The sequence below is a fragment of the Solea solea genome, chromosome 4, assembly GCF_958295425.1.
Source record: "Solea solea chromosome 4, fSolSol10.1, whole genome shotgun sequence".
Lineage (NCBI taxonomy): Eukaryota > Metazoa > Chordata > Actinopteri > Pleuronectiformes > Soleidae > Solea > Solea solea.
In genome coordinates this window covers 5493500-5563979 of record NC_081137.1, presented here as the reverse complement: position 1 = coordinate 5563979, position 70480 = coordinate 5493500, and the positions used below count along the sequence as shown (strand labels likewise).

Sequence of the window (70480 nt, the reverse complement as noted above, 5' to 3'; positions counted from 1 at the left end):
CTTCTGATCTGAAATGATTTTTATCGAATAATTTACGTCTAATAATTCAGGTTCTTCTGGTCTTAACAAGACTTGTCATGTCAGAATAGGGGAATACAATCTGCTAGTTAGATAAGAGCAGCTGAAGTTGGATGAGATTAGGTCGCGTTTCCTCACTCTGGTCTGTGTTACGTTAAATGTCTAGTGTGAGTGACCCTGAGAAAGCACATCCTCCCTGGAAAGAACTTCAACACACTCTTTCACTGCGACTGGCTTGTTTCACGCTGAACCCTTATATTACAAAAACAACTTTGCGAGAGCCAAAATGTCTTAAATGTGCAGCAAATATTGTGCACCCTGACTTTTATGCACAACCCACATGTTGTAAACATCCAGATATAGAAAGTGCTATAAAAGTGTCCACCCATGTGCAATAGAGACATCAAATATAAGAAAGGCACTTTGAATGGTGGTGTTTAGTGATAATAAAGTGACGCACACTCATGACTCCAGTTAACAGCTTCCAACTCAAATCTAATGTTGATGTCCCGCTAAAGAGTCTGATTTATGTGTATACATAAAGTATAGTGTCCTTTGTGGGAGTTGGAGTGCAAACAATAAAAGGAATGAATACCCTGATTTCGTTAGGTTTTTTTTCTTTTTTTTTTGCTTCACACACATCATGACATATCGGGTCTCTTGGGGCGTCATGGAGCTGAAAGAGCGAAGCAGACATTTGGCTCTGACTGCTGCAGGGCTGGAAAGTTAAAAAGGCGTTATGAAAGACACTGGGGGTGGGGAGAACAGGTCTGAGTCAGGAGCCTGGGGATGTCGTTATTGCTTGGTCTGATCCTGACCGGGATTTCAAGGGGGCGAGTACAGAGGACAGATAGACTTGATTGTATTTGTTGGACTGGCTGTGTGTTAAAGTACTCTGCAATTCACAGTGTCGGCATTTAGAGGGAGAGTCTCTGAGGAGTCTACAAGATTAATTTCAGTTACATAGTGGGCATAGTGGGATTGTTTCAATGGATTCAGAGGACGCAAATGTGTATGAAATCCCCATAAAAAGTAAGGATAAAATGGAAATGTGAAGAATATTTACTTTTATCTCATTCAGACATGATATGTTTGTCTGGAAGAGCTTCAACATGATAATAAAACAGTTAAAGGTAAATGTTGAGGAGTTCTGGCTCCATTTTCAAATTTAACCTCCAGGTCATGGCTAAATAAAAACAATAGAATTGAAGTTGAATTGACATCATTATAGTGATGTAACATCACCTAAATTAAATCTATTTAACATTAAATGTATATTTTTGTTTTACTCCCTTCTTTGTCAAACTGGTGAAACAGTTATCATTCCAACTTTATTTGAATAAACCGTTATGTTTTATATTGTCATAAGAGCATTATTTTCAAGGCAGCTGTGGTTTGTGTGTGTGTGTGGGTGGGTGGGTGTCGATGACATCACAAGTTGATGCCTCCACCGCGTTCCTCTGTATATGGATGTTTACAAAAGTTTTTCCAGTTAAATGTGAAACCTTGGGGAAGTCACAGGAGGTTGTTTGAAGTTTGTGTGACTGAGTGTTTTCTACACGAGGCCTTAAAGGCAGAACACAGGCTTGTTTCACGCTAACATAACTCTGGACACAGTAAACGGACCTGACCCCTCTGGCACCTAAACACACAGTCATACAGAACATACAAACATGCATGATTTTCAGCATGTGCTCAGCGTCTCCTGCAAATTCCCATGGTACAGTACATTGCACGACTTGTTTGGTTTATGTCCTCAGTGGTTGTTTATGGAGCTGTTAATCTCAGTGTGTATGGTTATCTTGTTCCTTTACAACAAATAAAATAGAATCACCCTTTTCTAAGCAAAGGAAATATCAGTTGTGCCTCTTTGATAAGTGTGTATACCCTTTGACATACTCTGGACACATGCCCTTTCACATACTCTAGGGCAGGGACTCTTATCAAGTCTCTTTGGTCATAAAAAAACAACTGAACTTATGCAACACATACACTTTGTTTTGAGTCATGCACTTAGGTCTCATGTGTACCCAATAAAGTGGCATCTGGTCATCTGCTCACCGTGGTTGTACTGAATTACATTTGTTGCCTCATTATCATCTTAATCCAGTCATTATTCCCTGATCTCTGGCATCAACAAGGAATTCTCACCCAGAGAACTGAAAGTCACTTAAATCACCTTTCTTCCTTTTTCCAATGCTCAGATCTTGACCATGTCGACGTGCCTCAATGTGTCGAGGTTTGCTGCATTGTGAGTGGGTGATTATACGTTTTAACAAGTAGTCGAACAGGTGTCCCAGTGGGCGTATCCTCCACCTCCGCAAGGATTCCTATCGTCTAAATCAGTGGACAGAAAAGGGAAATAATCTGTGGAGTGAAACAGTGCAAATAGCTCACCGTAGTTCAGGGTTTGATCAGGTGTGACAGCTGGAGCCCTGCAGGGATTCAAATTTGGCATTCGAGACTTTTTTTTTTTTTCAAAGGATGCAGCTGAAGTGATTAAAGTGTTCCAGCAAAGAAGAAATTCACCAGAAAGAGGTGAGTTCATTCCCACGTGGAATGACGCACGTCCGACATGCCCTTTCCTCTTTCCCGTGTGTGCGCTCTTTGTTCACAAGCAAGTGTGGCCAGAGTTCAGTGTTGTCTGTGGAGATTAGGGTACACATTCTTTGAATGGGCTGATGAGACCCGTGTGTCTCACGAACCTTGGTGGGTCTTACGATGATCGCACAAACCGCACACAAAAACAACACTCTGTCGTGCTGGAAAAATGGCAGATTTGAAGTCTTAAAATACAAACTTTAGTACGTTTTGAGCCATTATCTTGTCATGAACAGACAGCATAATACATTTTAATTCATGTGTGTCTGACTGCTAATTAGAGCCAACACCCGATCTCTGAAAAACAATATTCATGATTGATTAGTATCATGGGGTCCATCCACTTGCAGGCAATCATACTGGTATTGGCCACAATAATGGCAGTGGGCAGAAAAAAGGGGCTGGTATGTGGGATTATATGCCAGACTGGCACAAACCATCATGAGTGTAGCACATGCACAACTCTCTGCAGACATAGAATCAGTAATCAGTGTTAAGCAACCTTATATTAACCATGTTTTGCTGCGTAATGCGCTCACAGGACCCGAAACTCCCTGTGCTGCCACCGTCCAAATTCCTCTTAATGAACAAAAACAAAGAACCAATGTGAATTTCAGGATCAGACATCACCAATCAATCATCCCAATCATCAAACACATTCGTGCGCACGTGCATTTGAGCGGCCTCTTCAGAGACCTGTCAACGCCACACTGACGATCTCCATGTCCTGAGCGGAGGTGAAACTGAACAGTAGTCGTGGAAAAAGTAACGACTGCGTTCACGTGTGCGTGCGGCCTCGCATGTGCGTGCACACGTGCAGATGTCAGAGTTGCACCTGAGCTGAATCCGATCCAGTGTGGAAGTTGGCGGAGGAGAATGAAATCATAAATCTTGGAGTCTTTTTTTTTTCTTACATCTCTTCCAGATGATTGAAACGACTCAGTGATGCAGACATGTTGCATGTCGGTCTGAGTCTCAGACTCTATCACTGTATTTAGTATTGAGCTGTATTACTATTTATGGTTAAAAGAAACTCAATCTGCTATTCTTGTGGTGTTGTGTGCTGCTTTTGGGTTCAGCCCGTTAAACAAGTCAGCCACTGAGGAAAAACTAACAGATTCTGCTTTGTAATAGTAACAGCCGCAGTTTATAGACTGTAAATGATGCAACACACCCCATTACTCCCATTACTGTGTGGGGTCCTTATGGAAACAGTCCAAAATGGCAAACTGTTTGCATTTATTGGTGTGTGTGTTATGACTGTTTGATGGATTGCAGCACACGTTGTTGACTTGGTGAGGTGAGTTTGTTTCCACTGTTCAGCTGATTGACGTGACAGGAACTCTGACATCCTGCTGTTTGCGTTTACACAGGTCAATAATTGGACTTTGTTTGTTATTTGGCCGACATTTGATTACGGTGAGGGAAAATGGCGTGTACTTATAAAGCGCTTTTTCTAACCTTGCGTTCTGCCCTTCATTCATGTATGTGCATGTTCTAACAGCACATCTATAAATATATATAACACTTTTTCTTGTACACAAAGCGCCAACACAGTTATTTGAAATCATCTGGGATTCAGCCTGGAGGAGGTAGCAATTGAAGATATAACATTTCATGCAGTTTACGTTCTTGTAATGTAATGGATTCACATTTTCTGACATGTCTGGCATAGTACCAGCATCAAATCACATAGATTTTCATTTGACACATTTGTTTTTCCCAATTTATATTCCTTTTTGGTTGCTGTCAGTCAGTCAGTCAATTGACAGGAACATTAAACTTACAAGATTTTGTCATATTTCAGCAGGAACTGTTTAAAACTTGTCATTTTAAAAATGGGAGTGTTGCATGTGGAATGAAGGTGTTACAGTCCTCTAATATACAGAGTTTATATGATCTATTTACTTTGTGCTGTGTACAACCAGTTTGTAGCCGTTTCTAATTTGTCAATGACAATGACAGATGCCATAACGTCCCTGTGATCTGGAATGAGCCTTAATGAAACAGGCTCTTCCGTTCCATCAAACTGATGTTATCCTGCAAGGGGTAATTAAAATAAGCACCTGAAACAAAGCAAGGATAAATCAAAGCAAGGGGGCTTAAGTAGAGCTTGTAATCTGCTTAATCTGTCCTCCAATTCAGACTTCAGGGAGCTAGAGAAATTACAGGTCGGTTCACTTGGAAACAACCAACTAGGACTGTCCTGTATCAGCACCAAAGTGCACCGGAGTCATTTTATTCACAATGACAAAGATTTTCATGTATTTTTTTACAAACAAAACAAAGCAGTTATCTGTCGCCGTAACATGGAGATTGCATGTGCTGTACATTTCTTCCCCTGAGCAGGTTGGCGCACGAGACAGGGGAAACTTCACCAGGGTGTATCCTGCACTTGTGTTTGTCTTTTACGGTCTTCATCTGTCATCTGCAGGACCCTGCCATAACACACTTACATCATAATCATCATCATTATCATCATCATCGTCGTCGTCCTCTCCACCCTAAGGAAAGTTGAACACGGTCATGTCTGCATGGTCTCAGAGGACGATGACTTGTTCTAACCATAACTATAACTTGCACCACAACTGAATAACCCAAAACACACACACACACATTCACTCATGTAATCGGAGAGAGTGATTTGGCAAGTGTGTACCTGCTCACCTTCTCATTCTCAGTGGAACAAGGTAAACAGAGGGTATGTGTGAGAGCCTGTTCAACACTGACCCAGGTTTCACCAGAATACTGTTACTGAAGGGCCAATAAGTGGTTTTCCAGTGGAGTTCTCCTGAAAGGTTCTTCAGCAGTCCACAGCGTGATGATTTATATAGATACGTTTGTGTAATTTGGTCTCTCATTCCAAAGTCAATCCATTGTGAATGTTTCACTTGTACATACTTAGATTAGATCTGATTTTGTTGATCCTGCACATGCGAAATTCATTTCATTTGTCATTCTTATTCGTCTTTTTTATGTATTCGTATTATGTACTTAGCATCTGCCTTACTGGATTTTGAACCTTGTAACATTGTGCAGAAAAGTGCAATATAAATAAATCTTAATATTATTTTTAGAGATTTTAGGTTTTGACACAGCTTTCTGCTGCCAAAAAGGACATTTAATATTTTCCTTTTACTGTTGTTTCCATTTATGGTAAAACCTCTGCATCAGACACTTTCTTTCAACCATGATGGTACAACAATGATCCTCCATTTTTAACTCATTACTTCTTCTGCTGCATTTAATGCAAGACATTTTTGGCACCTGTTGAATACTCCATGTGTTGACATTACATTGCAGATTTTGACAAATGTACGTACAGGACTGATTGTTAAGTGGAATCACAACTTAACCTTTGTTGCAGCTGCACATGTTTTGCCCAGTTGCTGTTGCTGATCAGTTTAAGCTTCAATGAATCTTCGCTCTTCTCAGATGGCGCCTCTGAAGGGTTTGTTCTTTAAAATTTAAGGAAGACATAAGACTCTGATTAAATATCTCCTTGATGTGAATACTCTGCTACAGACGCTGAAAGATTCTTCTACACACTTTGCACTACTTGCCTCATTTGATCACAATAGCACTGTTTCTTTCAGATGGAAATGAAAATGTAAGCGCTAGAAACACAATGGACGAAATATAATGGTGAGAAATTTATTCATTTGTCCATCTGCTCTTAAATCTGTGTGTGTGTTTTTTTTTTTTTTTTTTACTCTTAAGTCTTTTCCCATTTATATACTGCAAGGCTGCGCGGACCCTTCACTGTTGCATGAGTCAGACGTCCCTGAGTTTCCACATGGTCATTATCCTGTCCAGACCCCTGCTGACAAATGAAAATGCCTTGTGCAGTTTGCAATGAAAATAACTCCTCTGATATTGTGATGGCCATGCTTATTTTCACAGACTTAAGCTGATATATGCAACATGGCACACTGCTGTGAGTAGGTTTGTACGCTGATGCTCTTTTGACTGTTTACCTTTCAATGTTAATCATTTTCATGTTTCACGTGAATTACGCAACAGCTGATGGTAAATGCATGTCAAACCGACCGTTTAATGGATGTTCATCCTGCGTGTTGAATGAGGGTGAGAATAGATTAAATCCCGGGGAGAAGGAAGGAACACAAACTATAAAAGCTGATGGGGAGCACTTTCCTTACAACACCTGTGCCGCAGGGGGCGCGTTTAAAAGCCAGCGCGGAATTAATTCTTGTTAAGCTTGTAATTCCTATTGGCAGACTCACTGATGGTGCCCACACATCCTGTGCAGAAGTGTCTCTGAACGTGATTATAAATCCCTCAGTCAGCTCAAGTAATACATTTAATGACAGATGTGAAAATTATTTATTTTGCTGGCTTAGTCGCAACAGCTTTACCCACTTAAACTCGAGCAGCAGTCACATCTCATCAATAGGGGGCACTAGGGTGCTACCCCACCTGTTCCACACTGGTCCCACATGAAGAGCGGAACCACATGCATGCATGTGTGAGCAGAGCGATTATGCAACTTGGGGCACAGTATGCAGAAAATATGGGGAGGAATGACGCAGTTTGTTTTTGCTGTAAATCAATCTGTCATTTTTCCATGAAAACTACTTCCTGGTGGCCAAGAGAGAAGGTATGGCTCTGATATAAATGTGTATGTTTTTTGAATGCTGAATGCTTTGCAATAGGTTTTACTGTCATAATGACAAGTTTAAGAAAAACATTCACCAGGCTTTCCATGACTGCAGGTGTCATTTTAGCTTTGTAGGATTTGCTGCATAATCAGACAGTTAATCGTGGTAATAGTTTGCAGATCCGTAATCGTGATAATTAGTTGCAGCACTATCGAAATGAAAACTGCAGTCTGCAAACTTTTAAACATAAACAAATGTCAAATGAGTTCACACAAGGCTGATGACCTGCCCACATTCAGGAGCCTGCACACAGGAAGCAACAGACGGAGACAACTGCAACATTGTGCTATGAAAGTGAGACAACTCACACTACCACTAAGTGAATTCTACTGCTTAAAAACCCTGGTTCTGCACTGTTGCTGTTTACACACGCTCCCTCAATCAGGTCTGGTAGTATTGCTTGACAGAATCTCAAATGAAGGATGCAGCGTACAAATAACGTTACATCATTACTGCACATGAAGGCGAAACAGAGGCAGAATAATAAAAACACCAACAATTACGCACTGCAGCTTGAAAATTAGCAACAGGAACCACTTTCAGTTCTGAGACCTGCAACCTACATTCAGCTGGCAGCGACATTTGTCATATCTGGCAATAGTAAGTTGTAGTAAATAAACCAGCAGGTCAAACACCCAGAGAAAAAACACTGTCTCTCTCATTTTCTTTACACTGGCAAGTCCAAACATGCATGGGTTCACTGAATGCACAGTTGTAAAGGCTCCCAAAAGAGGACAGAGGGTTCATATGACGCAAGCAGTTCACGTGTGATGCAGAAAATCATGTACAAAACAAGAGGTTTACTACCAGTAGGTTTACAACATGATTAGATATGACGTATCAGATTTGTGACAGCATTATGTCACGTGAATTAAGAAACAATTACTTTATTTTGTGTTTTCAGAGCATTAGTGCACCGATCATGTAACACGTGTTATGTGACATAACAACTGTAACTCAATACATGTGAAAGGACCAATCATCTCTGGAGTTTGAACTCAAATAGGCAAAGAAACCATTTGATGGAATGTCAGTCTGCAGGCAAGCAGCACGACAGTGGTCACCCTTCAGCCTTGGTGAGTGAATTTCAGGATTGTTTCTGTGATGTTGTTTTCATCTTAGTGTTTATTCGATGAGTGGAATGCAGTATTCCCCACTCCTCTGTCAGAGGTTTCTTCTGGTGAAAAGGGATATGTGCTTTGTTGCTCTGCTGGTTTAAAGCTGCAGTGCAAGGAATGTACCTTTCTGTTCTTTGAGAACAGAAATGATTTGTATGCTGTGTCATTTTGCTATGTCAAGAAATACCAATACCAGATTGAGGGAGCGTTTTGTGTGTATCCTTAATTATTTATCCATTCAAACTGCTCAATGACTGATTTTATTAGCAGTACTATTCACTTCTGAACCTTTTGGTGGGCTCCTCTTTGGGTTTTCAGTCATGCCACAAATGTTTTTCCCGCCATCTTGCTTTACTAGCGCAATGTTGCTGTTGCCTCCGTCTGTGTTGACAAAATAAATCGCTTCCTGTTTGCTGTGCAAACTGGTTGACATGAGACCTGAACACCTCTATACTGAGAAACACAGAGAGTCATTTGGCGCTCAAGCACTGTGTGAACTTGTTAAAAAAGGTTTATGTATATATATATATATATATATATATATACAGTATATATATATATATATGTATGTATACACACCTTTCAGTGCTTGCTCCTTGTGAAAAATTTTGGGTTTCTCAATAACATAATAGCCTCATCTGTTTTGAACTTCTTAAAACACTCCATTTTCCTCACTCCTATATTTCAGGAAATATGCCGCTGTACCGCGTGTGTGGAATATTTGCACTCCTTAGTGTAGGTTTGATTTCCTTCACACCACCTTGTGATGGGGGGAAAATCCTGGTGTTCCCAGTAGATGGCAGCCATTGGATCAATATGAAGATTCTTCTGGAGGAGCTTCATGCCAGGGGACACACCATGACTGTGATCAGGGCGTCCACCAGCTGGTACATTCCAGAAAAGTCTCCCCTGTATACATCAATAACAATTGAACTGGATGAAGCTTTAGAAGACTTTTTTGAATTGTACCTACAGGAGCATATGAGGGTATGTCATCCAGGAAGCCTCACATGATCATGTAGTATTGCAATATCATGATTTGAAAAAAATAACCAGATTTTTTTACTTTATTATTTTTTTCAGCTGCAGAGAGAAGGGGGTTCAGCATTTGCATTCTTCAAAATCACCAAGGATTTTATGTCTATGCTATCTACAGCACATTTAATGTGGTCTGAGGCCCTTGGCAAAATCCTTGATGATAAAACTATGATCAAAAGCTTAATGGATTCTCAGTATGATGTTCTTCTCACTGATCCCGCCATGGCACCAGGAGTGCTCCTTGCAAAGTATCTCAAACTGCCCCTAGTGCTCAACGTTCGATGGATCACCAGTGGAGAAGGCCACTTTGCAATTGCCCCCACTCCACTCTCTTATATCCCAGTGCCAGGATCGGGTTTAACCGACAAAATGACTTTCATGCAGAGGATCAAAAACCTGTTTTTCTACAGCACTGTAGTTATTCAGCAGAAATTCATGGTAGGGCCCCACTATGATGCCATCTGTGATAAATATTTCGAGGGTGGATGCGACGTCATCTCGCTTCTTCAGGAAGCAGACATCTGGCTGTTCAGGTCAGACTATGTGTTTGATTTCCCTCGGCCCACCATGCCGAACATCGTCTACATTGGTGGGTTTCAGTGCAAACCGGCCCAACCTCTGCCAGCAGATCTGGAGGAGTTTGTTCAGAGCGCTGGGGAACACGGAGTGATCATCATGACCCTGGGAACTTTGGTTAATGCTTTACCCAAAGAGGTGACAGATGAAATTGCCAGCGTGTTCGCCAAGTTGCCTCAGAAGGTAAAGTGACAATTGTTCAAATGTGCAATGGTTTGTATACTGAATTTGGTTTGTACATAGCTTTTCTGGATCAAACTTTACTTTTTCCTCACCAGCACTTAAAGTACTTGTATCCTTCCCACAGACTGTAGATAAAAAAACGATTGTAGTCTTCCAGACAATACTGGCTGTCAGTCACATTGGTGTCCACTCATATTATGTGCTGCGTTTTTAGCATCTATTTTCCCCTAAATGGGAACATAACTTACAAAACAGACATCATGTGCTATCGAAGAAGACCTAAAATAATGTATTTGAGTCCATGAACATTTACTGCTGTACTGAAATCAAGTCAGAAGTAGGCAATTTTTTTCATAGACTTATATAAACACAATTTTAGCTCAGTCACACCTGGTGGCTAACTGCTACTTGTCTGCATGGGCTTCACATTTCAAACCCGAAGACTATGCCATTTTTATATCGAGTCTGTGCTCTTTATAGGCTTCTTACTACTGCTATATCTTTATGACAGGGACTGAACAACAATATAAACACCCACAATCTAAGGGAAAGCAAAGGTTGTTGGGTTCTTCTGCTAATCATCTTGTACACAAGATGCTTTTGCCACACTGTCTCTCTGCTGTCTGATGGACTCTTCTTGTTTTCTGATCAGGTGATCTGGAGGCACAAAGGGGAACGACCCTCCACTCTGGGCAACAACACACTGATCGTGGACTGGATGCCGCAGAAGGACCTCCTCGGTCACCCACAGACCAAAGTCTTTATAGCGCATGGGGGAACCAATGGAGTCCAGGAGGCCATTTACCATGGTGTCCCTGTCTTGGGGATTCCCTTGTTCTTTGACCAGTTTGACAACCTTCTGCGTTTGCAGGAGAGAGGAGCTGCAAAGATCATTCAGCTGGGTGAGGTTAATGGACAGAGGCTTGAACAAGAACTGAAGGAGTTGCTCTTTGAAGAGCGCTACAGAGAGAACATCCAAAGACTTTCACGTTTGCACCGAGATCAGCCAATAACACCCATGGATCAGGCCATCTTCTGGGTGGAATTTGTCATGCGCCATAAAGGAGCTCCCCACCTGCGTACAGAGGCTTATAAGATGCCCTGGTACTCATACTATAACGTAGATGTACTGCTAGTACTGCTGACTGCAGTGGCTGTATTGCTGTACTCTGTTTTTGTCCTTTTCAGATGTCTGTGCTGCAGAAGTAGAAGGAAACCCAAAGCCAAACAACACTGAGAGGTCAAACTTGTGTAGAAATATGCTTCAACAGGTTCTCTGAAGAACTGGTGTGTGACCATTTTAAGTGATATTTATGTTTTAGGATCTCATTGCAGTTTGTTTTAATTTGCCAACATCTGATCCAGTGTTAATTGGACCAATAACTACATAGAATTCAGAATTTTTTCATCACTTATTTACATCTTAAGGTGTCTTATTTTTAAGCCTTTGTTAAAATAACGATCAGACTAAGCTACCGTGTAAGATGTACAAATAAAGTAATCTCTCTTCTGTTTCAAAATCATTTGTCATTGTGGCAGATTTGTGGTGATACAATCATTAATCTCATCGAGTCATTTCTTTAATTTTACATTCAACGTTACACTAAAATATTTGAAGCAAAATTCAGATCACTGTCTCTATTAATCAGTGTTGTACAATGTGCATCTTTTCACATATGCCACTTTGATACAAAGGTAAATGCATTTTCATCATTATAAATGGAACATTTTGACAGACTATTGCCATATAATGTGATTCAATTCCAAGTAAAGTCAAAATATCAGAAACACGCCACGGACAATCAGGTTTTGTGGGAAACTTATGGATGACTTGTGTTGCACATGTTACTCTTTATATTTATATTGATCTATGAAAATCACATGACTCAGGACGAAAATACCCCAATGAGAAAGTCAACCAGCTGCTCCCTTCTTAAATAGTCTAAAAACAGATGCCTAGAAATAATCAGAGGCTTGAGGAGAAATCTCTCTTTGATAAAACAAAAGCTCATGTAGTTTTTCTTTATGAGTGAGGTCGATGAATCTTAGTTAAATCACATTTGAATTCATTATTCAGTGATATACTCTGCTTGAGACGGTGATGAGAAAAACACATATGCAAGCAGGGGGGTGATTTGAGCCCTGAAACCACATTAAGTAATAATAAAGAATTATCGTTGGATTTGTGTGTGTGGTTTGCATAACTAATGCATGTGGACATACATATATATATATATATATATATATATATATATATATATATATATATGTATGTATATATCTCTGATCTTCTTCCTTTCCTCACCCACCTCATTAACACATCTCTATCATCTGGTTGCTTTCCGGACTCTATTAAAGAGGCCAGAGTGACCCCCCTCCTTAAAAAACCCACCCTTGACCCGTCTGGAGTAAGTAACTACAGACCTGTCTCTCTTCTTCCTTTTCTCTCCAAAACTCTGGAGCGTGCTATCTTTAATCAGCTCTCCTCCTACCTTCACCGGAACAACCTTCTTGATCCTCTTCAGTCTGGTTTTAAAGCAGGTCACTCGACCGAAACTGCACTTCTTGCTGTCAACTCCACTGCCAGGGCTGCCTCTCTCTCCTCTGTGCTCATCCTCTTGGACCTTTCTGCAGCGTTTGACACAGTTAACCATCAGATCCTTACTTCCTCCCTTCAAGAACTAGGTGTCTCAGGCTCTGCACTTACCCTACTCTCGTCCTATCTTCAAAACCGAACATACAGAGTAACCTGGAAAGGATCCGTGTCGGAACCCTGTCCTCTAGCTACTGGGGTCCCTCAGGGTTCTGTCTTGGGCCCGCTCCTCTTCTCTCAATACACCAACTCTTTTGGTTCTGTTATTCTCTCTCATGGTTTTTCCTATCACAGCTAGGCCGATGACACCCAACTCATTCTCTCTTTTCCCAGCTCCGACACACATGTAGCAGAACGGATCTCCGCTTGTCTGACCGACATCTCTCAGTGGATGTCTGACCATCACCTGAAACTCAATCTCGACAAGACTGAGTTTCTTTTTCTCCCAGGAAAGGGCTCTCCCACCACAGACCTGACCATCACCCTCGACAACTCTGTGGTAACTCCTTCTCATACGGCAAGGGACCTGGGTGTGACACTTGATGACCATCTCTCCCTCACTGCCAACATTGTTGCAACAGCTTGATCTTGCAGATACATGTTGCACAACATCAGAAGGATACGGCCTCTTCTAACCCAGAAGGCGGCACAGGTTCTGATCCAGGCTCTTGTCATCTCACGCTTGGATTACTGCAACTCCCTCCTGGCTGGTCTCCCTGCGTGTGCCATACGACCTCTGCAACTCATCCAGAATGCAGCAGCTCGACTGGTCTTCAACTTACCAAAATTCTCCCACACTACACCGCTCCTCCGCTCCCTTCACTGGCTTCCTGTAGCTGCTCGCATCCGCTTCAAGACTCTAGTGCTTGCGTTCCATGCTACAAACAGGTCCGGTCCAGCCTACATCCAGGACATGATCAAAACCTACACCCCAGCCCGCCCACTCCGCTCTGCATCGGCAAACCGGCTCGCTGCCCCCTCACTGAGAGGATTGCAGAGGCATTCGCAGAACTCGAGACTGTTCACTGTCCTAGCTCCCAAATGGTGGAACGAGCTCCCCATCAACATCCGGACAGCGGAAAGCCTCCACATCTTCCGCCGCCGACTAAAAACACATTTCTTCCGAAAAAACCCCCCCAAAAAACCCGTATACATCGCACCTATGACTAGCACTTCATAGTTTGGCTTACTTGAAGCTCTTTCTTACTTCTAGCTCTTATTTGTACCCAATTGTTTAAATGCACTTATTGTAAGTCGCTTTTGATAAAAGCGTCTGCTAAATGACATGTAATGTAATGTAATATAATAGCTTCTGTGTATAGTCTCCCTTGATTTTAATGATGTAAATCATAAAAAGAAATCTAAATTTAATTATGAGTTGGCATTATGTCAAGCAAATACCTCATATCATTCACAGTAGTTGACAAAACAGATGCTTAATTGAGCAAATCTGCAAATATTAGCTAATATTTTCTTGGCAACAGCAACAATCCACTACTCTTGCATGTGTCTCAGCACCAGTGCTGCACGTGGCTCAGTCATGGATGTTTACCACAGGTGCCATTCGTTCTCGCTGACAAAAACGACTTTAACTTTAAAAGACTTTGGATTGCAAATGTTACTTTAATAACCAATTTCAAATGAGTATTCATCAATTTTCTAGAAAACCGCCAGAAAAAACTGCATGTAAATCAATTTTTTATGTCATAATGAAACAGTATAAACCAATAAATGTGAAGTTTTCTTTTGACATAAGGTTCTGCACTCGGAGGAATGGAGTCACTGGCTGGAGGGGTCGAAGCAACCGTTTCTGGTGTGGACTGATCACAGCAACCTCAAGTATCTCCGGGCAGCTAAGCGCCTAAACCCCAGACAGTCCAGATGGTCCCTTTTCTTTACCCATTTTCACTTTGTTGTTTTATATCGTCCCGGTTCTCACTGATGTCCTGTCCAGAATTCATGATTCTCCTGATAGTATTGATTCTGCTGTCTCTATTCTCCCTCCTAACCTGGTAGTGGGCTCTGTTGTGGCAGCCTGTCAGGTCTCTGTGGCGCGTAAGCTGTCCTATTCCCAGCCGCATAGGAAACTCTTTCTTCTGCCGGTGCCGTCAAGACCCTGGTGTCACACCTCTCTGGATTTCGCCAAAGGGTTGCCACAATCGGAGGGGAAGACCAGAATTCTGACTGTGGTCGATCGATTCTCCAAGATGGCGCACTTCATTCCCCTGGCCAAGCTTCTGTCTGCCAAACAGACTGCAGAGGTGAATCTCAACGAGGTGTTTAAGCTCCATGGACTGCCCCTGGACATCATCTCGGACCGTGGCCCCCAGTTCCTCTCACGCTTCTGGGCTGAATTCTGCCTTCTCATCGGGGCCCGGTCCAGTCTGTCCTCTAGTGACCATCTGCAGTCCAACAGCCAGTTGGAGCGACACAATCAAGAACTTGAGACGTTGCTTCGTTGCCTGGTTTCTAACACTCTGGCATCATGGGTCAAAGCACTTCCCTGGGTAGAATAAGCCCACAACTCATTGGTCTGTACCTCCACTGGTTTGTCTCCGTTTGAGTGTTGTTATGGCTACCAACCCCCTTTGTTCCCCTCACTTAACCGTGATGTTTGAGTCCCCTCTGGGCATCTTCTGGTAGGGCTGTGTCATCGTGTCTGGGCCTGAGCGTGGAGGAAGCTGCTCTCTACGTGCAAACGGTTCAAGAGGGCAGCCGATCGGCGTCGCTCCACGGCCCCCTCCCTACGTGGGCGTGTCAAATCTGTCAATGTGTCTCCCTTGCTTCCCGCACCCAGACCCCCTCCTCTCCCCCGGGTTCTCGACGGCGAGCCAGTTGATACCGTTCTGTGGATTTTAGACTCTCGTTGCTGGGGAATACTTGGTCGACTGGGAGAGTTATGGTCCTGAGGAGAGGTCGTGGGTCCCTGGCCGGGACATCCTCGACCCCTCTCATCAGGGACTTTAATTAGTCTCAGTCGGCTTAACCTCTCCCTTCCCCCCTCCCTTCATATTTGTTCCCAACATCCCGGGATGCTTGTCTCTCCTCCTTGTCTACCCAGAAGGTGTTCCATGTTTGATGTTATGTTTGATGTATGTTCTTGGTGTTTGTTTTGAGTCGCCTGGAGGCTACTCTTGAGAGGAGGGCTCTGTCATGCTCCGTTTGTTCATGTCATTTTACTGTGAAAATCCCTGATATTTTGAAGTTTTCTTGTCCATTTTCTGCGTGCGCTTTACTTTTCCCCTCCTTGATTACCCCAACCTGTTTCACATGTCTTGTTCGTCACCTCCCTGATTCCTCTGTGTATTTAACCACACCCCCTTCCTTTGTCTTGTTGTGAGTTTGTCTTCGTATGTCACCGACTCTACACGTACTTTTTGAGCTCTTCCCTCCGTCTTATAGCATTGATTAGCTATTTGAGGATCTTCGTTACTGTCTCCCTGCCTTGTTTTTTCGTGTTTTAATAAAGACTGTTACTGACCACCGTCCTGCATCTGGGTCCAGTCCTGTTTGTGTCGTGTTTTTTTACCACCTCAACGGTTTTACCGTCATAACGACAAGTTTACGAAAAAAATTCATCAGGCTTCCCATGACTGCAGGTGTCATTTTAGCTTTGTAGGATTTTGGTTTGCTGCATAATCAGAATGGTAATAGTTTGCAGATCCATAATTGTGATAATTACGGAGACAACAGGAACATTGCGCTTGACAGAGCCTGTTCTCGAATGAAGGATGCAGCGTACAAATAACGTGACATCATTTCTGTTTATGAATGTGAAACAGAGGCATAATAATAAAAAAAAACACCAACAATTATTTCGTTTATTACCAGTAGGTTTACAACATGATTAGATATGACGTATCAGAAGCATTATGTCACGTGAATTAACAAACAATGACTTTGCTTGGTGTTTGCAGAGCTTTAGTGCACCGTTTATGTAACACGTGTTATGTGACACAACAAGGACCAATCATCTCTGGGGTTTGAACTCAAATAGGCAAATAAACCATTTTAAGGAACGCTAGTCTGCAGGCAAGCAGCACAACAGCGGTCACCCTTCAGCCTTGGTAAGAGAATTTCAGAATTGTTTTTGTGATGATGTTTTTATCTTTCCCTCAAGTGTAATGCAGTATTTCCCACTCCTGCTCTGCTGGTTTAAAGCTGCAGTGCGAAGAATCCTTTCTGCTCTTTGAGAAGTGAAATGATTATTTGTATGCTGTGTCATTTTGTTCTGTCAAGAAATACCAATACTAGAGTGAGGGATTCTTAATTATATCCAATATATCCATTGAAACTGCTCAATTACTGATTTTATTAGCAGTACAATTCACTTCTGAAACTTTTGGTGGGCTCTTCTTTGGATTTTCAGTCATGCCACAAATGTTTTGCAGGCATCTAGCTTTACTAGCACAATGTTGCTTTTGACTCTGTCTGTGTTGACAAAATATATCGCTTCACATGGGATCTGAACACCTATATACAGAGAACTTCTTAAAACACTCCATTTTCCTCATTTTTAATTTCAGGAAATATGCCGCTGTACTGCATGTGTGGAATATTTGCACTCCTTAGTGTAGGTTTGATTTCCTTCACACCACCTTGTGATGGGGGGAAAATCCTGGTGTTCCCAGTAGATGGTAGCCATTGGATCAATATGAAAATTCTTCTGGAGGAGCTTCATGCCAGGGGACACACCATGACTGTGATCAGGTCGTCCACCAGCTTGTACATTCCAGAAAAGTCTCCCCTGTTTACATCAATAACAATTAAAGTGGATGGACCTTCAGAAGACTTTTTTGAATTGTACCTACAGGAGCATATGAGGGTATGTCATCCAGGAAGCCTCACATGATAATGTAGTATTGGAATATCATGATTTTAAAAACAATAACCAGATTTTTTTACTTTATTATTTTTTTCAGCTGCAGAGAGAAGGGGGTTCAGCATTTGCATTCTTCAAAATCACCAAGGATTTTATGTCTATTGTCTCTACAGCACATTTAATGTGGTCTGAGGCCCTTGGCAAAATCCTTGATGATAAAACTATGATCAAAAGCTTAATGGATTCTCAGTATGATGTTCTTCTCACTGATCCCGCCATGGCACCAGGAGTGCTCCTTGCAAAGTATCTCAAACTGCCCCTAGTGCTCAATGTTCGATGGATCACCAGTGGAGAAGGCCACTTTGCAATCGCCCCCACTCCACTCTCTTATATCCCAGTGCTAGGATCGGGTTTAACCGACAAAATGACTTTCATGCAGAGGATCAAAAACCTGTTTTTCTACAGCACTGTAGTTATTCAGCATAAATTCATTGTACGGCCCCACTATGATGCCATCTGTGATAAATATTTCGAGGGTGGATGCGACGTCATCTCGCTTCTTCAGGAAGCAGACATCTGGCTGTTCAGGTCAGACTATGTGTTTGATTTCCCTCGGCCCACCATGCCGAACATCGTCTACATTGGTGGGTTTCAGTGCAAACCGGCCCAACCTCTGCCAGCAGATCTGGAGGAGTTTGTTCAGAGCGCTGGGGAACACGGAGTGATCATCATGACCCTGGGAACTTTTGTTAATGCTTTACCCAAAGAGGTGACAGATGAAATTGCCAGCGTGTTCGCCAAGTTGCCTCAGAAGGTAAAGTGACAATTGTTCAAATGTGCAATGGTTTGTATACTGAATTTGGTTTGTACATAGCTTTTCTGGATCAAACTTTACATTATGATATTAACACTTACTGCACAGTGTAATGATAAAAGAAAAATTAGAGCATCTTTGCTCATCTTCCTTTTACTCTGTAATCAATTTTGTAGAAAAATTGCAACTAAATTTATGGACTGTTGCACTTTTCCGTTGGTGCAGGTACTTTTCCTCACCAGCACTTAAAGTACTTGTATCCTTCCCACAGACTGTAGATAAAAAACGATTGTAGTCTTCCAGACAATACTGGCTGTCAGTCACATTGGTGTCCACTCATATTATGCTCTGTGTTTTTAGCATCTATTTTCCCCTAAATGGGAACATAACTTACAAAACAGACATCATGTGCTATCGAAGAAGACCTGAAATAATGTATTTGAGTCCATGAACATTTACTGCTGTACTGAAATCAAGTCAGAAGTAGGCAATTTTGCAACTTGTCTGCATGGGCTTCACATTTCAAACCCGAAGACTATGCCATTTTTATATCGAGTCTGTGCTCTTTATAGGCTTCTTACTACTGCTATATCTTTATGACAGTGACCAAACAACAATATAAACACCTACAATCTAAGGGAAAGCAAAGGTTGTTGGGTTCTTCTGCTAATCATCTTGTACACAAGATGCTTTTGCCACACTGTCTCTCTGCTGTCTGATGGACTCTTCTTGTTTTCTGATCAGGTGATCTGGAGGCACAAAGGGGAACGACCCTCCACTCTGGGCAACAACACACTGATCGTGGACTGGATGCCGCAGAAGGACCTCCTCGGTCACCCACAGACCAAAGTCTTTATAGCGCATGGGGGAACCAATGGAGTCCATGAGGCCATTTACTATGGTGTCCCTGTCTTGGGGATTCCCTTGTTCTTTGACCAGTTTGACAACCTTCTGCGTTTGCAGGAGAGAGGAGCTGCAAAGATCATTCAGCTGGGCGAGGTTAATGGACAGAGGCTTGAACAAGAACTGAAGGAGTTGCTCTTTGAAGAGCGCTACAGAGAGAACATCCAAAGACTTTCACGTTTGCACCGAGATCAGCCAATAACACCCATGGATCAGGCCATCTTCTGGGTGGAATTTGTCATGCGCCATAAAGGAGCTCCCCACCTGCGTACAGAGGCTTATAAGATGCCCTGGTACTCATACTACAATGTAGATGTACTGCTAGTACTGCCGACTGCAGTGGCTGTATTGCTGTACTCTGTTTTTGTCCTTTTTAGATGTCTGTGCTGCAGAAGTAGAAGGAAATCCAAAGCCAAACAACATTGAGAGGTCAAACTTGTGTAGAAATATGCTTCAACAGGTTCTCTGAAGAACTGGTGTGTGACCATTTTAAGTGATATTTATGTTTTAGGATCTCATTGGAGTTTGTTTTAATTTGCCAACATCTGATCCAGTGTTAATTGGACCAATAACTACATAGAATTCAGAATTTTTTCATCACTTATTTACATCTTAAGGTGTCTTATTTTTAAGCCTTTGTTAAAATAACGATCAGACTAAGCTACCATGTAAGATGTACAAATAAAGTAATCTCTCTTCTATTTCAAAATCATTTGTCATTGTGGCAGATTTGTGGTGATTGAGCTCGAGGCGACTTTAAACGCTGAACTCAGTGCATCACTGAAGACCAGGCGTAGTCAACAGCAACACTCTGAAGCGTGCCCCCACTCAGGATTACCACCAAAAATAAGAAAGGCAAAATAACAAAGTGGCAAGGTTGTGACACCTGCCCGGCGGCTAACTAGGGTGCTCAAAATAAAACACTATCACAGTCAAATAAAAAGACACTAACCATACACACTAAATTCACCTCATGGATGTTCAAATCTGGACCAACTCTGGTCAACCTATCCAGGTGTCTGATCCCGGACGAGCCCCCAATTGTTACGACCAGGCCTAGGGGAAAACCTGATCACAACATTCATAATGAGACTCCCTCTTCTCAACTCCCAAGAAACCACCAGCAACAAGTCAAACAAACCATTTTACAGGTTTATTAAAATCAAGCACAACACGTCTACTGGCAGTCTGGCTATGAGTGGTTTGAGGAAGTCTCCTGCAGCTGGGATGTTCAGGCCTCTTATTCAGGTTCCTTCCGGGCAGGACCAATCAGCTCCCAGAATCCACCTAGACTCACTCACACAGGTCAATCACTCAAAACATGCACACCTGCAACCCATCTCACACTCACATGCAGACACATACACACAGGGAAAAAGCAGTCACGACCCTGGGGTCGTAACACAATCATTAATCTCAATGAGTCAATTCTTTAATTTTACATTCATGTTACACTAAAATATTCAGATCACTGTCTCTATTAATCAGTGTTGTACAATGTGAATAGTCTCACATACGCCACTTTGATACAAAGGTTGTCAAAAGAATTGAGATCCATAGGAAGGAGATCGGAGTCAGCTCAGTGTCCAAACAAGGGTTTAATCTTGTACAAGAGGAGCATTCACAAAGCAACACAAGGTACAATCGCAAGGTATTTATCTGTCTCAATGGGTCAGCTATCACCCTGCCATAAGGTGCAGACCCCCGCCTCTGTGGGTTTGTTATCTCCTTGCCCTGAGTCGCTGACCCTTTTGTCTCTATTCACAAGTCACATCAAACAGTTCCTAAAACAATACAAATGGTCACTGGTCACAAGTCGCATCAAACAGTTACATTAACAATACAAAGGGTCAATGGTCTCAGGTCACATAGGTTGCATTGAACATTTGTCTTCATGTATTACATGATTTACGTAATTCCCATAACAAAGGTAAATGCATTTTCATCATTATAAATGGAACATTTTGACAGACTATTGCACAAAAATCGTTTTTTTTTATGTATCACATATCCACATCCCCCTTTCCAAATCCTGAACTAATACAATAAATATTGTGCACTGAAAAGAATATGTTTCCTTGTAAAAAACAACAACAACAACTATGAGACCAAATTTCCACTGGACTAGACAGTAAAATAGAGTTAATCATCATTTTGGTTCGATTTTATATGGGACTACTTTACCTTTGGAGAAAATTGAAAGAAAGAACAGACGTGATTTTGTATTTTTATGTTTGTTGCAGGAGATAATGCTGCCATCCAGGAAAATCACGTACCGCTCAGCTTGTGGGTCGGCGCTTCTGGTGACCGGGGATGCACCGTGATGTCAGGGAATTTGTGGCGGCCTGTCCGGTTTGTGCAGCGTGTAGGCCATCCCATGCCCAGCCTCATGGGAAACTCCTTCTTCGGCAGGTGCGGTCCAGACCCTGGTCCCACATCTCCCTGGATTTCGTCACCGGGTTGCCACCATCGGAGGGGAAGACCTGAATTCTGAATGTGGTCGATCGCTTCTCCAAGATGGCGCACTTCATTCCCCTGGCCAAGCTCCGCCAAACAGACTGCAGAGGTGAATCTCAACGAGGTGTTTTTAGCTCCGCGGACTGCCCCTGGACATTGTCTCGGACCGTGGCCCCCAGTTCATCTTATGCTTCTGGGCTGAATTCTGCCTTCTCATCGGGGCCTGGTCCAGTCTGTCCTCTAGTTACCATCCGCAGACCAATGGCCAGTCGGAGCGACACAATCAAGAACTTGAGACGTCGCTCCGTTGCCTGGTTTCTAACACTCCGGCATCATGGGTCAAAGCACTTCCCTGGGTAAAATATACCCACAACTCATTGGTCCCCTCCTCCACTGGTTTTTCTCCGTTTGAGTGTTGTTATGGCTACCAAACCCCTGTGTTCCCCTCACTTAACCGTGATGTTTGAGTCACCTCTGGGAAGCTTCTGGTAGGGCGGTGTTGCCGTGACCCCCTCCTCCCCCCTGGGTTCTTGATGGCGAGCCAGTCTATACCATTTGGTGGAAGAAAAAGCCGCCTAAATGCTCTGTGCTCTAAGGGTTCAGGTCTAACCCTAACCTTAATGTACGGGGATGAATGTACGGGGTGCTCCGCAGTGTGCGACCCAGCAGCTTCTCAGTCGCTCTGTTGTTTTATGTTTTTTAACTGTGTTAAAGCGTGTGATCTAGTTATTGTTTTAATACATGTGTTGGAAGAACTATCAGTACTCCAGTGTCGCGGATCATGGTGATTTCGGTCAAGCTTTTTGTACTTTTTTGCTTGTTAACGCTGCTGCTGGATTGCACCAGCCACGTTGAAGGACATGGCAGCGGAAGAGCTGCTGTCAGCCGGGAGCTTCTCTGGTCCTTACAGACTTCTACAGCCGGCATAGTCCCAGCGAACATACCGACGGAGCTCCGAAGGCAGTCTAAGAAGTCAAGCCATCGGAAAAGAGGAAGAAGGGGTGGCGTACAACGGAGACTAAAAACTCTTCGGCTTGACAATCGCCGTAAACTACCGCCACTTCCTTTTGTCTTATTGTCAAATGTCCAGTCTATTAGAAATAAAATAGATGAGCTGGAGACGTACGCCAAGTTTAAACGAGAAGTCAAAGACACATGCCTTCTTGCTTTCACCGAGACATGGCTCAGTGATACGGATCAAGACTCCGACCTGACTCTAACTGGGTTTGGTAACCCAATTCGCATGGACCTGTCACCGGAGATTACCAGCAAAAGTCGAGGTGGTGGACTAAAATTGAAAGTCAGTATAGTAGTGGAGATCTGAGAGCTGCCTGGAAAGGAATAAAATCTATGGCATCAATTAATCAGTCATCTTGCGAGACCAGGCAGCTCATCCGAGTAAATGGTGTGGATGATAACAACTTGGCAAACTGTTTTAATTCATATTTCTCTTGGTTTGAAAGGTCTGGTTTTATAAATAATATCTCCATGTTGCGGGAGTCTTTATCCCCACAGAATGATATTGTGATATCACAGGAAAATGTCACTAATCTCCTTAAAAGGATAAATACACATAAGGCTGCTGGCCCTGACTCCATCTGCGGTCGCACTTTGCGACACTGTGCTGACCAGCTCAGTGAAGTGTTTACACGATTAATTCAGATGTGTGTTGAGAACGGCCAGATACCAACTATGTGGAAGACATCCACCATAATTCCTATTCCTAAAGCTAGTAATCCAAGGGAACTGAATGAATTTAGGCCAGTCGCTCTAACGTCTCTTGTAATGAAGGTTCTTGAGAGAATACTGAAGGATGAAATTGTATCCCTTATAAATGGCAAACTAGATCCATTGCAATTTGCGTATCAGCCTGGGAAAGGTGTGGATGATGCTAAGATTTTTATCTTAGACAGGTTATATAAACACCTTGAGAAACCCAGTGCACATGCAAGGCTTTTATTTGCTGACTTTTCCTCAGCTTTTAATAAAATGCAGCCTCATATTTTAATTGAACGTCTTGCTTCCTACTTTTATCTACCTGATCAGGTTTTATTGTTGCTCTTACATTTTTTAACAGACAGAATTCAGCGAGTATTTGTGAATGGTCATATGTCCGCCTCCATCACTTCCAACACAGGCTCTCCACAGGGCTGTGTCCTTTCTCCTTTGCTATTTATTATGTATACTGACAGCTGCAGGTCCTCCCAAGTGGACAGCCATCTGGTGAAATTTTCTGATGACACAGCCCTACTGTCACTCCTCCAGGGGGCCCAATCAGATCATGGTTGTGCATTACCCTCGTTTGTGAAGTGGTGCGATGATAACTACCTGGACTTAAACGTGACAAAAACCAAGGAGTTGATCATTGATTTTAGGAGGAACCGTTCTGATCCTGCTGAATGCTCTATACATGGAGGAAATGGTGAAATTGTGGAGTCATACAAGTATTTAGGTACAATATTTGACTCCAGACTCAAGTTTGACAAAAACACAGAGTCTATGGTTAAACGGGGCCAACAACGTATCCATCTACTGCAGAAGCTGAATTCGTTTAATGTTTCCAAGAACATTTTATGCAACTTTTATCATTCCTTTATTGAAAGTCTGTTGACGTTTTCTTTTATTTGTTGGTTTTATGGTCTATCCGTGAACTGTCTCAGCAGCATCACTAAAGTCTGTTCCAAGATCATCGGAGTCCAGCTAACGGACTTAAGTTCTATCTGGAAAAAAAGGGTCATCCAAAAAGCTAGGAAGATCATTAGTCATCCTGACCACATCCTCAGTCAGGAATTCTGTTTGATGCCTTCGGGGCGGCGTTACTTCCCCCCCCTGAGGAAGACAAACAGATTTGCAAATTCATTCATTCCTTCGGCCATCAGGCTTTTAAATGTGGTGACAGCTAAAAACTGACTTGAGTCAATGTGTATGTTTATTTTTTAACATCTATAAACATCTTAAATTTTTACTTGCTTCGACTGCCCATGCCCACCTGCGGTACTGAGTAGTTGCTGTATGTGTTGTTGTTGTTGTCAGTTTGTTGTACGTTTATGTGACTGAGGCTGCAAACTGAATTGCCCTGCGGGGATAAATAAAGCTGTTGAATTTGAATTTGGATTTTTTTTTTGAGTTCTGTGTGTGGCCCTGCGATGGACTGGCGAACTGTCCAGGGTGTACCCCGCCTATCGCCCGATGTAGCTGAGATTGGCACAGCACCCCCCGCGACCCTCTGGTTGAGGATAAAGCGGTAGATGATGACATGATTTTGAGTTCCATGTTTGATGTTCCATGTTTGATGTTCAATGTTTGATGTTCCATGTTTGATGTTCCATGTTTGATGTTCCATGTTTGATGTTCCATGCTTGATGTTTGTTTTGAGTCACCGGGAGGCGACATTTAAGGTCATGCGTGGCTCACACGGTGGTGTAGTGGTTAGCACTCTCGCCTTGCAGCGAGAAGACCCGGGTTCGAGCCCCGGTTGGAACAAGGGCCTTTCTGCATAGAGTTTGCATGTTCTCCCCGTGTGTGCGTGGGTTCTCTCCGGGTTCTCCGGCTTCCTCCCACAGTCCAAAAAAAACATGCAATGTGGGGATTAGGTAAATTGAACACTCTAAATTGACCATAGGAGTGAGTGTGAGAGTGAATGGTTGTTTGTCTCTATCTGTTTGTGGCCCTGCGATGGACTGGCGAACTGTCCAGGGTGTACCCCGCCTATCGCCCGATGTAGCTGAGATTGGCACAGCACCCCCGCGACCCTCTGGTGGAGGATAAAGCGGTAGATGATGACTGACCCTGTCATGCGTCACTTGTCCATGTAATTTTACTGTGAAAATCCCCCTATTTTGAAGTTTTCTTGTCCCTTGTCTGCGTGCACTTTACTTTTCCCCTCCTTGATTACCCCAACCTGTTTCATGTGTCTTGTTTGTCATCTCCCTGATTCCTCTGTGTGTTTCCTTTGTCTTGTTGTGAGTTTGTCTTCGTATGTCACCGTCTCCACGCGTACTTTTTGAGCTCTTCTCTCCGTCTAGTATTTTTGATTGTTTTTTAGTGCATTTGTTTGTGCACGTGAGTGCTTCTGTGCCTCTGTGAAACTCTGCTTATCTGTTCCAGTCAAAGTGACTCTCACAGCGATCCCCCGCCTGCGTTGATACACTATTTGAGGATCTTTGTTCCTGTCTACCTGCCATGTTTTTTCGTGTTTTAATAAAGACTGTTACTTACCACTGTCTGGGTCCAGTCCTGTTCGTTACAATATGGTGTTTTTTTTACCACCTCAATGGTTTGCAATAGGTTTTACCGTCATAATGACAAGTTTACGAAAACATTTCATCAGACTTTCCATGACTGCAGGTGTCATTTTAGCTTTGTAGGATTTTGGTTTGCTGCATAATCAGAATGGTAATAGTTTGCAGATCCATAATCGTGATAATTAGTTGCAGCACTATCTAAACGAATTTAAAACTGTATTCTGCAACTTTTAAACATAAACAAATGTCAAATTAGTTCACACAAGGCTGATGACCTGCCCACATTCAGGAGCCTGCACACAGGAAGTGACAGACGGAGACAGCGGCAACATTGTGCTTGACAGAGCCTGTTCTCAAATGAAGGATGCAGCGTACAAATAACGTGACATCATTTCTGTTCATGAATGTGAAACAGAGGCATTATAATAATAAAAAAACACCAAAAATTATTTCGTTTATTACCAGTAGGTTTACAACATGATTAGATATGACGTATCAGAAGCATTATGTCACGTGAATTAAGAAACAATGACTTTGCTTGGTGTTTGCAGAGCTTTAGTGCACCGTTTATGTAACACGTGTTATGTGACATATCAAGGACCAATCATCTCTGGGTTTGAACTTAAATAGGCAAATAAACCATTTTAATGAATGTCAGTCTGCAGGCAAGCAGCACGACAGCTGTCACCCTTCAGCCTTGGTAAGTGAATTTCAGGATTGTTTTCGTGATATTGTTTTTATCTTAGTGTTTATTCGATGAGTGGAATTTCCCTCAAGTGTAATGCAGCATTTCCCACTCTTCTGCCATAGGTTTCTTCTGGTGAAAATGGATATGTGCTTTGTTGCTCTGCTGGTTTAAAGCTGCAGTGCGAGGAATCCTTTCTGCTCTTTGAGAACAGAAATGATTATTTGTATGCTGTGTCATTTTGCTGTCAAGAAATACCAAAACTGGAATGAGGGATTCTTAAATATTCATCCATTCAAACTGCTCAATGACTGATTTTATTAGCAGTACAATTCACTTCTGAACCTTTTGGTGGGCTCTTCTTTGGGTTTTCAGTCATGCCGCAAACATTTTGCCGCCATCTTGCTTTACTAGCGCAATGTTGCTGTTGCCTCCGTCTGTGTTGACAAAATAAATTGCTTCATGTTTGCTGTGCATATATACATATACATATACATATAAACACACACACACACACACACACATACATAAACACATATATCTTTCAGTGCTTGCTCCTTGTGAAAAATGTTGGGTTTCTCAATAACTTTGTAAAGCCTCATCTGTTTTGAACTCCGTAAAACACTCCATTTTCCTCACTCCTATATTTCAGGAAATATGCCGCTGTACCGCGTGTGTGGAATATTTGCACTCCTTAGTGTAGGTTTGATTTCCTTCACACCACCTTGTGATGGGGGGAAAATCCTGGTGTTCCCAGTAGATGGCAGCCATTGGATCAATATGAAGATTCTTCTGGAGGAGCTTCATGCCAGGGGACACACCATGACTGTGATCAGGGCGTCCACCAGCTGGTACATTCCAGAAAAGTCTCCCCTGTATACATCAATAACAATTGAACTGGATGAAGCTTTAGAAGACTTTTTTGAATTGTACCTACAGGAGCATATGAGGGTATGTCATCCAGGAAGCCTCACATGATCATGTAGTATTGCAGTATCATGATTTGAAAAAAATAACCAGATTTTTTTACTTTATTATTTTTTTCAGCTGCAGAGAGAAGGGGGTTCAGCATTTGCATTCTTCAAAATCACCAAGGATTTTATGTCTATGCTATCTACAGCACATTTAATGTGGTCTGAGGCCCTTGGCAAAATCCTTGATGATAAAACTATGAACAAAAGCTTAATGGATTCTCAGTATGATGTTCTTCTCACTGATCCCGCCATGGCACCAGGAGTGCTCCTTGCAAAGTATCTCAAACTGCCCCTAGTGCTCAACGTTCGATGGATCACCAGTGGAGAAGGCCACTTTGCAATTGCCCCCACTCCACTCTCTTATATCCCAGTACCAGGATCGGGTTTAACCGACAAAATGACTTTCATGCAGAGGATCAAAAACCTGTTTTTCTACAGCACTGTAGTTATTCAGCAGAAATTCATGGTAGGGCCCCACTATGATGCCATCTGTGATAAATATTTCGAGGGTGGATGCGACGTCATCTCGCTTTTTCAGGAAGCAGACATCTGGCTGTTCAGGTCAGACTATGTGTTTGATTTCCCTCGGCCCACCATGCCGAACATCGTCTACATTGGTGGGTTTCAGTGCAAACCGGCCCAACCTCTGCCAGCAGATCTGGAGGAGTTTGTTCAGAGCGCTGGGGAACACGGAGTGATCATCATGACCCTGGGAACTTTTGTTAATGCTTTACCCAAAGAGGTGACAGATGAAATTGCCAGCGTGTTCGCCAAGTTGCCTCAGAAGGTAAAGTGACAATTGTTCAAATGTGCAATGGTTTGTATACTGAATTTGGTTTGTACATAGCTTTTCTGGATCAAACTTTACATTATGATATTAACACTTACTGCACAGTGTAATGATAAAAGAAAAATTAGAGCATCTGTGCTCATCTTCCTTTTACTCTGTAATCAATTTTGTAGAAAAATTGCAACTAAATTTATGGACTGTTGCACTTTTCCGTTGGTGCAGGTACTTTTCCTCACCAGCACTTAAAGTACTTGTATCCTTCCCACAGATTGTAGATAAAAAAACGATTGTAGTCTTCCAGACAATACTGGCTGTCAGTCACATTGGTGTCCACTCATATTATGTGCTGCGTTTTTAGCATCTATTTTCCCCTAAATGGGAACATAACTTCCAAAACAGACATCATGTGCTATCGAAGAAGACCTGAAATAATGTATTTGAGTCCATGAACATTTACTGATGTACTGACATCAAGTCGGAAGTAGGCAATTTTTTTCATAGACTTCTATTCAAACACAATTTTAGCTCAGTCACACCTGGTGGCTAACTGCTACTTGTCTGCATGGGCTTCACATTTCAAACCAGAAGACTATGCCATTTTTATATCGAGTCTGTGCTCTTTATAGGCTTCTTACTACTGCTATATCTTTATGACAGCGACCGAACAACAATATAAACACCTACAATCTAAGGGAAAGCAAAGGTTGTTGGGTTCTTCTGCTAATCATCTTGTACACAAGATGCTTTTGCCACACTGTCTCTCTGCTGTCTGATGGACTCTTCTTGTTTTCTGATCAGGTGATCTGGAGGCACAAAGGGGAACGACCCTCCACTCTGGGCAACAACACACTGATCGTGGACTGGATGCCGCAGAAGGACCTCCTCGGTCACCCACAGACCAAAGTCTTTATAGCGCATGGGGGAACCAATGGAGTCCATGAGGCCATTTACTATGGTGTCCCTGTCTTGGGGATTCCCTTGTTCTTTGACCAGTTTGACAACCTTCTGCGTTTGCAGGAGAGAGGAGCTGCAAAGATCATTCAGCTGGGCGAGGTTAATGGACAGAGGCTTGAACAAGAACTGAAGGAGTTGCTCTTTGAAGAGCGCTACAGAGAGAACATCCAAAGACTTTCACGTTTGCACCGAGATCAGCCAATAACACCCATGGATCAGGCCATCTTCTGGGTGGAATTTGTCATGCGCCATAAAGGAGCTCCCCACCTGCGTACAGAGGCTTATAAGATGCCCTGGTACTCATACTACAATGTAGATGTACTGCTAGTACTGCTGACTGCAGTGGCTGTATTGCTGTACTCTGTTTTTGTCCTTTTTAGATGTCTGTGCTGCAGAAGTAGAAGAAAACCCAAAACCAAACAACACTGAGAAGTCAAACTTGTGTAGAAATATGCTTCAACAGGTTCTCTAAAGAACTGGTTTGTGACCATTTTAAGTGATATTTATGTTTTAGGATCTCATTGGAGTTTGTTTAATTTGCCAAGATCTGATCCAGTGTTAATTGGACCAATAACTACATAGAATTCTGTATTGTTTCATAACTTATTTACATCTTAAGGTGTATTATTTTTAAGCCTTTGTAAAAATAACGATCAGACTAAGCTACCATGTAAGATGTACAAATAAAGTAATCTCTCTTCTGTTTCAAAATCATTTGTCATTGTGGCAGATTTGTGGTGATACAATCATTAATCTCATTGAGTAATTTCTTTAATTTTACATTCAATGTTACATTAAAATATTTGAAGCAAAATTCAGATCACTGTCTCTATTAATCAGTGTTGTACAATGTGATAGTCTCACATATGCCACTTTGATACAAAGGTAAATGCATTTTCATCATTATAAATGGAACATTTTGACGGACTATTGCACAAAAATCTTTTTTTTTGATGTATCACATGTCCACATCCCCCTTTCCAAATCCTGAACTAATACAAGAAATATTGTGCACTGAAAAGAATATGTTTCCTTGTAAAGAAACAACTATGAGACCAAATTTCCACTGGACTAGACAGTAAAATAGAGTTAATCATCTTTTTGGTTCAATTTTATATGGTACTACTTTACCTTTGGAGAAAATTGAAAGAAAGAACAGAAGTGATTTTGTATTTTTATGTTTGTTGCAGGAGATTCCCGCCATATGATGTGATTCAATTCCATGTAAAATCAAAATATCAGAAACACGCCACGGACAATCAGGTTTTGTGGGAAACTTATGGATCCCTTGTGTTGCACATGTTACTCTTCTTAAATAGTCTAAAAACAGATGCCTAGAAATAATCAGAGGCTTGAGGAGAAATCTCTCTTTGATAAAACAAAAGCTCATGTAGTTTTTCTTTATGAGTGAGGTCGATGAATCTTAGTTAAATCACATTTGAATTCATTATTCAGTGATATACTCTGCTTGAGACGGTGATGAGAAAAACACATATGCAAGCAGGGGGGTGATTTGAGCCCTGAAACCACATTAAGTAATAATAAAGAATCATCGTTGGATTTGTGTGTGTGGTTTGCATAACTAATGCATGTGGACATACATATATATATATATATATATATATATATATATACATTCATATATATATATATATATATATATGTATATATCTCTGATCTTCTTCCTTTCCTCACCCACCTCATTAACACATCTCTATCATCTGGTTGCTTTCCGGACTCTCTTAAAGAGGCCAGAGTGACCCCCCTCCTTAAAAAACCCACCCTTGACCCGTCTGGAGTAAGTAACTACAGACCTGTCTCTCTTCTTCCTTTTCTCTCCAAAACTCTGGAGCGTGCTATCTTTAATCAGCTCTCCTCCTACCTTCACCGGAACAACCTTCTTGATCCTCTTCAGTCTGGTTTTAAAACAGGTCACTCGACCGAAACTGCACTTCTTGCTGTCAACTCCACTGCCAGGGCTGCCTCTCTCTCCTCTGTGCTCATCCTCTTGGACCTTTCTGCAGCGTTTGACACAGTTAACCATCAGATCCTTACTTCCTCCCTTCAAGAACTAGGTGTCTCAGGCTCTGCACTTACCCTATCTCGTCCTATCTTCAAAACCGAACATACAGAGTAACCTGGAAAGGATCCGTGTCGGAACCCTGTCCTCTAGCTACTGGGGTCCCTCAGGGTTCTGTCTTGGGCCCGCTCCTCTTCTCTCATTACACCAACTCTTTTGGTTCTGTTATTCTCTCTCATGGTTTTTCCTATCACAGCTAGGCCGATGGCACCCAACTCATTCTCTCTTTTCCCAGCTCCGACACACATGTAGCAGAACGGATCTCCGCTTGTCTGACCGACATCTCTCAGTGGACGTCTGACCATCACCTGAAACTCAATCTCGACAAGACTGAGTTTCTTTTTCTCCCAGGAAAGGGCTCTCCCACCACAGACCTGACCATCACCCTCGACAACTCTGTGGTAACTCCTTCTCATACGGCAAGGGACCTGGGTGTGACACTTGATGACCATCTCTCCCTCACTGCCAACATTGTTGCAACAGCTTGATCTTGCAGATACATGTTGCACAACATCAGAAGGATACGGCCTCTTCTAACCCAGAAGGCGGCACAGGTTCTGATCCAGGCTCTTGTCATCTCACGCTTGGATTACTGCAACTCCCTCCTGGCTGGTCTCCCTGCGTGTGCCATACGACCTCTGCAACTAATCCAGAATGCAGCAGCTCGACTGGTCTTCAATTTACCAAAATTCTCCCACACTACACCGCTCCTCCGCTCCCTTCACTGGCTTCCTGTAGCTGCTCGCATCCGCTTCAAGACTCTAGTGCTTGCGTTCCATGCTACAAACGGGTCCGGTCCAGCCTACATCCAGGACATGATCAAAACCTACACCCCAGCCCGCCCACTCCGCTCTGCATCGGCAAACCGGCTCGCTGCCCCCTCACTGAGAGGATTGCAGAGGCATTCGCAGAACTCGAGACTGTTCACTGTCCTAGCTCCCAAATGGTGGAACGAGCTCCCCATCAACATCCGGACAGCGGAAAGCCTCCACATCTTCCGCCGCCGACTAAAAACACATTTCTTCCGAAAAAACCCCCCAAAAAAACCCGTATACATCGCACCTATGACTAGCACTTCATAGTTTGGCTTACTTGAAGCTCTTTCTTACTTCTAGCTCTTATTTGTACCCAATTGTTTAAATGCACTTATTGTAAGTCGCTTTTGATAAAAGCGTCTGCTAAATGACATGTAATGTAATGTAATATAATAGCTTCTGTGTATAGTCTCCCTTGATTTAATTGATGTAAATCATAAAAAGAAATCTAAATTTAATTATGAGTTGGCATTATGTCAAGCAAATACCTCATATCATTCACAGTAGTTGACAAAACAGATGCTTAATTGAGCAAATCTGCAAATATTAGCTAATATTTTCTTGGCAACAGCAACAATCCACTACTCTTGCATGTGTCTCAGCACCAGTGCTGCACGTGGCTCAGTCATGGATGTTTACCACAGGTGCCATTCGTTCTCGCTGACAAAAACGACTTTAACTTTAAAAGACTTTGGATTGCAAATGTTACTTTAATAACCAATTTCAAATGAGTATCCATCAATTTTCTAGAAAACCGCCAGAAAAAACTGCATGTAAATCAATTTTTTATGTCATAATGAAACAGTATAAACCAATAAATGTGAAGTTTTCTTTTGACATAAGTTTCTGCACTCGGAGGAATGGAGTCACTGGCTGGAGGGGTCGAAGTAACCGTTTCTGGTGTGGACTGATCACAGCAACCTCAAGTATCTCCAGGCAGCTAAGCGCCTAAACCCCAGACAGTCCAGGTGTCCCTTTTCTTTACCCATTTTCACTTTGTTGTTTTATATCGTCCCGGTTCTCACTGATGTCCTGTCCAGAATTCATGATTCTCCTGATAGTATTGATTCTGCTGTCGCTATTCTCCCTCCTAACCTGGTAGTGGGCTCTGTTGTGGCAGCCTGTCAGGTCTCTGTGGCGCGTAAGCTGTCCTATTCCCAGCCTCATAGGAAACTCTTTCTTCTGCCGGTGCCTTCAAGACCCTGGTGTCACACCTCTCTGGATTTCGCCAACGGGTTGCCACCATCGGAGGGGAAGACCAGAATTCTGACTGTGGTCGATCGATTCTCCAAGATGGCGCACTTCATTCCCCTGGCCAAGCTTCTGTCCGCCAAACAGACTGCAGAGGTGAATCTCAACGAGGTGTTTAAGCTCCATGGACTGCCCCTGGACATCATCTCGGACCATGGCCCCCAGTTCATCTCACGCTTCTGGGCTGAATTCTGCCTTCTCATCGGGGCCCGGTCCAGTCTGTCCTCTAGTGACCATCTGCAGTCCAACAGCCAGTTGGAGCGACACAATCAAGAACTTGAGACGTTGCTTCGTTGCCTGGTTTCTAACACTCTGGCATCATGGGTCAAAGCACTTCCCTGGGTAGAATAAGCCCACAACTCATTGGTCTGTACCTCCACTGGTTTTTCTCCGTTTGAGTGTTGTTATGGCTACCAACCCCCTTTGTTCCCCTCACTTAACCGTGATGTTTGAGTCCCCTCTGGGCAGCTTCTGGTAGGGCTGTGTCATCGTGCCTGGGCCTGAGCGTGGAGGAAGCTGCTCTCTACGTGCAAACTGTTCAAGAGGGCAGCCGATCGGTGTCGCTCCACGGCCCCCTCCCTACGTGGGCGTGAACACCCCACTTTCCATGTCTCGTGTCAAATCTGTCAATGTGTCTCCCTTGCTTCCCGCACCCAGACCCCCTCCTCTCCCCCGGGTTCTCGACGGCGAGCCAGTTGATACCGTTCTGTGGATTTTAGACTCTCGTTGCTGGGGAATACTTGGTCGACTGGGAGAGTTATGGTCCTGAGGAGAGGTCGTGGGTCCCTGGCCGGGACATCCTCGACCCCTCTCATCAGGGACTTTAATTGGTCTCAGTAGGCTTAACCTCTTCCTTCCCCCCTCCCTTCATATTTGTTCCCAACATCCCGGGATGCTTGTCTCTCCTCCTTGTCTACCCAGAAAGTGTTCCATGTTTGATGTTATGTTTGATGTATGTTCTTGGTGTTTGTTTTGAGTCGCCAGGAGGCAACTCTTGAGAGGAGGGCTCTGTCATGCTCCGTTTGTTCATGTCATTTTACTGTGAAAATCCCTGATATTTTGAAGTTTTCTTGTCCATTTTCTGCGTGCGCTTTACTTTTCCCCTCCTTGATTACCCCAACCTGTTTCACATGTCTTGTTCGTCACCTCCCTGATTCCTCTGTGTATTTAACCACACCCCCTTCCTTTGTCTTGTTGTGAGTTTGTCTTCGTATGTCACCGACTCTACACGTACTTTTTGAGCTCTTCCCTCCGTCTTATAGCATTGATTAGCTATTTGAGGATCTTCGTTACTGTCTCCCTGCCTTGTTTTTTCGTGTTTTAATAAAGACTGTTACTGACCACCGTCCTGCATCTGGGTCCAGTCCTGTTTGTGTCGTGTTTTTTTACCACCTCAACGGTTTTACCGTCATAACGACAAGTTTACGAAAAAAATTCATCAGGCTTCCCATGACTGCAGGTGTCATTTTAGCTTTGTAGGATTTTGGTTTGCTGCATAATGCGTAATAGTTTGCAGATCCATAATTGTGATAATTACGGAGACAACAGGAACATTGCGCTTGACAGAGCCTGTTCTCAAATGAAGGATGCAGCGTACAAATAACGTGACATCATTTCTGTTTATGAATGTGAAACAGAGGCATAATAATAAAAAAAAACACCAACAATTATTTCGTTTATTACCAGTAGGTTTACAACATGATTAGATATGACGTATCAGAAGCAATATGTCACGTGAATTAACAAACAATGACTTTGCTTGGTGTTTGCAGAGCTTTAGTGCACCGTTTATGTAACACGTGTTATGTGACATAACAAGGACCAATCATCTCTGGGGTTTGAACTCAAATAGGCAAATAAACCATTTTAAGGAACGCTAGTCTGCAGGCAAGCAGCACAACAGCGGTCACCCTTCAGCCTTGGTAAGAGAATTTCAGAATTGTTTTTGTGATGATGTTTTTATCTTTCCCTCAAGTGTAATGCAGTATTTCCCACTCCTGCTCTGCTGGTTTAAAGCTGCAGTGCGAAGAATCCTTTCTGCTCTTTGAGAAGTGAAATGATTATTTGTATGCTGTGTCATTTTGTTCTGTCAAGAAATACCAATACTAGAGTGAGGGATTCTTAATTATATCCAATATATCCATTGAAACTGCTCAATTACTGATTTTATTAGCAGTACAATTCACTTCTGAAACTTTTGGTGGGCTCTTCTTTGGATTTTCAGTCATGCCACAAATGTTTTGCAGGCATCTAGCTTTACTAGCACAATGTTGCTTTTGACTCTGTCTGTGTTGACAAAATATATCGCTTCACATGGGATCTGAACACCTATATACAGAGAACTTCTTAAAACACTCCATTTTCCTCATTTTTAATTTCAGGAAATATGCCGCTGTACCGCGTGTGTGGAATATTTGCACTCCTTAGTGTAGGTTTGATTTCCTTCACACCACCTTGTGATGGGGGGAAAATCCTGGTGTTCCCAGTAGATGGCAGCCATTGGATCAATATGAAGATTCTTCTGGAGGAGCTTCATGCCAGGGGACACACCATGACTGTGATCAGGGCGTCCACCAGCTGGTACATTCCAGAAAAGTCTCCCCTGTATACATCAATAACAATTGAACTGGATGAACCTTCAGAAGACTTTTTTGAATTGTACCTACAGGAGCATATGAGGGTATGTCATCCAGGAAGCCTCACATGATCATGTAGTATTGCAATATCATGATTTGAAAAAAATAACCAGATTTTTTTACTTTATTATTTTTTTCAGCTGCAGAGAGAAGGGGGTTCAGCATTTGCATTCTTCAAAATCACCAAGGACTTTATGTCTATGCTATCTACAGCACATTTAATGTGGTCTGAGGCCCTTGGCAAAATCCTTGATGATAAAACTATGATCAAAAGCTTAATGGATTCTCAGTATGATGTTCTTCTCACTGATCCCGCCATGGCACCAGGAGTGCTCCTTGCAAAGTATCTCAAACTGCCCCTAGTGCTCAACGTTCGATGGATCACCAGTGGAGAAGGCCACTTTGCAATTGCCCCCACTCCACTCTCTTATATCCCAGTGCCAGGATCGGGTTTAACCGACAAAATGACTTTCATGCAGAGGATCAAAAACCTGTTTTTCTACAGCACTGTAGTTATTCAGCAGAAATTCATGGTAGGGCCCCACTATGATGCCATCTGTGATAAATATTTCGAGGGTGGATGCGACGTCATCTCGCTTCTTCAGGAAGCAGACATCTGGCTGTTCAGGTCAGACTATGTGTTTGATTTCCCTCGGCCCACCATGCCGAACATCGTCTACATTGGTGGGTTTCAGTGCAAACCGGCCCAACCTCTGCCAGCAGATCTGGAGGAGTTTGTTCAGAGCGCTGGGGAACACGGAGTGATCATCATGACCCTGGGAACTTTTGTTAATGCTTTACCCAAAGAGGTGACAGATGAAATTGCCAGCGTGTTCGCCAAGTTGCCTCAGAAGGTAAAGTGACAATTGTTCAAATGTGCAATGGTTTGTATACTGAATTTGGTTTGTACATAGCTTTTCTGGATCAAACTTTACATTATGATATTAACACTTACTGCACAGTGTAATGATAAAAGAAAAATTAGAGCATCTGTGCTCATCTTCCTTTTACTCTGTAATCAATTTTGTAGAAAAATTGCAACTAAATTTATGGACTGTTGCACTTTTCCGTTGGTGCAGGTACTTTTCCTCACCAGCACTTAAAGTACTTGTATCCTTCCCACAGATTGTAGATAAAAAAAACGATTGTAGTCTTCCAGACAATACTGGCTGTCAGTCACATTGGTGTCCACTCATATTATGTGCTGCGTTTTTAGCATCTATTTTCCCCTAAATGGGAACATAACTTACAAAACAGACATCATGTGCTATCGAAGAAGACCTGAAATAATGTATTTGAGTCCATGAACATTTACTGCTGTACTGACATCAAGTCGGAAGTAGGCAATTTTTTTCATAGACTTCTATTCAAACACAATTTTAGCTCAGTCACACCTGGTGGCTAACTGCTACTTGTCTGCATGGGCTTCACATTTCAAACCAGAAGACTATGCCATTTTTATATCTAGTCTGTGCTCTTTATAGGCTTCTTACTACTGCTATATCTTTATGACAGCGACCGAACAACAATATAAACACCTACAATCTAAGGGAAAGCAAAGGTTGTTGGGTTCTTCTGCTAATCATCTTGTACACAAGATGCTTTTGCCACACTGTCTCTCTGCTGTCTGATGGACTCTTCTTGTTTTCTGATCAGGTGATCTGGAGGCACAAAGGGGAACGACCCTCCACTCTGGGCAACAACACACTGATCGTGGACTGGATGCCGCAGAAGGACCTCCTCGGTCACCCACAGACCAAAGTCTTTATAGCGCATGGGGGAACCAATGGAGTCCATGAGGCCATTTACTATGGTGTCCCTGTCTTGGGGATTCCCTTGTTCTTTGACCAGTTTGACAACCTTCTGCGTTTGCAGGAGAGAGGAGCTGCAAAGATCATTCAGCTGGGCGAGGTTAATGGACAGAGGCTTGAACAAGAACTGAAGGAGTTGCTCTTTGAAGAGCGCTACAGAGAGAACATCCAAAGACTTTCACGTTTGCACCGAGATCAGCCAATAACACCCATGGATCAGGCCATCTTCTGGGTGGAATTTGTCATGCGCCATAAAGGAGCTCCCCACCTGCGTACAGAGGCTTATAAGATGCCCTGGTACTCATACTACAATGTAGATGTACTGCTAGTACTGCTGACTGCAGTGGCTGTATTGCTGTACTCTGTTTTTGTCCTTTTTAGATGTCTGTGCTGCAGAAGTAGAAGAAAACCCAAAACCAAACAACACTGAGAAGTCAAACTTGTGTAGATATATGCTTCAACAGGTTCTCTGAAGAACTGGTTTGTGACCATTTTAAGTGATATTTATGTTTTAGGATCTCATTGGAGTTTGTTTAATTTGCCAAGATCTGATCCAGTGTTAATTGGACCAATAACTACATAGAATTCTGTATTGTTTCATAACTTATTTACATCTTAAGGTGTCTTATTTTTAAGCCTTTGTAAAAATAACGATCAGACTAAGCTACCATGTAAGATGTACAAATAAAGTAATCTCTCTTCTGTTTCAAAATCATTTGTCATTGTGGCAGATTTGTGGTGATACAATCATTAATCTCATTGAGTAATTTCTTTAATTTTACATTCAATGTTACATTAAAATATTTGAAGCAAAATTCAGATCACTGTCTCTATTAATCAGTGTTGTACAATGTGATAGTCTCACATATGCCACTTTGATACAAAGGTAAATGCATTTTCATCATTATAAATGGAACATTTTGACGGACTATTGCACAAAAATCTGTTTTTTTGATGTATCACATGTCCACATCCCCCTTTCCAAATCCTGAACTAATACAAGAAATATTGTGCACTGAAAAGAATATGTTTCCTTGTAAAGAAACAACTATGAGACCAAATTTCCACTGGACTAGACAGTAAAATAGAGTTAATCATCTTTTTGGTTCAATTTTATATGGTACTACTTTACCTTTGGAGAAAATTGAAAGAAAGAACAGAAGTGATTTTGTATTTTTATGTTTGTTGCAGGAGATTCCCGCCATATGATGTGATTCAATTCCATGTAAAGTCAAAATATCAGAAACACGCCACGGACAATCAGGTTTTGTGGGAAACTTATGGATCCCTTGTGTTGCACATGTTACTCTTCTTAAATAGTCTAAAAACAGATGCCTAGAAATAATCAGAGGCTTGAGGAGAAATCTCTCTTTGATAAAACAAAAGCTCATGTAGTTTTTCTTTATGAGTGAGGTCGATGAATCTTAGTTAAATCACATTTGAATTCATTATTCAGTGATATACTCTGCTTGAGACGGTGATGAGAAAAACACATATGCAAGCAGGGGGGTGATTTGAGCCCTGAAACCACATTAAGTAATAATAAAGAATTATCGTTGGATTTGTGTGTGTGGTTTGCATAACTAATGCATGTGGACATACATAGATATATATATATATATACAGTACATATATATATATATATATGTATATATCTCTGATCTTCTTCCTTTCCTCACCCACCTCATTAACACATCTCTATCATCTGGTTGCTTTCCGGACTCTCTTAAAGAGGCCTGAGTGACCCCCCTCCTTAAAAAACCCACCCTTGACCCGTCTGGAGTAAGTAACTACAGACCTGTCTCTCTTCTTCCTTTTCTCTCCAAAACTCTGGAGCGTGCTATCTTTAATCAGCTCTCCTCCTACCTTCACCGGAACAACCTTCTTGATCCTCTTCAGTCTGGTTTTAAAGCAGGTCACTCGACCGAAACTGCACTTCTTGCTGTCAACTCCACTGCCAGGGCTGCCTCTCTCTCCTCTGTGCTCATCCTCTTGGACCTTTCTGCAGCGTTTGACACAGTTAACCATCAGATCCTTACTTCCTCCCTTCAAGAACTAGGTGTCTCAGGCTCTGCACTTACCCTATCTCGTCCTATCTTCAAAACCGAACATACAGAGTAACCTGGAAAGGATCCGTGTCGGAACCCTGTCCTCTAGCTACTGGGGTCCCTCAGGGTTCTGTCTTGGGCCCGCTCCTCTTCTCTCATTACACCAATTCTTTTGGTTCTGTTATTCTCTCTCATGGTTTTTCCTATCACAGCTAGGCCGATGGCACCCAACTCATTCTCTCTTTTCCCAGCTCCGACACACATGTAGCAGAACGGATCTCCGCTTGTCTGACCGACATCTCTCAGTGGACGTCTGACCATCACCTGAAACTCAATCTCGACAAGACTGAGTTTCTTTTTCTCCCAGGAAAGGGCTCTCCCACCACAGACCTGACCATCACCCTCGACAACTCTGTGGTAACTCCTTCTCATACCGCAAGGGACCTGGGTGTGACACTTGATGACCATCTCTCCCTCACTGCCAACATTGTTGCAACAGCTTGATCTTGCAGATACATGTTGCACAACATCAGAAGGATACGGCCTCTTCTAACCCAGAAGGCGGCACAGGTTCTGATCCAGGCTCTTGTCATCTCACGCTTGGATTACTGCAACTCCCTCCTGGCTGGTCTCCCTGCGTGTGCCATACGACCTCTGCAACTCATCCAGAATGCAGCAGCTCGACTGGTCTTCAACTTACCAAAATTCTCCCACACTACACCGCTCCTCCGCTCCCTTCACTGGCTTCCTGTAGCTGCTCGCATCCGCTTCAAGACTCTAGTGCTTGCGTTCCATGCTACAAACGGGTCCGGTCCAGCCTACATCCAGGACATGATCAAAACCTACACCCCAGCCCGCCCACTCCGCTCTGCATCGGCAAACCGGCTCGCTGCCCCCTCACTGAGAGGATTGCAGAGGCATTCGCAGAACTCGAGACTGTTCACTGTCCTAGCTCCCAAATGGTGGAACGAGCTCCCCATCAACATCCGGACAGTGGAAAGCCTCCACATCTTCCGCCGCCGACTAAAAACACATTTCTTCCGAAAAAAACCCCCCAAAAAAACCGTATACATCGCACCTATGACTAGCACTTCATAGTTTGGCTTACTTGAAGCTCTTTCTTACTTCTAGCTCTTATTTGTACCCAATTGTTTAATTGCACTTATTGTAAGTCGCTTTTGATAAAAGCGTCTGCTAAATGACATGTAATGTAATGTAATATAATAGCTTCTGTGTATAGTCTCCCTTGATTTTAATGATGTAAATCATAAAAAGAAATCTAAATTTAATTATGAGTTGGCATTATGTCAAGCAAATACCTCATATCATTCACAGTAGTTGACAAAACAGATGCTTAATTGAGCAAATCTGCAAATATTAGCTAATATTTTCTTGGCAACAGCAACAATCCACTACTCTTGCATGTGTCTCAGCACCAGTGCTGCACGTGGCTCAGTCATGGATGTTTACCACAGGTGCCATTCGTTCTCGCTGACAAAAACGACTTTAACTTTAAAAGACTTTGGATTGCAAATGTTACTTTAATAACCAATTTCAAATGAGTATCCATCAATTTTCTAGAAAACCGCCAGAAAAAACTGCATGTAAATCAATTTTTTATGTCATAATGAAACAGTATAAACCAATAAATGTGAAGTTTTCTTTTGACATAAGTTTCTGCACTTGGAGGAATGGAGTCACTGGCTGGAGGGGTCGAAGTAACCGTTTCTGGTGTGGACTGATCACAGCAACCTCAAGTATCTCCAGGCAGCTAAGTGCCTAAACCCCAGACAGTCCAGGTGTCCCTTTTCTTTACCCATTTTCACTTTGTTGTTTTATATCGTCCCGGTTCTCGCAATGTTAAGGCTGATGTCCTGTCCAGAATTCATGATTCTCCTGATAGTATTGATTCTGCTGTCGCTATTCTCCCTCCTAACCTGGTAGTGGGCTCTGTTGTGGCAGCCTGTCAGGTCTCTGTGGCGCGTAAGCTGTCCTATTCCCAGCCTCATAGGAAACTCTTTCTTCTGCCGGTGCCTTCAAGACCCTGGTGTCACACCTCTCTGGATTTCGCCAACGGGTTGCCACCATCGGAGGGGAAGACCAGAATTCTGACTGTGGTCGATCGATTCTCCAAGATGGCGCACTTCATTCCCCTGGCCAAGCTTCTGTCCGCCAAACAGACTGCAGAGGTGAATCTCAACGAGGTGTTTAAGCTCCATGGACTGCTCCTGGACATCATCTCGGACCATGGCCCCCAGTTCATCTCACGCTTCTGGGCTGAATTCTGCCTTCTCATCGGGGCCCGGTCCAGTCTGTCCTCTAGTGACCATCTGCAGTCCAACAGCCAGTTGGAGCGACACAATCAAGAACTTGAGACGTTGCTTCGTTGCCTGGTTTCTAACACTCTGGCATCATGGGTCAAAGCACTTCCCTGGGTAGAATAAGCCCACAACTCATTGGTCTGTACCTCCACTGGTTTTTCTCCGTTTGAGTGTTGTTATGGCTACCAACCCCCTTTGTTCCCCTCACTTAACCGTGATGTTTGAGTCCCCTCTGGGCAGCTTCTGGTAGGGCTGTGTCATCGTGTCTGGGCCTGAGCGTGGAGGAAGCTGCTCTCTACGTGCAAACTGTTCAAGAGGGCAGCCGATCGGTGTCGCTCCACGGCCCCCTCCCTACGTGGGCGTGAACACCCCACTTTCCATGTCTCGTGTCAAATCTGTCAATGTGTCTCCCTTGCTTCCCGCACCCAGACCCCCTCCTCTCCCCCGGGTTCTCGACGGCGAGCCAGTTGATACCGTTCTGTGGATTTTAGACTCTCGTTGCTGGGGAATACTTGGTCGACTGGGAGAGTTATGGTCCTGAGGAGAGGTCGTGGGTCCCTGGCCGGGACATCCTCGACCCCTCTCATCAGGGACTTTAATTAGTCTCAGTCGGCTTAACCTCTCCCTTCCCCCCTCCCTTCATATTTGTTCCCAACATCCCGGGATGCTTGTCTCTCCTCCTTGTCTACCCAGAAAGTGTTCCATGTTTGATGTTATGTTTGATGTATGTTCTTGGTGTTTGTTTTGAGTCGCCAGGAGGCAACTCTTGAGAGGAGGGCCCTGTCATGCTCCGTTTGTTCATGTCATTTTACTGTGAAAATCCCTGATATTTTGAAGTTTTCTTGTCCATTTTCTGCGTGCGCTTTACTTTTCCCCTCCTTGATTACCCCAACCTGTTTCACATGTCTTGTTCGTCACCTCCCTGATTCCTCTGTGTATTTAACCACACCCCCTTCCTTTGTCTTGTTGTGAGTTTGTCTTCGTATGTCACCGACTCTACACGTACTTTTTGAGCTCTTCCCTCCGTCTTATAGCATTGATTAGCTATTTGAGGATCTTCGTTACTGTCTCCCTGCCTTGTTTTTTCGTGTTTTAATAAAGACTGTTACTGACCACCGTCCTGCATCTGGGTCCAGTCCTGTTTGTGTCGTGTTTTTTTACCACCTCAACGGTTTTACCGTCATAACGACAAGTTTACGAAAAAAATTCATCAGGCTTCCCATGACTGCAGGTGTCATTTTAGCTTTGTAGGATTTTGGTTTGCTGCATAATCAGAATGGTAATAGTTTGCAGATCCATAATTGTGATAATTACGGAGACAACGGGAACATTGCGCTTGACAGAGCCTGTTCTCAAATGAAGGATGCAGCGTACAAATAACGTGACATCATTTCTGTTTATGAATGTGAAACAGAGGCATAATAATAAAAAAAAACACCAACAATTATTTCGTTTATTACCAGTAGGTTTACAACATGATTAGATATGACGTATCAGAAGCATTATGTCACGTGAATTAACAAACAATGACTTTGCTTGGTGTTTGCAGAGCTCACATAACACGTGTTTATGTAACACGTGTTATGTGACATAACAAGGACCAATCATCTCTGGGGTTTGAACTCAAATAGGCAAATAAAGCATTTTAAGGAACGCTAGTCTGCAGGCAAGCAGCACAACAGCGGTCACCCTTCAGCCTTGGTAAGTGAATTTCAGAATTGTTTTTGTGATGATGTTTTTATCTTTCCCTCAAGTGTAATGCAGTATTTCCCACTCCTGCTCTGCTGGTTTAAAGCTGCAGTGCGAAGAATCCTTTCTGCTCTTTGAGAAGTGAAATGATTATTTGTATGCTGTGTCATTTTGTTCTGTCAAGAAATACCAATACTAGAGTGAGGGATTCTTAATTCTATCCAATATATCCATTCAAACTGCTCAATTACTGATTTTATTAGCAGTACAATTCACTTCTGAAACTTTTGGTGGGCTCTTCTTTGGATTTTCAGTCATGCCACAAATGTTTTGCAGGCATCTAGCTTTACTAGCACAATGTTGCTTTTGACTCTGTCTGTGTTGACAAAATATATCGCTTCACATGGGATCTGAACACCTATATACAGAGAACTTCTTAAAACACTCCATTTTCCTCATTTTTAATTTCAGGAAATATGCCGCTGTACCGCATGTGTGGAATATTTGCACTCCTTAGTGTAGGTTTGATTTCCTTCACACCACCTTGTGATGGGGGGAAAATCCTGGTGTTCCCAGTAGATGGCAGCCATTGGATCAATATGAAAATTCTTCTGGAGGAGCTTCATGCCAGGGGACACACCATGACTGTGATCAGGTCGTCCACCAGCTTGTACATTCCAGAAAAGTCTCCCCTGTATACATCAATAACAATTAAAGTGGATGAACCTTCAGAAGACTTTATTGAATTGTACCTACAGGAGCATATGAGGGTATGTCATCCAGGAAGCCTCACATGATCATGTAGTATTGGAATATCATGATTTTAAAAACAATAACCAGATTTTTTTACTTTATTATTTTTTTCAGCTGCAGAGAGAAGGGGGTTCAGCATTTGCATTCTTCAAAATCACCAAGGATTTTATGTCTATTGTATCTACAGTACATTTAATGTGGTCTGAGGCCCTTGGCAAAATCCTTGATGATAAAACTATGATCAAAAGCTTAATGGATTCTCAGTATGATGTTCTTCTCACTGATCCTGCCATGGCACCAGGAGTGCTCCTTGCAAAGTATCTCAAACTGCCCCTAGTGCTCAACGTTCGATGGATCACCAGTGGAGAAGGCCACTTTGCAATCGCCCCCACTCCACTCTCTTATATCCCAGTGCTAGGATCGGGTTTAACCGACAAAATGACTTTCATGCAGAGGATCAAAAACCTGTTTTTCTACAGCACTGTAGTTATTCAGCATAAATTCATTGTACGGCCCCACTATGATGCCATCTGTGATCAATATTTCGAGGGTGGATGCGACGTCATCTCGCTTCTTCAGGAAGCAGACATCTGGCTGTTCAGGTCAGACTATGTGTTTGATTTCCCTCGGCCCACCATGCCGAACATCGTCTACATTGGTGGGTTTCAGTGCAAACCGGCCCAACCTCTGCCAGCAGATCTGGAGGAGTTTGTTCAGAGCGCTGGGGAACACGGAGTGATCATCATGACCCTGGGAACTTTGGTTAATGCTTTACCCAAAGAGGTGACAGATGAAATTGCCAGCGTGTTTGCCAAGTTGCCTCAGAAGGTAAAGTGACAATTGTTCAAATGTGCAATGGTTTGTATACTGAATTTGGTTTGTACATAGCTTTTCTGGATTAAACTTTACATTATGATATTAACACTTACTGCACAGTGTAATGATAAAAGAAAAATTAGAGCATCTGTGCTCATCTTCCTTTAACTTTTTAAATTTATGAACTGTTGCACTTTTCCGTTGGTGCAGGTACTTTTCCTCACCAGCACTTAAAGTACTTGTATCCTTCCCACAGACTGTAGATAAAAAACGATTGTAGTCTTCCAGACAATACTGGCTGTCAGTCACATTGGTGTCCACTCATATTATGTGCTGCGTTTTTAGCATCTATTTTCCCCTAAATGGGAACATAACTTACAAAACAGACATCATGTGCTATCGAAGAAGACCTAAAATAATATATTTGAGTCCATGAACATTTACTGCTGTACTGAAATCAAGTCAGAAGTAGGCAATTTTTTTCATAGACTTATATAAACACAATTTTAGCTCAGTCACACCTGGTGGCTAACTGCTACTTGTCTGCATGGGCTTCACATTTCAAACCCGAAGACTATGCCATTTTTATATCGAGTCTGTGCTCTTTATAGGCTTCTTACTACTGCTATATCTTTATGACAGGGACTGAACAACAATATAAACACCTACAATCTAAGGGAAAGCAAAGGTAGTTGGGTTCTTCTGCTAATCATCTTGTACACAAGATGCTTTTGCCACACTGTCTCTCTGCTGTCTGATGGACTCTTCTTGTTTTCTGATCAGGTGATCTGGAGGCACAAAGGGGAACGACCCTCCACTCTGGGCAACAACACACTGATCGTGGACTGGATGCCGCAGAAGGACCTCCTCGGTCACCCACAGACCAAAGTCTTTATAGCGCATGGGGGAACCAATGGAGTCCAGGAGGCCATTTACCATGGTGTCCCTGTCTTGGGGATTCCCTTGTTCTTTGACCAGTTTGACAACCTTCTGCGTTTGCAGGAGAGAGGAGCTGCAAAGATCATTCAGCTGGGCGAGGTTAATGGACAGAGGCTTGAACAAGAACTGAAGGAGTTGCTCTTTGAAGAGCGCTACAGAGAGAACATCCAAAGACTTTCACGTTTGCACCGAGATCAGCCAATAACACCCATGGATCAGGCCATCTTCTGGGTGGAATTTGTCATGCGCCATAAAGGAGCTCCCCACCTGCGTACAGAGGCTTATAAGATGCCCTGGTACTCATACTATAATGTAGATGTACTGCTAGTACTGCTGACTGCAGTGGCTGTATTGCTGTACTCTGTTTTTGTCCTTTTTAGATGTCTGTGCTGCAGAAGTAGAAGGAAACCCAAAGCCAAACAACACTGAGAGGTCAAACTTGTGTAGAAATATGCTTCAACAGGTTCTCTGAAGAACTGGTGTGTGACCATTTTAAGTGATATTTATGTTTTAGGATCTCATTGGAGTTTGTTTAATTTGCCAAGATCTGATCCAGTGTTAATTGGACCAATAACTACATAGAATTCTGTATTGTTTCATAACTTATTTACATCTTAAGGTGTCTTATTTTTAAGCCTTTGTCAAAATAACGATCAGACTAAGCTACCATGTAAGATGTACAAATAAAGTAATCTCTCTTCTGTTTCAAAATCATTTGTCATTGTGGCAGATTTGTGGTGAAACAATCATTAATCTCATTGAGTCATTTCTTTAATTTTACATTCAATGTTACACTAAAATATTTGAAGCAAAATTCAGATCACTGTCTCTATTAATCAGTGTTGTACAATGTGAATCTTCTCACATATGCCACTTTGATACAAAGGTAAATGCATTTTCATCATTATATGTCTCACATGTCCACATCCCCCTTTCCAAATCCTGAACCAATACAAGAAATATTGTGCACTGAAAGGAATACGTTTCCTCGTAAAAAAAAAACAACTATGAGACCAAATTTCCACTGGACTAGACAGTAGAATAGAGTTAATCATCTTTTTGGTTGGATTTTATATGGTACTACTTTACCTTTGGAGAAAATTGAAAGAAAGAACAGATGTGATTATGTACGGACAATCAGGTTTTGTGGGAAACTTATGGATCACTTGTGTTGCACATGTTACTCTTTATATTTACATTTATCTATGAAAATCACATGACTCAGGACGAAAATACCCTAATGAGAAAGTCAACCAGCTGCTCCCTTCTCAAATAGTCTAAAAACAGATGCCTAGAAATAATCAGAGGCTTGAGGAGAAATCTCTCTTTGATAAAGCAAAAGCTCATGTGGTGTTTATTTATGAGTGAGGTCGATGAATCTCAGTTAAATCACATTTGAATTTATTATTCAGTGATATACTCTGCTTGAGACGGTGATGAGAAAAGCACATATGCAAGCAGGGGGGTGATTTGAGCCCTGAAACCACATTAAGTAATAATAATAATAATAATAATAATAATAATAATAATGATAACGAATCATTGTTGGATTTGTGTGTGTGGTTTGCACATATCTGCAAATATTAGCTAATATTTTCTTGGCAACAGCAACAATCCACTAGCCTTGCATGTGTCTCGGCACCAGTGCTGCACGTGGCTCAGTCATGGAGGTTTACCAAAAAAACTACTTTAACTTTAACAGGCTTTGGATTGCAAGTGTTACTCTAATAACACATTTCAAATCAGTATCCATTATTTTGTAGAAACCCCCCACAAAAAACTGCATGTAAATCAAATTTTTACGACATAATGAAACAGTACAAACCAATAAATGCAAAGTTTTCTTTTGTGGACGTAAACAGTGCAGTTTTGTCTCTGTTGACATACATTTCCAGAGTGCACATATTATATATTATTTGACTACATAGCCTTAAAAAAGTGTTACGAGGAGGGAGGAATTCAAAAAGTGGGAATACGTTTAATTGTTATTCACTTTCAGGTCAATTGACAACAATGCACACAGGCTTTTATGGGCTTACATACAACATTGTAATAACTGGAACTTTGTCAATGAGCTCCAGGGGGCTGCTGTTTTTTCTTACTCCCACACACCCAAACATCTGGTGTGGAAAAAGCCCACTCACATAAAACAGGTGCTTCGTGTGCACGTCTCTGTCTCATTGCTATCAGCGAATGTATTTGTGATGATCACACACACACACACACACACACACACACACACACACACACACACACACACACACACCAGCCTTCCTCCCTCAAATTGTTCTCATGTCCTGTCTGTCCGTCCCCCTCTCTGTGATCTCACACCCCTCGTTTCCTTGGAAAATCCTTCCTTTTAACCATGGCCGCTGCTGGATGATGTCACTCTGCATGTTCTGTGTTGGAGTCTAGCCGAGGCTGGGCCTTGAACAAAAGCAATTGTAAGGTTCAATGCTATATGATGTTATTGTAGCAGCCAATTTTACACAATAAAGATCATAAAAAGAAACAACTTCCAAATAATTAAAGGAAAATTATGTTATAAGAGAATATTTAGAATTCTGAAATACAACCAATAATATTTGTAAGGACCTAAACCAGTGTGTCTATCTTTTTACCCCACTATGAAACGCTGATGTTAAGAGGCTTTCATTACCTTATTTTTGGACGAAAAAGCAAACTTGAGCCTTTGTATTTATCTATACTTCTACTCACCAAGCAACACGAGTGCACTTGCACATTCAACGCACTCCCACTAGTCACTCAACAAGAGCTCCCAAGAGGCATCTGCAAAACCTGACATCATTTGCTCCACAGACGCACGCATCACAGAAACTGCTTTTTTTTTCCTCTGGAAGCAAAGCCACGATCCAAGAATCTGCACAGGCTCTGCTCTGATATTGGCCGCTTCCACGTATAAATCACAGTCATAATTCAGCAATGTGAAACCCTCCAAGACTAATCGTGTTATCCATTCTCTGAAATCTGATGGACCATATGGCTGAAAACACGGTGGTACACTCTCTTGCGGATTTTCACACTGGCACTACTCCAGCATGGTTCTGGTTCCCGAGTCACATTTCTAACTGGAAGGTGCTTTTTACACGGACAAATGAATTGGATTGGAACCTGCAAAAGGGGTTCCCAGATGGGACTGAAAATACTTGTTTTTTTCCTTGCGAACCATTGGGTCATCACTGTATCCAAACGTCACTGAATCGGTAGCAACTGGATTTGTAGATTTCGTTGAAAATGTCGCCTTGTCTCCTTTCATCATGCAATGATTCTTCTGTGCTGCTCTCAAGCAGAAACACATGTGTGCATTAATGCGGTCTAAAAGGGCAGCTTCAACATTTGGCAATTTACTTAAAACCAACATTTACTTCCACTCTGCAGCATCTTGTTGTCCATTCATCCATCCATCGTCTGCTTCATCCTCCACATGAGGGTCGCAGGGGCTGCTGGTACCAATCTCAGGTTGGACAGGTTGCCAGTCCATTGCAGGGCCAACATAAAGAGACGAACAACCATTCACTCACACCTACGGGCAGTTTAGAGTGTTTTAAGGGTTTTGGACATGTGGGAGGCAACCAGAGAACCTGGAGAATGCATGCAAAAAGGCTACAGCACTAGCTGGATGTGCCATCGTGTGGCATGGAGTATCCGGTGTAGCTATAACTAAAAGGATGCGCCCAGTATGACACATGCAAAGGATATGGTTAAAACTGTTGCACATGTCTAAGTGAATCCGTTACAGCCCAGACTTTTAGATCAGTGAAAGTTGCACACTTGGAGCATTTTGATAAAGCCTCTCTGCCAGAGTACATCGATCACAAAGCCAATCCTCAGTGATTCTCTTTGCTGTTGTCTCTATCTGCAGTCTGCCGTCAAGCTCCACAAGCTTCAGATCTGTGGCCCGCAGACAGCTGGGCTTAATTTGAAGTTGGAGGACGGACTTCAGAGCTGTCTGGCAACGAGCAGGGAGGTTAAGGAGTGTACTAAGCATCTGAGTCAAAGCCAGGGAGGAGACACTGTGCACTTTCAGCCGCGTCCGTGTGTTTATACGGGGGGGAAGTGGTGGTAGTTACAGGGGTCATCACTTCCTAAATACACGTGTCACAAAGAATAATGATATGTCTTCAACTTTTGTTTAGTAACTTCTTTTTATTTTATATAAGAAAAAGGGACTGAGACATATACATGTCGACTACCTCCCCCCTGAAAAACATGTTATTTTTAAAAATCCCCATATATTATGGATGCGTTCCAACACAGTGAGTGAGGAGTGCATGGTGTGGACGAGCAGAGTATATGTAGCCGACTTAATTGAAGTGAAGGAGATGCACCTGGTGGTGGAGACGTCCTGACCCTGTCACACCTGCAAACAATCCCACCTGTGTCCGTGTGTGTTTGCAAAGGTGACATTGTTGAGGGTTGTATATACACACTAGCTGCTGAATTACGTAATGTGTTTACTTTGCTTATCTTATTTTCAAACCGTCTACTCCTAAGAACACAAAGCATTTTGGCTGCTCTTTTCCATTACTATGTTTAAACATACAGTATACATAGAGGGTATAAGAATAATGTGCAATATAGAGTGTGTTATACCCTTTAAAAAAAAATAATAATAATTTTACCAACTATATAAACACACCAGAGCAAAAAGTACTCTAAAATTGGCGAAAAAATTTGCAAAGTTTGGAAATATGACACAGTTCAAAGCTTACTTGGTTTGTTTTTATGAATATAAATAAAGTCTCTGAAGTATCTGAATTGTTAAGACAGACACACACACACACACGTACACTCTATTTAAGATGCTCAATAATAGTAAAAGTAGAAGTAAAGTAATAAAAAGGTCAAATTTATATCGAACAAAAATAATACAACTAAGTCACTGAGTGTAAGTTAGGTCAGGATTAATGACCTAATGACCTTAAAGAATAATGATATGTCTTCAACTTTTGTTTTGTAACTTCTTTTTATGTTGTATAAGAAAAGGTACGAAGACATATACATGTCGACGACCTGCCCACGACTTCCCTCTCATATGTAATCATGAATACTGCAATATGTAGCATCATTTTCTGACTTAAGAGTGGCGTCAAATACACCATATATGGTCACAACGGCAACCATATTAGAGATATACACAGATAAAGTTGGTTTTATTGATCCCACAAGTAAAGTAGTGAGCTCAGTACAGACATCAGGAAACAGAAATGAATAAATCAGTAAGGATTTATAAGAAATAAAATGTTTTGACAGGAACTTAATACCACAGACAGACATGAGAGAGGGGAGGCTCTTTTTTTTTGTTTGTTTGTTGATCCCGATGAGGGTGAGCAGGGTGAGTCGGGTGAGTCAGGTTACAGCAGGAAAACAGGAAACGCAGAAAACCAAGATTAGATTTTATATTCACTCTCTCATGCACACACACACACACACACACAGCACTGTGCATAAAGACTCAGGGCACCACCAGCTTTGTTGTTTTTATGTCTGTCAAATTCAGCATGGAATGATGTGACTGCAGCAAACTCAAAGAAGCTCGAGGATGTCTTGAATTAACCTGGTGTAATAGTCATGCTATTGTTTAAGTAAGTCAAACGCTTGACACTTTCACCGGTAGAAACTAGGAAAAAAAAAAAAACCTGAAAAACATGTTATTTTTAAAATCCCCATATATTCTGGATGCGTTCCAACACAGTGAGTGAGGAGTGCATGGTGTGGCAGGGCGGCGACGGACGAGCAGAGTATATGTAGCCGACTTAATTGCAGTAAAGGAGATGCACCTGGTGGTGGAGACGTGCTGACTCAGTCACACCTGCAAACAATCCCACGTGTGTGTGTGTTTGCAAAGGGAACATTGTTGAGGGTTGTCCTTTCAGTGGACTTTTTTTTAAGGTATATATACACAAGCTGCTGAATTACATAATGTGTTTACTTTGCTTGTCTTATTTTCACACCTTTAGAACACAGAGCATTTTGGCTGCTTTTTTCCATTACTATGTTTAAACGTACAGTATATATAGAATGTGCATTGTAGAGAGTCTTATATCCTTTTTTTCAGCGCAACCTCGGCAACTGATCAAAAACAAGAATAATTTTCACCAACTATACAAACACACCAGAGCAAAAAGTACTCAGAATGTTTAAAATCGGATTGAATTTGCAAAATTTGGAAAATAGGACACAGTTCAAAGCTTACTTTATAAATAGGTCGATGTTGTGACTTATGCACAATTATTGCTACTTTATAGCGCTACTAAAAAACTCATCGGACGACAAAAAAACCCACCAAATTTTTAAAGCCTTAATTTGTGACCTATAAACACACACCCCCAGGATGTCCATACAAGGAGTTGTGTATTATTGCCACGGCACATTACCATGGGTGCACCTGTGGCACAGATCCGTGCTGCGTGAGCACTAAGAGTTAAGTCTAATAAGATGAAAATGTTCTGAATAAGTATCTGGATTGTTAAGACAGACAGTGCAGTGCAATGGAATTTGGTTTCTGGTTTTATTTAAGATGCTCAATAATAGTCGAAGTAGAAGTAAAAGGTCACATTTATATAAAAAAATAATACAACTAAGTCACTGAGTGTAAGTTAGGTCAGGATTGGATAAAAAAAAACATGTGGTTAGGGTTAGGGTTAGGGTTAGGGTTAGAGGACCAGCCAAAATGTCCTTAACACACACACACACATAGACATAATGTATTCCCTAGCCCCTTACCTTACCCTTACCCATCACAACTAAATGCCAAACCCTAACCCTAACCTAAACCCAATTCTAACCCAAGTCTTAACCCCCCAAAAGGCCCTTTTAAGGGGTGACAGAATGTGAAGACCACCCAAAAATGTCTTCACTTTCTTCACCAAAAGATCCATGGAGCTGTCCATGATATCTTCCAATAAACAAAGTAAAGTATACTTAAAACAATTAAAGTGAATTTACAAAGACACTAACCACTGGATATTCATAAACAATGTCATGGCTGATTTTTTTTATTCCATTTTATTTGATTGGTTTCACTTGCTGTGAATAAGTAAGTCGAGTGAGTTCATACTTGGCCAACTGTAATTTCTGGAACGAGATGCACATGAGCTAAATCGTATCCATGACTTTGTGAGATTCATCCATCAATTTTATTCACGCCGTCGCCAGAGTGAGGGCACAAAAACCTCCTTTGTCATAACAAACATCTACGAACAACATTTGAAGTTAGTGGTATCATAAATATTGGGCTGTTTCCGTTACCCACCAGGTCCTGTGGCGTGAAAGTGGTTCGCACAAGTGCCTCACAGTGTGTGAAATCCAGTTCCAACATACCAGCGGCACTTCTGCCAACTCTCTCCTCGACATGCGACACATCTGTCCTGTTTGACAATGACTCATGACATCAAATGGACGGAACGACAAGCAGATGTTCCTCTGGAAACATGGACTAAGTGGACACAACTGCATGTTGCTTTGTCTTTGTGAGCGACATTAATAAAAATGCTTCTTTGTTTTCGAACCGTACCGCTGATCGCTGACACATCATGGTGAACATTTTACACAAACGAGGCTCTGAGCAGTTGCCAGGCAGCGAGTGAAGACATCACAAACACTTTTGCACCACATAACTCAGCATGGAAAGAAACATAAAGCATGATATACTATAATATATAATACTGTAATATACTTCCACGCACAGCGAACCCAACTGACATCGTGGGTATAAAGCGATTTCATCAACACGCAGGCTGCTCCTGTGGAACCGTGCACAAGAGCACGTTGGGTACGCGTGGACGGCGCATGCGCAAACTGAATTTCCGCCCCCCACCAGTAGGTGGAGTATTAAGCCCTGCTCACCAAGCAGAAAAAAACATTTAGGCAACAGAAGAAGTCGTCACCAAGGATAGTCATCCAAGCCTCGACCTGGTAACCCTCGAACTGGCCTAGTCAGGACCATTGGTCCTCCACGGAGACCAAAACCTGGTCCTAAAAAGGAAGGACTACATTTCTGAGTAACTAGTTAAGTTCAAGGCAAAGATTTGAATAGTGGTTTGGTTGAGGATCATCATCACTTGGTTGCCCACTTTGATTCTTGGCCCGCCAATGCGAGTCAGTTGGTGTCCTTTGGGCTTCAGATTCAGTAACTCCATGCCGTTTCTTGCGCCTTCTCGCCAAGTCTTCGTCGGTCTGGCGCTTTCCTCTTCGCGTCTACCTCTAGCTTGTTCGCGGCATGCGCTCTGTAATCTGGGTCCCTTTCTTGGGGCTTCTCCGTGACTCCTCTGATCCGAAGCCGTTCCCTGAAATCGTTGCTTCTAACCTTGTCCAGTTGTGTTGGCCCTAGCGACCTGGCTGGCATCACTGCGACACGGTATGCTCTTGCGGATATCCTCCGGTCACAGAGCACGCCCGTTAATGCCTTCCATTTCGGCCATCCTGATTCCATCCAGGTCTGTACCAGATTCTGGCCCTTTGGGAGGGCTGTGCCACCTAACGCTTAAGGATAGGGTTAGATATTAAGTGGTTATGGTTAGGGTTAAGGATAATGCTTGGTTTAAGCTGTCCAAATCAATGGTGAATAGTTGCGTAAACCCGTGTGCGTGTGTGCAGTTAAGAAAAAGGCCCCTACACTACATGACCACAACTCGTAAGATTTTACAATCATGACCTCTTTTCGTCACCATGTTATCTGCACTTGGTGACGTCAAGTCCGCAGTCCTCCTTGTGCAAACCGTAACTCCCCTCTGCTGCTGCTGCTGCTGCTGCTCTGGATCATATTAATCACGTTGTGAAATAGCTACGGCACACACCAAGAATTTAACAATTTCTCGCTCGGCCTCGGTTCCATCTCCCTCGCTTCTCAGGAGGGGCATAAAGTGCATTGTGTAACTTCTTCTTCGAATCTGCCGTGTTTTGTGTTCAGTGGAGTTGTCTAAATATGTAATCACAAGCATAAACACTCATGACTCTTCTCTGCTCTGACTTTCCCTCAGGCGAACATCGGGAAAGGTGTGAATGTTAATTAAAAAAAAATGTATTTGAAAACAGGTGTTTATTATATTTTAACTAAAAACACTATGTAGCAATTTTACTTTGACAATATTTTATATTTAGGCTTTAATGTGGCTCCTGTTTAATGTGGCTACTATACCAAAATGAGGGTCAATCGCTATATCTATATGTGTTTTTACCTCTAAAACAAGCGATATACTCATTTAATTTCTACTTTCATTTGTTTTAGCTCATCTCCATGGAATTAATGATTTCTATTCAGGTTATAAACAACATCATCACACTCGAAAAACTTGTGATTGCCATCGTAGAAAAACAAACAAACATTGCACACTGTGTACAAATGAATTGTGTTTACTTTTTTAATAACCATGTGATCATTTACAGAATTGCGGTACAGCATCTGTTGATTGCAAAACACCGTCTGACACTTTTTCCGTCATTTGATTCCTTTTAAAATGCATCCATGTTGCAGGATGTGAGCACCAATTACAAAAAAAGCATACAAAAATATTCCCAAGCCATGTTAACAAAGTGACATTATCATTATAATTATTATTTTTTAAAGCAAACATTATAAAAAGAAATCTTTACGGTAGAATACATCTCACCTTACGCACCATCTACTCCATATATCCCATGCACACGTACACACCATTACTTACATGAATTGTATACTAGTATCATTGCCTTGCTATTACACATGACGTCTATCACATACAGTTTGGTCCAGATGAAATAGTAAACAATCATTGCTGGTTTGGACAAAGCTAAATTGATCTGATTGTTCCCTGTAGGTCCACACATTTTTTTCCCCCCGACCCTCCAGCGCTCAACCAGGAGCGTTTCAGATGCATTCAGTCTCTGCGGTGAGCTTGGTGGTGTTTTCTCTCACTCTCTGCCACATTCACTGCCTCGGCTTGTGGTGGCGCCTGACCAATCTTCTTCTCCTGAATCCAGCTGTAAACAGGGAGACGGAGTTAATCTACATCCAGGGTTTGGTCTCGTCGGATGGATTTTTACAATTTCCCCCAAGCATAAATATTGTGCTTTTCAAGCTGTCTGAGTCGCATTGTTCAAATCTGATTCAGAGCTAATTCGCAACAGATGGCGCGCATTCATCACTGCAAGTGTCTAACAGTGCGTCTGAACGCAACTGCCCTCCCACATGGCACGCAGCAGTACACGTCAAGTTTGTGAGATAATATAATTCAAATACAATGCTAATAAAGCCTGCACAGGCAAAAGCTGCATGGATTCTGATATGACTGTTGAAAAATCCAAATTGACAATTGTATTTCTTCACTAGTATGCTCGAATCAACAGAAAATTGTTCTGACTGACTGGTGGGAAAACGGCGTTTTCTCCAAATGAGGTTTTTCTTTTTTGTTCTTAATAGGTTTTTGTTTTGTACAGCATTGTTTCACAAAACAACTCTGAATGCTGTAGTAAAAAATACCACAGAGAAGAAGACATGGAGCCTGTGGTGTGTACAAACTCAAAACACCAAGAAAAAGACAACAATGACATCATAAATCTCCCAAAGTTGCATATTGGTTTTACTTGAAAATGCTAGTGAGCCGGTCTAAGAATAAAACCTGGTTCCATGGGGATAAAAATGACATACAACTTTAGAGAGTGAATCATTGCACGTCATAAAACCCCTGACCCAGTGGAGGTGTGAAAGAGGGTTGTTGCCGCTACCTGAGAGACACGGTCTGCTATAGCCTCTTGGATGAGGGTTCAAACAAGTCCAGTTCCCTACAACAAACTACCGAAGACGACTATGACCTGGATGACTGAGAACATCCACATGCAACTGAAATGTAGCCTCATTGCCTCGAAGACCTCATGGATACCTTTCACAGTAAACGTCTGGTCTAAAATGACCACCAGAGAAGTCTTAAGTGCACACAAACTGACCTTTTATTACGAGGACTAAAAGACTGCGGGAATAAAGTCACCGTTCTTGCAGCTTGTTCTTGACACATCATCTGGGCAGAACTTTTTTGTCTTGTGTGGTGTGCGACAACTATTGTGCGTTTGCCCAGAAATGTTAAGTGGTCGTGGTTAATGAAGAAATGTGGTCATTCCCTATAAGGTCTCCCCAGGAGTTCTGCACATGATTTTCTCATGAAGTATGAAATGTCCTGGCCAGAACTAACTTTGGTCTTGTTCTTGCCAAAGAAAATACTACATTTCTCTGTTCTTGTGAAGTATGTACAGGAGTTAAGCATCAAAACTCAAGAGATGTTTAGATTGTCCATTGTGGGCTTTTGTAAAATCACGCTGGTTCAAACAGGGGGAAGGGCTGAGAAGGCAGTTTGACAGTTGATTTTGGTCTTGCATATTTTCCCCGCAGTAATTGTGTGTATTTTGGCAAATTCTCTCGCAACGTTGGTGTTGATGAACGTGTCATGGACTCACTGTGATCTCTCTGTGGTTTCCTGGGAGCTGCACGTCCCTCTGTGAAATAAGAAGTCATGGTCAATCACTGAAGAAAAGCATCAACGAGAATCGCACACATTTGCAGTTAAGTATTTACCTTTAATGAGTCTGGTGATTCTCTCTGTTTCGTCGTCGATCAGACCGGGGTTGCTGTGGATAGTGGTGATTTTCGAGTAGTCTGGGCCTGAACATGGAATAAAACCGTTCAGATCAAAAGCTACAGAACTAATTGACCATCACACACAAAATCAGGTATGTATGGTGTTAACACTTAATAAATGCTCCACAGTCTCTTTCCCCAACCTTGAAGTAACCACTTATCTGGATTATTTCAAGGAGGAAAGGGCCCAAACTGAAGAAGCAACCTGTTCGTGTGAAGTGTTCATGTAGGAGGAGCCTACCCTCAATGACATGAGGCTCGTTCTCCGTGGTGAATCTGGCTCCACCTTCAGACCGGGCAGCGGAGAAGGGGCGTTGAAAGTCAATTAACGACTTAGCAACTGTACTGACTGTACAGACGGACAGACTGACAGGCACACACAAGCCGCAGAGACACCTCCGACACTCCCGCACACGCGTGTGCAGTGTTTGTGAACACACACGCACACACAGACACAGATATGATGTCACAGGTCGCTTTTAGGGACGTCACCTGGACTTGTAATCCTTAAGCCCGCTGCTAAACCCAACCTTGACTTGCTTTAAAACTTTAAGGCCTTGAGTGAATGCAGCTTTTTCTTCTTCAGAACATTGAGTTTTTTTTCTTCTTCTTCGCTTCCTGTTTTATTTAGTAGCTCTTCCTCGTACGTGCCTTGTCTAGTTTCACTTCCTACTTCCTGTGTTTACACTGTTTTCCCTCCATTGTGATTGCCTGCCTCCGCCCTGATTTGTTCCACCTGTGACCAATTAGTTTCAGCTGTGTGCAATTATCCCAGCCGCCCTCCGAGTGGATTTAGTCTCTGTGCTCTGCAGTCTTTTAGTCAGCTCATCTATTCAGTTGAACTGCATTGTGTCCTTTCTGTCATGCTCCTAGTGTATTTGTGTTTTTTGTCTTTTGCCTCATACTCTGCCTTCCTGTCTTTGTTTGTTAAAGACTTTTTTTTTTTTAAATCATTTAAATCATCATTTGTGTCCTGCACACCAAGCTCTCCTCAGTCCTCACATATTTCTTTAATTTAATTGATAGTTAAGAGATATTTTTTGCATTTGACATACAATATACTACAAATACAATCAGTAACAAAACAAAAGGAACAGGCTGAAGCCCACGGTTTATTTCTGCCTCCTAAAATGAACGAGATATTATAATTTTGAAGGCAAAAAACCCAAAGACAAATATTGCTCTAAATTATAGTCTTGGTATTACATGTATTCATTCATCAGTTAATTCCTTTAAAAGTGTAAAAATCCCAAACGTGATGTAAAATCTCTATTTTACATCAATTCTTACGTCAACTCTCTTAAATTATACTTTCCTTCTCTTAACTTTGAAAAGAAAACTGACTAAAACGGGAAAGGCTTCTATTCTTGGCTCAAAATCATATTTTTTTTTGTTAATGCACAAAAAAAAGTTGACGCTGCAGAGCCTGATTATTGAGACACTGACTCCACCTGTTTCTTCCCACTAAGACATTTATTTACCTTGTTACTTATGTGTACAAATTCACCTCAGAATAATTTGCTGTTTATTCATGTCTGTGTTGATGTGCAAAGGCCTTAACCCTAACCAATTAGCCAAAAATTCAACTTTCCTTTGGCATTTTTTGTTTTTTACCTCCGTCCCTAAAGGTGGCCTAAGACACACACAAACAGACACTCACACAGGTGTGAGGGAGACACACAGCTCACAGACAGAGTGCAGATTCAAAGACACCAGAGATGCAGCTGTGGCTATGAGCTCCCTGCCCCCTGCAACCACACTAAGCCAGCATTTTTGGACATGTTCACCTCACATATACAAAAGAGCGTTGGCACACACGGGTGTGAGTCATCTGAGAGACAATAACACTGACAGAGAGGTGGAAACAGATGGGTTAAGTGATGAGATGGACAGACATCCAAATCATGCTGCACCATCGGCAACAATTACAGAAACTTGGCTTTGTCTCCGTGTCACTGTACGACAAACTGTACAATTCAACCTCCTTCCTCTTCACCATAAACCCAGAATGAGCTTGTGATGTTTGGAACGGTGGCCGGCCAACGCTTGAAGCCAAGCGATCATTATCACAGTAAGTCATTATGGATAAGTGACATCGCTGCTGCAGCTATGAAACATTCATTTCCTGTGCCTCTCTGGCCCGAGCCAATTTACTTTACAAAATGTAGGCAACACAAAATGTTGAGTGTTATGAAAAAAAGCAACTGGAATGATGTAATGAATGTCATCAGCATGACCTGATTTTCTTGGAGGTGGTTTAAAATACTGGCAGTTCCATGGGTGTGTCTATGGCCTCTTTCCACAGCAGCCATTTTGATGTGTTAAAGCAGGAAAAGCACATACTGATCTCATTAACGACGCCTCTGTTCAGTTCATGCGAGTCAGGACAGTGTGACAGTGAACCAACGTGCACCCCTGAAATGAGGAAGCTAAATAGAACTCGGCCGTCATTGTAAACAATCCAATTCTGATTATTTACACCTGTAGTGACCTGTCAAAATGACTGCTGCATGAAGGGCCCACCAGATTTGATTACACTGGTCTTTTCTGTTCGGTTATATGCGACAATGCTCATCACCGTAAGCTCAAAGGGCACATGTGAAGTAACCAAGTCACTGTTTGAGTTGCTAGTAAATAAAAAAAGAAAGTTTAACTTTCAAGAATTTGAGCCAGATGTGGTGTTTTGTCAATTCAGAAGTAATGATGTTCATCTTCTGAGCCAATTCTGATGCCGATGAAGCAGAAATGAGTGAAATTATTTGAATTTTGAGCACTGACAAGTGCATATAAAAACATGACTCCACATTGTGCGAGGCAGAAGACGCCTATGAGTGTTCATATTTGTATGAACAGTTCCCTCCAGGCCAAAACGGTGCACACCATGAAAAACGACGTGTCTGTTTTAATTCATGATTACCGAGGAGATGTAATGCGAAGTCCACGTGAGACGAAGAGGCTGTTAACTGTGGTCAGTGAAGCTGTTAGAGGACAAACTCTTACCTGTGATTCTCCGTCCTTCAGCATCAAACTCGGCACCTGCGTTCAAATAAAAACACATTACATCATCTAAAAACATACAAAAAAAACCTTTATGGAGTCCATATATTAAAATATGAAAACATGACGTTACCTTCAATAACTCTTGTAACCTTGGTAATGGTAGGCTCCCCAGTCTCGATGACCCTGGTTACCTTGGTGACCACCGGCTCCCCCTCGACAACCACCTGAGTGAGGGTCGGTTCTGTCTCGATGACTCTGGTCACTTTGGTGATCACAGGCTCGCCCCCAATGACTCTGGTCACTTTGGTGATCACAGGCTCGCCCTCAATGACTTTGGTCACTTTGGTGATAGTTGGCTCTCCTTCAAAAACTTTGATGACCTTTGTCATGTCAGGGACTGTAGAGAGGGAGGAAGAGGAGGGAGCGGTAACCCAAGATGAGAACCCTTTATGAGAACTTGAAGAACAAATCGAGGCTTGTGTGTGAGTGTGTGTAGGATATTAAATTGAAGAAAGAGTGGCTGCTTTTAAACTCCATGGTCCAGTGAGCTGCTCTCCTCTGTGGACACGTTTCATTTTCTCCTCTCCGCTGATTTTCGAAGTGTCGCATTTCACCTTCATACTTTACACAACGTTTATGAGTTTTAGTGTTAACGAAGTACACGGACTCAGGTTTGTGACATGTAGGAAGAGCCGGGGAACATTCCTGCTCCTGAATGAGCCTTTGTGTAGATATTTTGTGAACAATCAATGCTTATTTACAGTTTAATCCATCCATATTAATCCACTTTGTCAAGATATTTAAACAAACTGTTGCTGCTTCAGAAACAGTTTGCTAGGGGCCTCCAAAGTACCTTAAAACATCCCTTTCAGACTGATAAGCACAGACAGTTTAATTAGCAGCATTTGGTCAATTTATGCTTAAAAATGCCGAATGGACGATAAGCCATCCCATGCATTATCTCACTTAGAGATAATATAGTGATATGTTTACATTGTGTGCGTATGTGTCACAACCACATATATCAGATGGTATCACAGCAACCAAATATAAATAAATTAAAGAGGTGTCAAACTCAAAGGACCTGGCGGCCAATGAGCATCTAGTCCAGTCAAGATATCGCAGTTAAGACATTGATGGGGATATTTCACAGAATTCCACATTAAAAGTGCTTGTTTTGATATGGAATGATGTATACTTCACAATAAAAGCATATTGTTATCTGCATCAGCGGTTACTGTCAAAAATGGAGAAATAAATGGAAAATTAAGTAAATAATAATAACGCTGCCAACTATAATTAAAACGCCAACCAAGTTTATATGTGTGTGTGTGTGTATATATATATATATATATATATATGTATATATAGATATATGTGTGTGTGTATATATATATATATATATATATATATGAATATATATATATATAGATAGATATATGTGTGTATATATACATACATATAATGTAATGCTGAATGTAATAATGCTACATGTAAAGTAACAACTAAATGTCTTATTGTTACTATTATAAAAATATTGCTCACCAATATACTTTGCATTATATTCTGTCGTTATTCTAATATTAAGGTATTTAGAGAAAATGTAGAAAAATAGCTCTGTACATGCTGGATAATGAAGAATCAGATTGTGCGTCTCCTACGTTGCATCATAAATCGAGGCAAGTTTCCATCCGTGTGGAAATGCATTAAAAAATGCCAAACAGGAGAAACGGTGTCCAAGAGTTCTGTACAGTCCTGGACCCTGTTCTGCCTTGACAGGCTAATTACCTCGTCTCCAAAAGATCAGATTAAATACGCCAAGAGGTATGAGCTCAAGCCGGAGAGAGAGTAAATACACATTAGAGGAACAAAGAGAGTGGCCGTGCAAGACGCCAGCATGGAGAAATAATAATAGTTATGTACTCAGGTAGCTGCAGATTGGATTTCACTTATCAGCAGATTTTTCAACAAAGGACATGTGTTCTTTTTCAAAGCAGTCACATTTTTTTTAAGTATTATTATTATTATTATTATTATTATAATAAACACCACTAATGATAAATCTATTCAAAAGTTTTGAAAAGAGCAATCTTACCTGTTTCGTAATAATGCGTAGTTGTGATGGTCCTCTCTGTGAAGCACCAAAACAATATTAATATTGATTTACTGTAGACGCAGAAACAATCGAGTGATGGCGAAGCTAAGGAAACTTACTGAGGAAGGTAAGAGGGATCTCGGTGTAGGAATATCCAGAAACAAACTAAAGAAACAAAATGGAAAAATTTACACAAGGTAGGAAATTTGAGCTCACACACAAACGTGTTTTGTCTTGCCTTACCCTTATCTGGATGTACCTAATCAGCTTCTTCAGGAGGACCAGGAGGTCCTGACGGCCCACGGGAAGGTCTGTGAGTAAAACACAAAATCATAAAGTAAACCAAAAAAAAACCCCCATCTCTCATCATTGTTCTTACACGCTCATTGTTCTTATACCTGCAGGATAAAGAACGTTCTTCACGACGTGGATCACACCGTTTGTTGCCATCAGGTCACTGTCGGGGACGTCCACGGAGTTAACATGGATGGAATTATTCACCTGAGGAGAAAAAAACCCAAACAACCACATGTCTTTTTCTTTTTTCTTTTTTTTCCACTCACTAAGACATCTGAATAAGCACTTTTTAAAAAAGGGTTTCACATGCGGGACATGATATAAATCCCAGACAGTGTGCTCCATCGTTGGAAGTGAGAACTGGGGGCGTTGCGCTTTTGATTTCCTGACATTTAATTGTCTCCACAGTTGAGCACAAGGGTGGACATGTTCCCTCCTCTGCTTCCTCTTACTCCCTTTCACTCACCCGACTGAACCACGTTTCCTTTAGCCTCGATCTGTTTTTTTAGACTCAAGACACATTTGGAAACGATGGAATGATTCATTATCGCATCCTTCTTACTGGCTCTAGGCTTGAAATACATGGCTTTCCTATCAGTGTATTATCCCAAACATGTTTTCCTATGTCCTTTAGGCCTAAACTGTGACTTTGGCTAATATGATAGGAAACAAGAATGAGGGCAAAAGCAAAGTAATGGGTGAAATTAGAAAAAAAATTAAGGATGGGGAAAAACTGGGAGGTGAAGAGCTTTGGGAGACAAAGCATATGTGGGTGTTGACAGAAATGTATCACCTTTCCAAATAGTACGAGGCTGATTGTACTTACAGACATAACTTGCAGGTTGTTGCCCTGGAGGGTTTTGAGCAGGTTGGTGACTCCTCCCTCCAAACCTCCATTGATGAAGACGCCATTACTGAAGTGGTAAAGCAGGATGGTTCTCAGAGCGTTTAGATCTTCTGTCAATGTCAACAAAAAAGAAAACAATATTTACATTCTGTGCAGGGTGTACCCCGCCTTTCGCCCTATGTCAGCTGAGATTTGCACTGCGCCCCCAATGACCCTCATGTGGAGGATAAAGCGGTAGAAGATGATATTTTCTGCCCTTATCCCATGCATTATGTATCGTTACGATCATTTTATTAGGTACATCTGTTTCACCGCGTGGTAACACACATTTTCTCATTCACCAATCGCATGGCAGCAACGTAATGCATGATCTACTGGGAGTTTCATGCACAACCATCCGGAGAATGGAGGGCAGAAGAATTTTATTACTGTGTACCTAATAAAGTGGCAGATGAGTGTCATTTCATAAAAAAACACATTGGCCTCCCTGGAAAGGCGAATATATGACATTATGTGTGTTTCTGCACTTACTTTTGAGCAGAGTTAAGTCCTCTCGACTGAGGCCAGCAAAGGCATCGTCAGTCGGTGCAAAGATGGTGTAGGAGCCCTCCTGCTTCAGCAGGTCAGTCAGACCTGCGACCTCCATCAGTGACAGGAAAATCCTAAAGTGAGGAGAGAAGACAGACATCGTGATGTGCATTGTTGCCAGAGAGAAATCAAGTGCAAAAGTTTGACCTTGTAGCTTCATGAATAACAATGCTGATTGCGTTTTATATAAAACACAATCACTGAAACTTTATCTTGTTTTGTAACTATGTGGTCAACTGTGTGTTTTTAACAACAGTCCTGTTGTCAATGTCAACACAATGACCTCTGCACCTCTTCCAATAAAGAAAAAAGAACTATAATAGCAGGACTGTTATTGAGGATAAATGATACTTTAAGTCATATTTGGATTCAAACCAGCTCATATGCTGCTCATTTTTCAACGGGGGGATTTGTGGATTTGGCAGTGTGACACGGTTGTGTATGTTGGGATTTGTGTGAGACATGTGGGCTTCTGTGGTCACTTGTTCACACATCTGCTTCCTCAGTTATGCACCAACGGCTTCTCTCATGGAGCCAGTATTCGTCACAGAGCTATAAAATGTCAAATCTATATGGTGAAGCACTTCCACTAACACATTAAATGGTAATTCTTTTGGGGAGAAGGGAAATGTTTTCCTTCCAGCACGACTGTTTTCTCAATTTCCTTATGTTACTTGGGGCAAACTCTTGACATCACTCCAGGAACCTTATGTCTGTTTGATTAATAATATGAAAAACAAACTTAACATGCATGACATTTTGTTGCGGCTCTTACTTAAAGCGTCCGTCAGCGATCAGGAGCTCGTACATAGATTTCTCAGCTGGTTTGATGAGGGAACTCATGACATGGAGGGCCCCATTGCTTCCCTCCTTACTGCCGCGCAGCATACAAGCATTTTCTATGCACACAGCCTAACAAAATAAGAAGCATAAAGAGAGGAGAGAATCTAATAAGTATTTAGTTTAAGGACAAGGGAGCTTTGCATGAACTACACTAGACAGTACAATACATTTCCTTCAGGATCCAAACCCATCTGATTCTAATATTTGAACCACTTAAGCAGAAACATACATCACCTGCCAAAAGCTGAACTAATTACTGTTTTTGTTAAGAGCTGAGCAACAACCAAATCATGTAAGGTCTTGGTAAGGTGCCTGGTAATGGCTTTTCAAATCTACAGCATTGGAAGCCAACTCTCTATTTCTCTACCCTGGTCTTTATTCACTTGGTTTGACTCTGATGCAACAAACGCACAAAGTTCTCACAGTGCGGTAAATGAAGACTCTGAGCAATTTGCCGGCCAGTGTTTCCAGCATCTGTCCATTGTAGAGCTCACTCAGTGTAACTTTGAGCTTCAGGAAGTGGTTTTCCAGCAGGATCCTCAGCAGGTTCTGGTCTGTCGACATCACCTTGTCTGACAGACACAGAGAAGTTACAGAAGTGAAGTGACAGGTTGTCATCTTTCTCAAAGAACCCAGTCAAAAAACAAACAAAGGGTTAAACTAGAAGTTCTATCGATGTGTGGTGAATGATCTTAGACAAGTACAAAGAAATCTAAGGCACTCAAATAGCCATTTCATGGCTATTGAATCATGTCAACTGATATGTACATATCTGAAAATCAAAATATATGCATTGAAAGGTCGAGTGTGTGATATTTATCAAGGTTTAATGACACAATTTGAGTATACTACTCATTAATATGTTTATATAAGTGCAGATTTGTTTAGCTTTCATAGCCTTACACTAAAGCTTTTTATATGTACTTTTAGTGCGGGGGAGGCCCTTTTTTTAAAAAAAAAACCGAAAGATTTAAAAAAATATATTTTTACTGTTGATATGATTATATACATACAGTACAGTGTATCGCCCTCTTGTGTCACTTTCACTTGCTCAGAACTCATTGAAAATCAACTCACTGGTGAAGGCGCTGTTGTGTGGAGCGAGAATCGTGTAGTCCGTCTTTGGGCGCATGGCGGCGGCTAAGCCCAGTTCAGACACCATGTCAGTGAAAGTGCTCTGGGACTCTCCTATCATCTCAATCACCTCCTTGGCTGTTAAAAAAAAATTACATAAACGTGACTTAAACATGACAAAACAATGAGATAGTGAGGACATAATCAAATCCTGATTGTGTTCTTACCTGAGTCGGGGACGAGCACCTGGTCAATGAGGTGGATGACGCCATTGCTGGTGACAATGTCCTTCTTCAGCACCATCTTGATGCCGTTGACTGTCACGCTGTCACCATCACAGCCGATCACTATGTTGCTGCCCTCTGCCGTCTCATACACTGATCCTGACAGGATTGCCTCAGAACACTGAACACTGTTCAGCAGGTGGTAGTTCACCAGGGCTGATGGAGAACAAGCGGTAGAGGGTTTTAAAAATAAACCTTATGAAATTAGACTCAAATTTCTCTTTTGTAACGACACAGGCATGTCAAACTGAACAATTTGTAATGGGAAAGCCCTTCCAAACCCACAAGAATTCCAATTTCAAGCCATTATTGCCAAATGAATGTGGCCCAAACCTTCTCTTGTAGAAATGAGACACTGGGTTCTATATTATCGCCACTGTGGTGGCTGGTATAACATGGACGGTCAGTAAATCTTGCCAAGTGTCTGAGAATGTATCCGAGGTTATATCGCGCTCCCAGAGGAAGCTGCTCACTGAGAATGCAGCTAACTGGATGTGTGTTTATAGACATTCCTGGACAGTGATTCAGCAAATAGGCAGATAAGCTGCTACTGTGGAGACATGAGGTTCCTGCATTCACTGCATGGTATTTGGACTTAGGTCAAAATGATGAAATATAATGGATAACCCCTTTCAAAAGGATACACATCGACACCGTTTTTAGCAGAACATTTGCAAATTAAAGGTGGGGATGTTTGGTTAGCTTCATAAAAAATCTAAATCATTAAATACAATTGATTCTGTTTGTGTAGGCAATTGTGCTGGTGGTCTGGCAACCCATGCTGCTTTGAGTGTCTGTGTCTTTTTGTACCACTTATGCTCTCACTTTACCATGCATCACAGGGGACGGGACAGCAGTATACTCACTACAGTAGACCACATGACAGATGATGTACAAGTGATGCAAACAACACTAGTTTCGCAGGTAATTTGTGATAAATTTGCTTCTATTTTCAATCGCCCAAAAGAGTAAAGTCACGGGAACTCTGCCACATTATCCTGAATCATTCAACTCACATACATCATCCTAGTCTATGCTGAAACCATGAATGCCTCTACAAACTTATGTGCCAATCCATCTAGTCAATGTTACGCCTTTCAGTTTTATTTATGTCGTGTTACAAATCCCAAAACGTGTAGGATTCATATTCTTTAGCAGTTCATCCAACAGCTGTTGAGATATTTCCAAATTGCTGCGATAAACGTCCGACCCTTGAAGAGTCAGCAACTGCTCTTGACTGCTTGCACACACAAGTCATCCAAAGAACAATACACACACATTAAATGTCACTATTATTATTATTATACATGTTGTACAATATACGGTACCTGCAATAACAGCCTTGTCGCCCATGATGCGCTCCAGGTAGTTGGGGCTCAATTTGTCAAAGGCGTTGTTAGTGGGAGCAAACAGAGTGTACTGTCCAGGCTTGTCCAGCTTGTCCATCATACCAGAAGCCAACGCCGCAGCCTGGGAAACAAGACAGGACAGTGGGTCTCACATCACTCTGGTTTTCATTCACGTAGCATTGGCTTTGAAGAATATTGTGCATTTTACATACACTGAAGGAGGAGAGCTCATCGTCGACATCCAGGACTTCTTTAATGGTGTTGCTCACAGAAGTGATGACCCGGTCAATCATGTGCACCACGCCGTTTGTGGCCACCTGGTTACCGTGGATGATTCTGGCACAGTTTACTGTTACAATCTTTAACAAAGAATAATAAGAAGAAATGGGGTTAAAAACCTTTTTTTATTTCATTCCATCATATGTAGTATTTCCAGACTTTGGATTCACGGACCCCATTTGAGTAGTGGTTTATGTAGAGGCCCAGGTCATTGTACATGGATTTCACAGTCATGCCGTCCTTCATGTCTTTGGTTAGAAGACGGTTGTTCACCATGTGGAAGTGGAGGGCGTTGTACAGCTCGATATTCACATTGCTCACCAGCGCTGACCGCACACTCTGGGGAAGAATCACAGCATTTGTTACAAATCCTGTAACATTTTATTTGTTTTCCTGGAAGTAAACATCGAGCCTCGACTCACGGAATCAAGCTGATCCCAGGCATCATTGCTCGGAGCAAACATGGTGAAGGAGCCTTTTCCTTCAATTTCCTCCCTCAGCTTGGACATGTCAGCATACTGCTGTGTGGTTGTAGCCTTGATGAGCCCCAGTGTGCCATATACATGGTCAATGGGAGCCACTATGGGAGGGGGGAGACAGCTCAAGCTCAGTCTATATAACCAATGAACCGAAACATTGAATTGACTTTGAGAACCACAGCTGATAGCTGAGAGTGTGGTTTGAGGCACGTACCTGCAGGACATCCTCTCATACCCTCCAGCATCATGTAGCCAGGGCAGCACTCGTACAGATTCATGCTGCCAAAATAAAGAACACAAATAGTGAGTCAGTTTATTATAATAAATGGGGGGCAATGGGCAATGTAAACGCGAGGCACGCTGAGAAAACAAAGGAAATCCCTCAGGTCCACAAAGCAGAACTGACAAATGAGAGGAAGAAGACAAATGTGTGGATCTGTGCAGGGAGAGGATGACGAGTGTTTGGACTGAGAGCAGTGAAGACGTGATATGAGACGGAATCTTATTCTAAAGATTACAAAACCATAATTGGGCAAAGAGTATTTGAAAGCATGGGGGGGTGAATGAAAACTAGATAAAGCACAAGTCTCATGAGGTTGATGGCCGAAGAAAGGTTTCAAGAACAGATTTATTTATGAGATTTCCTACAATTTCAACGCTGTATCAATAAACTATGACATCAGGAAGCAAAACCTTTGGCTCAGCAGCTCCAAATAAATATGTTAAAAAAAGAAAATATATATATATATATATATATATATATACAGTATATACTTTGATGTGAACTCACAGTGCAGATGGGAAACTGCAGCTTGTGTATTTTATATTCACAAGAGAAGCAGACAGGCGTGTCTGTGTGATTTAATCTAATTTCTTTGGCGCTCTTGATATACAGTTGCCTTCTTGTGGCCATTTAAAAGACTTTGGGGGTTGGGTGGCGGGCGGAAGAAACAGTTTATGGAAATTATGTGGCGAGAGTAGGAGAAACGCTCAGGCAGGAAGCTGAGAGGAACATGCTCACAGACGCGGAGCTGTGCGAGCAGACCCTCCTCAGTTTGTGTTATAAATAACAGAACGAAGTGAGGAGGCCTATAATGAAATATTCCAT

At 42.1% G+C, this 70480-nt stretch overlaps 6 protein-coding genes across 8 annotated transcripts in view; 5 read left to right on the top strand and 1 right to left on the bottom strand.

The window, feature by feature from the left end:
* Positions 1-5732: 5732 nt before the first annotated feature.
* Positions 5733-11733, top strand: LOC131458794 (UDP-glucuronosyltransferase 2C1-like). 2 transcript variants are annotated; one of them, XM_058628058.1, is made up of 4 exons: positions 5733-6264; positions 9105-9403; positions 9500-10213; positions 10866-11733. In XM_058628058.1, exons 2-4 carry the CDS (start codon positions 9110-9112, stop codon positions 11448-11450), a joined length of 1593 nt encoding a protein of 530 aa, XP_058484041.1. In that variant the 5' UTR covers positions 5733-6264; positions 9105-9109; the 3' UTR covers positions 11451-11733. The 2 variants fall into 2 exon arrangements, with proteins under 2 accessions (XP_058484041.1, XP_058484039.1); XM_058628056.1 differs by lacking the exon at positions 5733-6264 and adding an exon at positions 6307-8374.
* Positions 11734-16845: 5112 nt separating this feature from the next.
* Positions 16846-20019, top strand: LOC131458795 (UDP-glucuronosyltransferase 1-2-like). The gene is made up of 4 exons (XM_058628059.1): positions 16846-16873; positions 17333-17631; positions 17729-18442; positions 19187-20019. The coding sequence occupies exons 2-4, from the start codon at positions 17338-17340 to the stop codon at positions 19769-19771; spliced, it is 1593 nt and encodes a 530-aa protein (XP_058484042.1). The 5' UTR covers positions 16846-16873; positions 17333-17337; the 3' UTR covers positions 19772-20019.
* Positions 20020-26715: 6696 nt separating this feature from the next.
* On the top strand, positions 26716-30267 carry LOC131458473 (UDP-glucuronosyltransferase 2C1-like). The gene is made up of 4 exons (XM_058627600.1): positions 26716-26746; positions 27384-27682; positions 27779-28492; positions 29294-30267. Exons 2-4 carry the CDS (start codon positions 27389-27391, stop codon positions 29876-29878), a joined length of 1593 nt encoding a protein of 530 aa, XP_058483583.1. The 5' UTR covers positions 26716-26746; positions 27384-27388; the 3' UTR covers positions 29879-30267.
* A 5210-nt stretch (positions 30268-35477) lies between these two features.
* LOC131458466 (UDP-glucuronosyltransferase 2C1-like) lies at positions 35478-38861 on the top strand. Its single transcript, XM_058627590.1, has 4 exons — positions 35478-35517; positions 35977-36275; positions 36372-37085; positions 37888-38861. The coding sequence occupies exons 2-4, from the start codon at positions 35982-35984 to the stop codon at positions 38470-38472; spliced, it is 1593 nt and encodes a 530-aa protein (XP_058483573.1). The 5' UTR covers positions 35478-35517; positions 35977-35981; the 3' UTR covers positions 38473-38861.
* A 5204-nt stretch (positions 38862-44065) lies between these two features.
* Positions 44066-47186, top strand: LOC131458461 (UDP-glucuronosyltransferase 2C1-like). Its single transcript, XM_058627583.1, has 4 exons — positions 44066-44112; positions 44572-44870; positions 44968-45681; positions 46453-47186. Exons 2-4 carry the CDS (start codon positions 44577-44579, stop codon positions 47035-47037), a joined length of 1593 nt encoding a protein of 530 aa, XP_058483566.1. The 5' UTR covers positions 44066-44112; positions 44572-44576; the 3' UTR covers positions 47038-47186.
* An 8781-nt stretch (positions 47187-55967) lies between these two features.
* The window catches only part of LOC131458143 (periostin-like), a 20830-nt gene continuing 6317 nt past the window's right edge, over positions 55968-70480 (bottom strand). The window contains exons 3-23 of one of the 2 annotated variants that reach the window (XM_058626912.1): positions 69587-69651; positions 69316-69473; positions 69068-69232; positions 68827-68973; positions 68594-68735; positions 67209-67421; positions 66985-67119; positions 66331-66479; positions 65840-65976; positions 65008-65138; positions 64456-64586; positions 63731-63833; positions 63576-63643; positions 63452-63497; positions 63333-63368; positions 61368-61634; positions 61238-61273; positions 58479-58523; positions 58175-58261; positions 58057-58095; positions 55968-56589 (exon numbers count right to left, since the gene is read on the bottom strand). In XM_058626912.1, the coding sequence (XP_058482895.1) occupies positions 56537-56589; positions 58057-58095; positions 58175-58261; positions 58479-58523; positions 61238-61273; positions 61368-61634; positions 63333-63368; positions 63452-63497; positions 63576-63643; positions 63731-63833; positions 64456-64586; positions 65008-65138; positions 65840-65976; positions 66331-66479; positions 66985-67119; positions 67209-67421; positions 68594-68735; positions 68827-68973; positions 69068-69232; positions 69316-69473; positions 69587-69651 (2353 nt within the window). In that variant the 3' untranslated portion in view covers positions 55968-56536. The remainder of the gene's footprint in view (positions 56590-58056; positions 58096-58174; positions 58262-58478; positions 58524-61237; positions 61274-61367; positions 61635-63332; positions 63369-63451; positions 63498-63575; positions 63644-63730; positions 63834-64455; positions 64587-65007; positions 65139-65839; positions 65977-66330; positions 66480-66984; positions 67120-67208; positions 67422-68593; positions 68736-68826; positions 68974-69067; positions 69233-69315; positions 69474-69586; positions 69652-70480) is intronic. The other variant, XM_058626913.1, reaches the window with a different exon arrangement.

Excerpts from the sequence above, each read along its gene's own strand:
- LOC131458794 (XM_058628056.1), top strand. The coding sequence starts at position 8,326 with ATGTCAGTCTGCAGGCAAGCAGCACGACAGTGGTCACCCTTCAGCCTT. Across the intron at positions 8,375-9,104 it reads GTGGTCACCCTTCAGCCTTG|GAAATATGCCGCTGTACCGC; the intron begins GTGAGTGAATTT and ends CCTATATTTCAG. Across the intron at positions 10,214-10,865 it reads TCGCCAAGTTGCCTCAGAAG|GTGATCTGGAGGCACAAAGG; the intron begins GTAAAGTGACAA and ends TTTTCTGATCAG.
- LOC131458795 (XM_058628059.1), top strand. The coding sequence starts at position 17,338 with ATGCCGCTGTACTGCATGTGTGGAATATTTGCACTCCTTAGTGTAGGT. Across the intron at positions 17,632-17,728 it reads ACCTACAGGAGCATATGAGG|CTGCAGAGAGAAGGGGGTTC; the intron begins GTATGTCATCCA and ends TATTTTTTTCAG. Across the intron at positions 18,443-19,186 it reads TCGCCAAGTTGCCTCAGAAG|GTGATCTGGAGGCACAAAGG; the intron begins GTAAAGTGACAA and ends TTTTCTGATCAG.
- LOC131458473 (XM_058627600.1), top strand. The coding sequence starts at position 27,389 with ATGCCGCTGTACCGCGTGTGTGGAATATTTGCACTCCTTAGTGTAGGT. Across the intron at positions 27,683-27,778 it reads ACCTACAGGAGCATATGAGG|CTGCAGAGAGAAGGGGGTTC; the intron begins GTATGTCATCCA and ends TATTTTTTTCAG. Across the intron at positions 28,493-29,293 it reads TCGCCAAGTTGCCTCAGAAG|GTGATCTGGAGGCACAAAGG; the intron begins GTAAAGTGACAA and ends TTTTCTGATCAG.
- LOC131458466 (XM_058627590.1), top strand. The coding sequence starts at position 35,982 with ATGCCGCTGTACCGCGTGTGTGGAATATTTGCACTCCTTAGTGTAGGT. Across the intron at positions 36,276-36,371 it reads ACCTACAGGAGCATATGAGG|CTGCAGAGAGAAGGGGGTTC; the intron begins GTATGTCATCCA and ends TATTTTTTTCAG. Across the intron at positions 37,086-37,887 it reads TCGCCAAGTTGCCTCAGAAG|GTGATCTGGAGGCACAAAGG; the intron begins GTAAAGTGACAA and ends TTTTCTGATCAG.
- LOC131458461 (XM_058627583.1), top strand. The coding sequence starts at position 44,577 with ATGCCGCTGTACCGCATGTGTGGAATATTTGCACTCCTTAGTGTAGGT. Across the intron at positions 44,871-44,967 it reads ACCTACAGGAGCATATGAGG|CTGCAGAGAGAAGGGGGTTC; the intron begins GTATGTCATCCA and ends TATTTTTTTCAG. Across the intron at positions 45,682-46,452 it reads TTGCCAAGTTGCCTCAGAAG|GTGATCTGGAGGCACAAAGG; the intron begins GTAAAGTGACAA and ends TTTTCTGATCAG.